General features: G+C 34.7%; 1 protein-coding gene and 1 pseudogene across 1 annotated transcript; both read left to right on the top strand.

Annotated features, from left to right (window-relative positions):
- The first annotated feature begins 10296 nt into the window (after window positions 1-10296).
- Window positions 10297-16334, top strand: LOC148764985 (protein ABC transporter 1, mitochondrial-like; annotated as a pseudogene).
- Window positions 16335-33676: 17342 nt separating this feature from the next.
- On the top strand, window positions 33677-39570 carry LOC105956632 (protein ABC transporter 1, mitochondrial). The gene is made up of 9 exons (XM_012980493.2): window positions 33677-34262; window positions 34908-35443; window positions 35957-36182; window positions 36966-37118; window positions 37533-37691; window positions 38128-38287; window positions 38573-38682; window positions 38838-38954; window positions 39035-39570. The coding sequence occupies exons 2-9, from the start codon at window positions 34908-34910 to the stop codon at window positions 39428-39430; spliced, it is 1857 nt and encodes a 618-aa protein (XP_012835947.1). The 5' UTR covers window positions 33677-34262; the 3' UTR covers window positions 39431-39570.
- The last annotated feature ends 21378 nt before the right edge of the window (window positions 39571-60948 follow it).

Raw genomic sequence — 60948 nt, 5'->3', positions numbered from 1 at the left:
GATCTAATATGATGAATAAAAACATATTAACTAACTAACTAATAAATAAGAAAATCTAATCACATATTCGGTATATAACGGAAGAAGCCTTCAATACGCGAATAATTTATGAATGAAATTAGGTTTGTGATACTTTGTATCAATGTTGTCGGAAACGAACTGGACACAAAACCGACTAGGGATTCAGGTCACGGTTGGATCGGTTCAACGGGTTTAACCCGGGTTTTTTTTTTAATTATTTATGTACTTAACTAATTTTTATATATAATTTTGAGTTGTTTGTTGTTTAAATATGTATTTTTCACAAAATTAAAACTTCCGCATAAAATAGTGATTTTCTAACCATAAATAATAAATTGAAATATTTCACAAATAAATCATATTAGTGATTTTCTAAACATAAATAATAAATTAAGATATGTCACAGCTATAGTATAATAAATAATATTTATAGTTGCAAAAAAACCCTTTATTGTGGTCAACTCATAAACCATCTATCCCTTTCATTCTTTTAAGCGACGACTCCATCTCAGCGAGGCAGCTCCTTGCAAATTATTTTTTTTCTTCCACTCTTCCTTCTTTTTCACTTAACTCATCCGCTACAGCAAAATATTATTATAATTGTCACAGAACTTGCACATCACTCAAACCTCATTCCATAAATCAAATTCAGGTATGTACATATTTTTTGTTTTTGGCCTTTTGTTTTGAAACCGGGTTTGACCGGGTTTTTGCTGGTTTGCGCGAGTTTTTCACCGGTTTTGAGTGGTTCGACCGGGCCCTTTCCGGTTCCGAGCAGATCGACTCCGATTTTGATTTCACACGGTTTTGGGTGTTGAACATGACCGGATCAGCTACGGGTACAGTTGAACCGATCGGACCGGCCTGTCCGATCCGCTTACAACATCGCTCTGTATTGGTAATAATCTATGTTTGGAATATTAAAAAGTCTTGGTCACAACATTGCCAACGCAGCGGCAATAGACAACGTTACGTGATTAACTCATACAAACAAAGTTGGGTATTTCGGAGTTCCATCCTATTTGGAATTTTTTTTTGGGGTTGATCGATTGAAATTTCAATGAATTAGGGTTAGCTAAGTTTGACAGAGACATCGATGGTATCTTAAGGGACATTGCGAGAGTGTTGGATGGGTTATCTCTAGTGGCTAAGGAGGGCATCAGCCTCTCCAACACCGTTCCATTAGAAACCGCAATCAAGGCCGCCGTCCTCTCCGTCGCCCACGTTGCCAGAATCACCAATGGAAAGCTCCATCAGATTGATAATGTTCACAGAGATAGTGGCAACGACACTGTCATCTTCTTTACGGATCATGTTCCCGCTCCCAATTCTCATCCCCCACCGACGCCTGGTGCAGATGCAACTGTGCTTCTAAATTTTTGTTCATCCATGGATCCAGATTCCCAAACTTCTGTGGATGTATATCCTCCGCCTGATGCTTGCTCGACGTCGAATGCCACTATGGTTGACGGTGTTGTCATTACTGAAACTTCCGTGGATGTATGTCCCCCAGTCTGCTACTCCATCGACCTCAAATACTACTAAAGTGAACGGTGCTGTCACTCTCTAGAAGCAGAGGAGGCTCAGGGAAAGGAAAGTCCCTTCTACTCCTTTCTCCAGAGCTATGGAGTAAGTTAATCCATACTTCCACTCACTGCTATTAGTGTATATTATCAACTGGCATGTTTATGCAATTCTGTTACAAAAAAATACACTTAATAACTTCAGTAAACAGGGTGAGAATATATGATTCATGATAGTCTCAATAAAGTATAGTTGTTTTAATTTATTCACTTAGTATCTGATATAGGGCACAATGTAATGGATTTATGTTTCACTAGTGTTTGAAGAAAACAAAATGAGTGATGTCAAAATACGAGGCTTATTTTATTTGTCTGATGAATATAAATCTTTCAATTTAGTTTCTGTAGTTGCCTTTTTGGACTGCAGCAATTACATATTTCATCTTCAATAAGCAACATCTAACTGTTTAATCTCAAGAGAAAATGATATTATCATGAGTTTAGTTTTATTACTTGAAGTATGATTGAAGGTTTCCTGGACTTGGAGCTGGTCTTGCTTGGGGACACTTCAGGAGTCTACAAAGAGGGTCTTGTTTGGTATGCCTAACTCAGAAAACAACCAACATGCTCTTTCCCCATACTTGTGTGAGAGAAATGCAGAACTTTTAGCTCTTGCATTATGCATAATGCGTGGAGCAGCTCTTAAATTAGGTCAAATGTTGAGCATCCAGGATGAATCTCTCGTACTTGCTCCACTATGTAACTGCATATTCATTTAGATTACTAGTTCTTGCATGTTATATGATTGTATGCATGCCCGAACATTCTCCTTCTCATTTATGACAAAAGTATCGCCCCAATTATTTTTCGAACATAATTGTTCTGGCAGTTTATGGCTATCCTTTGGTGCACACATATGGTGCATCAGTTCTCTCAACTTGCCATATCTCCTTATTCACTTGATTTGACTTCATTTAAATTTTTACTAGAATGATGTTTTACAGTGTAACCAAATAAATATAGAAGCTTGTTTGAACAAGAAGTCATGTTGGGATAAAGTTCTACTTTAGAAAAAAAAACTAGTGTTGAATTATCATATTTTGTGAATCGTACTTGTAGAATAGAGTTGCAAAATGTTTACACTTCTAGATTAGAAAAAAAGTGCTTTATTAATGCGCTGGTTGATTTAGTTGTGGCAACTGCAAACATTTTAATGATGATGGTTTATGTGCATGGATCACTTGACAAAATTTTATATGTTATGAGATCTTTACATTGTGGTTTTCTTATGGGGTTGTGAGACTGAGATTTTTTTTCTTATAAGCATGCAGATGAGGGCAATGTTTTTTCTTTTTAGAAGTTCAAACTTCCATGACCACATTCAATCTTCGAATTGTTTTAACCAACATTTCCATATCCTTACAAACTATAATTTTATGGTTTCTGATTAACCGTAATAACTCATATGCCATTTCTGATATTAACAGCTATAGACATTGTCCGTCAGGGTGCTGATCGGATGCCAAGGAATAAGCTCAATCAGGTTTTGGATGCTGAATTTTGTTCCAACTCGTTATCAAATTTGACGAGTGTTGACTATGAGCCAATGGATGCGGCAAGTATAGGACTGGTGATGAAGTACAGCGATTTAATTTATGCTTATATTTAATTCCCATTGTGCGATTTCAGTTGTGCAATCAATTCATTCAATATTTCCCTATATTTGTTGTTAATTAGCTATATCTGAACATGGGTGAATTGGAAAGAAATATGTGCAACTGATCTGTATATAGTTTGATAAGAAGTACTCGAGCTCAGTTTTAGCACATCTTAGATGACAGATGATGGTGTTATTTGATTACAATAGTAAGTACCAAAACTGGAGGCATTTCATCAAAATATTTCACTAGATCTTATTCATCTGCTGCTGTTGTGTTTCATCTCTTGAATCCTTCTTCTTCTAAAATAACTTTAGGTCCATCGTGCTGTCACGAAGGAAGATTTGGAGGTTACAATCAAAATCCAGTATCCAGGAATTGCAGATAGCATTGAAAGTGACATTGATAATGTTAAACTGCTATTAACTTATACAAACTTGTTACACAAAAAAATGTACCTCGATAGTGCAATGAAGGTAGTGTTTTTGCGTTCCAGTATTTTGCTTACTTTTATGAAGATTTATGATGTATATTACAATAGATAATTCTTGGGCCTCATTACGAGTAAGCATGTGTCTTCTTGTATTAAAATTTGTGTTATGCCTGCAACACTATGAGGACCCTAGTTTAACAAGCTCGAGTATGTTATTTTCCTTCAATAATTGGTGTTGTTTGCTTTGTTGCAGCGTTACTTGTCTCAGTGATTTGATTGTTGGTTTGCTTACTCTTTCTTGTTTTTGTTGGCTCGATCATGCTTCTGGAACAGATACGCTTGAATCAACTTAGATAAAACTACCACTTTATGTCATTGGATATCTAATTTGGCTTAAACTACTAAAATTTGCATTTTGATGCCCCACGAAATTCCTGTGTTGTAAAATCTTTAGCTAGGAGAGTCTCTCAATTTGTTAGTTTTCTGTAGAATGTTAAAAAAAAAAAAGGTATTGGAATAAAAGAGAGGTATTGGTAAAAAAATATTTATTGTCAGAAAAGAGAAAAAACAAAGAGAAGGTAGTGGAGACTTTAATTGAGTCATGACTAGATACCCACAATGCTGGAATTTGTGATTTGTTGCAAGTTCACTAGATGTGACTGTTCCAGTTTTTTGCGACAAAGATGTTGGTTGCAAATATATAATAATATGAAATGCAAACTAAAATAATGGCTTTGGTTTGTCTGTTGATCCTAGACCTTAAGTTACCTTGTGACATGAACTTATGGAAGTATACCAAGTGAAATAGTACAGGTAGTTCAGCTTTGGTTGAGGAATCAATGCTTGAATTTACTGGAATTTTATTTGCATTGGGTGCATGTTGTATGTGCTGATATTTATTATTAACATGTGGTCGTATGTGTCTCCAGATGGAACCTGTATTTGTGCTAATACTCATTGTTAGAATGGAAAAGGTGAAAAAAAAACTAGAATTCAAACAACAGCCAAAAACAATTTTATTATAGCAGAGTTACAATATCGAATGAACCCACTCTCTGATATAGAGATGGGAAAAGACTACTAAAGAAAGGCTTCTTCCATAAGACATACATACTAACATAGATAAACAAAAATTACCCAATATAATAGGTTTTCAGTCTAAGACAATTTCCAAAATATTGTCAGCTGTAACTTTGAGGTTACATGAGTTGTTATGAAGTATTGTTGCTTCAATAAATAATAGGGTAAAATTACAAACACCCCCCCTAGGTATGGTCAATTTACAAAAAAACCCCTCTTGTTTGGATAGTTACATCTACCCCCCTCAACTATGATTTTTTCATACACCTCCACCCTTATGGTGTCAAATTCAACATAATCATCTTAATTTCGTGGAATGTGCTCTAAGTTGTACTCGTGTTGTGGAAAAATACAGTTTGTGATGCACCACAATCTGATATTTACAAGCCAAAAAACACATATTATGATCATCTTGCTTCCAAAATGTAGAGATCGAATGGGATAAAACGGGTACAAAAGTGATAATATTCCATATAATCTCGAAGATTCCACCAAATTTGAGGAGATGGGGTGGTTATAATTATCCAAACAAGAGGGGGGTTTTCGTAATTTGACCATACATCAGGGGGTGGTTGTAATTTACCCTAAATAATATTGTAAGACCATGTAGTAGGTCCAGAAAGTAATAATCTAAAGAAGGTAAAGAGTTATGTCAAGAGTTGTGTCCCAAAATAGTTGGAATAAACCTCGCAATACTTGTCTTCACAGTGGTATGCTTATCAATCAATCATGAGTCGGAAGCTTTGATCTCATTTCAAATATTTTGTCTTCTGGCTTCTTCAAATTATGATATAAATTATTTCTTAGTGGGTCTGAAGATGTCTCTCAAGCCTTAAACTTTATGCACCTTTCTGACTGCAACTTTTACGACCTGACCTAAAAATCAGAAAGGATTTCGGAGTCTCCTGACTAATACAAAGGGCTTTTATGTTCGATTTGTGTTGTATAATATATCTAGTAAAGGAGTCATATCAACATAATTGGTCCGTGGTATTTTCTTCACTATATCTTGTTTTTCTTTTCCTACAATAATATTAGAATAATAAGTAAAAATAATTTGGCTGTAATAGAAAAAGGGATAATAGGCTCCATGCCCTTACCATGTGTTTCTACCTTAAATTTAGTATGCTACAATTGAACATGTAACACCCCACGTATCCAAAACCCTAACACTCGAATTTACTATTCCTAATTCGAGTATCCTTAGGTGGTATTATTATGTAATATTAATTATATGATCTACGTGAGTCTAATTGCGCGTTTTACGTGAATAATTACATGCATTATTTAATTATTCGGAATAAGGTGATTACATGATATTTATTTGTGAGTAGATATGTATATGTGATTTATGCGATTTAAATTTCCGTAAATTAAAATACTAGCAAATTACGTAACTTGTGTCTTATTTAGTTGGTAGATTATTGTTATACTAAAGTGTATTTATATATATATACATACATATACTACATGCATATACTACATGCATACATGATTACATGCGTACGTGTATATACATATATGTGTATACACCATTATACATGTGTGGCTTGCGTAGTGAGGGGATATTGTTTATTTATATATATGTATGTGTGTGACTGTGTATATATGTCTGCAAGTTGTGTTTATTTTAAATAAATAAATTAGTACCTTTCCACTTGGCAAATTGCCATCATTTTCCCTAATCCTACACACAATAGATGATTAGTAAGATGAAGAAACACTCTTCATTCTTCTCCTCCCAACACATAAACCCCCTATTTTTCTTCTCCTCCCCTCTCCACCGAAGCCACCACCTCCACCGTCGGCCTCCTCTTCTTCCACCTCAAACTCCAAATTTTCAAGAAAATCAAAAATAGAAATGAAGGTCCCCTATTTAACCCTTGCTTTAGACTACACCAAAACAACCATCAAGAATTCTTTCCTACTCACGGAAGATAACAATACATCCCTCTTAGAAGCTCACACCATCTCCTTCACAATCAAATTAAGTGGCTTGGTTAGATTTCGGTGTTTGAAAGCATTCCCTCCTTCGGTTGTTTTTTTTTCTTCGATTTTAAGGTAAGAAATTCCGGTTTCTTGCTGCAATTAGGAGGTATCAATAGTATACAAAGAGTTTTCAAAATTTCTTAAAAGACTTGGAGTGATTTCGAAAAAAATTAGGGGCTTTTTGGGAAAAAAATGGAGAAGATGTGTTGACTGTTGATTTCTTGTTCTTGCATGCATCATTTATGTTGGTAGTTGGTAGATACAATTTTTATTGGCCAAAATCATTGAAAATTTCGGATTTCAAAAAGTGGTTGCAAGAAAAATGAAATTTTGAACTTTTATGGGGTTGCATGTGTAGATCGAAAGATTTTTTGGGTCAAATCTGTAATTTTCTAGAAGTCAGTCCTAAATGTGTTTTCAAATCTGTTTTTCAGCATTTATTCAGTAAAATTTTCGGATTTAAAGAGGCTTTGCAAGAAAAAATGATTTTCGAACTTCTAGTGGTCTTGCATGTATAGATCTAGAGATTTCGGGGTAAAATATGTAATTTTCAAAATTTTTGCATCAAATAACTTTTAACTTTGTTTTCTGCAATTATTGAATAAAAATTTCTGAGGGTCAGGGGTTTTTCATGAAAAAGTGGATTTTGAACTTCTAGTGTGGTTGCATGTGTAAATCTTGTAACTTTGGGGTTAAAACTGTAATTTTTGAAAACACTGTCATTTCTAAAATTTGAAATATGTTTTCCAGCAAATATTAAATGGGAAAATAGTTTTATGTACAAAGGTTCCAAAATAATTAAGTTATATTAGAGTTTTTGATTTTTACAAGAAAAAGGGGATGTTTCTAGTTTTTAATTCCAAGAAAATTCGAAACTATATGAAAATCTAAATTAATTTTGGAAACTAAAACTTTGATCAGTTAGAAGCACTAGGATTTTTAATTTGGGAATTTTTGGAATGGGTTTATTATTATTTGGAAAGTTGGACATTTTGCATGCCATTTATTATGTTTTGTGCTTTAATTTCCATGTCTTTGAATAAATGATTATGAGTAATGAAACTTGAGATGTTGAACCTAAATTACTGCATGGATGTGTTAATGGCTACTAGAATTTATTTGGAATGAATTATTACCTAGAAGTGGTAATAAGTTCATTAAAAGAAAGATAAAGATGACCCTTGCTTTTCAAGCATGATTTGATTATTAAATGTGATGTTTTAAATGTGTTGGTTGCATGTGTGTGTGTGCGCTGAATGTGTATGTGTGTGTGGTTGTGTGTATTTAATTGTGTGAATTTGGGGAGTTTTCCCAAATTATAAATGTGTGGTAAGTTGTGATATTTGTGTGGTTTTGTGGCACTTGATTGATATTTGTGATATTATGTGAGGATTATGTAATTGTTGTAAGTATGATTTTGAAAATGGTGCATTTCACGTTTTTTTTTATTTGAAAGATTAATAGAATACCGGATAATAAACAACTCGGATATAGAGGGCCGGTATCCAACTAGGATGAAATGTTGTGGTTTGATTCCACTTAGTGAAAATTGGCTCGTAATCGGTTTATTATTCATGTACATAAATTAATCTTTCACGGACCCGATAAAACTTTAAAGTTGCAGTCAGAAAGGTGCATAAAGTTTAAGGCTTGAGACATCTTCAAACCGAGACAAAATATTTGAAATGAGATCAAAGCTTCCGACTCATGATTGATTGCTAACCATACAACCGTGAAAGACAAGTATTGCGAGGTTTATTCCAACTATTTTGGGACACAACTCTTGACATAATTCTTTACATTATTCAGATTAATTACTTTCTAGACCTACTACATGGCCTTACAATATTATTTATTGATGCAACAATACTTCATAACAGTTCATGTAACTTCAAGTTACAGCTGATAATATTTTTGAAATTATCATAGACTCGAAACCTATTATATTGGGTAATTTATGTTATCTACGTAAGTAGATTTCTGCATGTCTTATGGAAGAAGCCTTTCTTTAGTAGTTTTTACGACCTGGCCTAAAAATCAGAAAAGCTTTCGGAGTCTCCTGACTAATAGAAACGGCTTTTATGTTCCATTTGTGTTGTATAATATATCTAGTTAAAGATTCATATCTACAGAATTGGTCCCTCGTATTTGCTTCACTATATCTTGTTTCTCTTTTCCTACAATAATATTAGAATAATAAATAAAAATAATTTGGTTGTAATCGAAAAAGGGATAATAGGCTCCATGCCCTTACCATGTGTTTCTACCTTAAATTTAGTATGCTAGTTTGGAAATAAACTTTATTTGTTGTTTTTGAAAGAAAATGCAGGGGAAAGTAAGTACAATGTATAAATTGGAAAAGTTAAGGTTATTCATGCATATAGTACGCTTAGTTCATCAAGTAAGTACAATGTATAAACTCGTAAAGTTTGGGTTATTTATGGATATATTACACTATGTTCATCAAGTAAGTACAATGTATAAACTGGTAAAGTTAGGGTTATTCGTGAATAGTACGCTTTGGTTGGCCGGGGAGAGTGGGAGGGTAGTGGGGGGGGGGGTGCTGGTTGGTGAGCTTGGGCCGGAGAGATAGGGGCTGGTTGGTGGGCTTGGGCCGGAGAGAGGTGGGGGATTGGTTGGTGGGCTTGGGCCGGAGAGAGGGGAGCTGGTTGGTGGGTTTGGGCCGGAGAGAGAGGGGCGGGTTGGTGGGCTTGGGGCCAGAGAGAGAGTGTTGTGCTGGTTGGTGGGCTTGAGCCGAAGAGAGAGAGAGTGGCTGGTTGGTGGGCTTGGCCGGAGAAAGATGGGACTAGTTGTTGAGCTTGGGCTGAGATAGATGGGTTGGTTGGTGGCATGGGCTCGGAGAGAGATAGGGGATTAGTTGGTGGGCTTGGGCCAGAGAAAGGGGGCTGTTTGGTGGGCTTGGGCCAGAGAGAGGGGGTGGTTGGTTGGCTTGAGCCGAAGAGAGAGAAGGGTGCTGGTTGGTGGGCCTGGAGAGATAGGGGCCTGGTTGTTGGGCTTGGACCGAAGAGATAGGGGCTGGTTGGTGGACTTGGGCCGAAGAGAGAAAAAAGGGGTTGGTTGATAGGCTTGGGCCGGTTATAGTGAGGGGGGTTGATTGGTGAGCTTGGGCTGGGGAGAGAAATGTTGAAATAGTGGACTTTTGGAGTATGGGCTTGGCCAATTTAGCCCAAATCACAAATCAAATGAAAAATCAAAATTTCATAGAAGATCTAATATGATGAATAATAACATATTATTTAACTAACTAATAAAAAAAAAATAATCAAATCATCTGTATATAACGGAAGAAGCCCTCAATTCTCGAATAATTTAGGAATGGAATTAGGTTTGTGATATTTTGTATTGGTAATAGTCTGTGTTAGGAATATTAGAAAGTCTTGGGCACAACATTACCAACGCAGCGGCAAGACATAAGCTGGTTCCGTTTGCATTGTATGTGGACAAAGAATGGACACATTACGTGATTAACTCATACAAACAGAGTAGGGTATTCCGTAGTTACATCCCATTAGAATAGTTGTGGGCTGATCGATTGAATTTTTTGGGGTAGCTATGTTTGACTCATACATCGATGGTATCTTTAAGGGACATTGCGAGAGTGTTGGATAGGTTATCTCTGGTGGCTAAGGAGGGCATCAGCCGCTCCAACACCGTTCCATTGGAAACCGCAATCAAGGCCGTCGTCCTCCCCATCTCCGACGTTGCCGGTGTCACCAAAGGAAAGCTCCGTCAGATTAATAATGTTTACAAAGATATTGTGATCGGCATTGTCATCTTCTTTAAGGATCATGTCCCCGCTCCCAATTCTCATCCCCCACCGACGTCTGGTGCAGGTGAAACTGAGCTTCTAAAAATTGGTTCTTCCATGGATCCTTATTCCCAAACATTGGTAGATGTATATCCCCGCCTGGTGCTCTCTCGACATTGAATGCCACTATAGTTGAAGGTGCTGTTATTCCAAAAACTTCCGTGGATGTATGTCCCTAATCTGCTGCTCCATCGACCTCAAATACTACTGCAACGAATGGTGTTTTCACTCCCTTGAAGCAGAGAAGGCTCAAGGAAACGAAAGTACCTCATAGTCATTTCTCCAGAGCCATGAGGTAAGTTAATACATACTTCTACTCACTGCTATTAGTGATTATAATCAACTGGCATGTTTATGCAATTCTGTTGCAAAAGGTACACTTAATTAGAATATACCATTCATGATAGTCTCAATGAAGTATAGTTGTTGTAACTTATTCACTTAGTATCTGATATGTTGTTGTAGGGCACAATGTAATGGATTTATGTTTTACGAGTGTTTGAAGAAAACAAAATGAGTGATGTCAAAATACGAGGCTTATTTTATTTGTGAGATGAATATCAATCTTTCAATGTAGTTTATGTAGGTGCCTTTATGGAGTGTAGCAATTACCTAATTTAACTCGTCATTTCGATTGTTATGACCTATGTTTTCACTAGTGCAGCTCACTTAATGATTGGATTCCGTTTTAGTATTGTAGATTGTATTCTCAAACTTATGCTTTTATGTTTAATAAGCTAGAGCTAACTTTTGAATCTCAAGAGAAAATGATATTAGCATGAGTTTAGTTTTATTATTTGAAGTATGATTGAAGGTTTGCTGGACTTTGAGCTGGTCTTGCTCGGGGGACACTTCAGGAGTCTACAAAGAGGGCCTTGATTGGTACTTCTTACTCAGAAAACAACCCACATGCCCTTTCCCTATACTTGTCTGAGAGAAATGCATAACGTTTAACTCTTGCATTATGCATAATGCGTGGAGCCGCTCTCAAATTAGGCCAAATGTTGAGCATCCAGGATGAATCTGTAGTACCTACTATAGTATGTAACTGCATATTCATTGAGATTATGAGTTCTTCCATGTTATATGAATGTATGCATGCCCGAACATTCTCTTTCTCATTTCTTATGATAAAAGTATGGCCCTAATTATTTACCGAAGATAATTGTTCTGGCAGTTTATGGCTATACTTTGTTGCACATACATGGTGCATCATTTCTCTCCTCTTGCCAGATCTCCTTCTTAACTTGACTTGAATTCATTTAAATTTTTACTAGAATGATGTTTTACAATGTAACCAAGTAAATATAGAAGCTTGTTCAAACAAGAAGTCATACTTGGTACAATTTTACATTAGAAAAAAGAACTAGTGTTGAATGATCGTATTTTGTGAATCGTACTTGAAGAATAGAGTTGCTAGATGTTTAAAGTTCTAGATTAGAAAAAAAGGCTTTATTTATGGGCTGGTTGATTTTGTAGTTGCAACTGGCAACATTTTAATTATGATGGTTTATGTGCATGGATCACTTGATAAAATTACACATGTCAGATATCTTTAAGTTTTGGTTTTCTTATGGGATTGTGAGAGTGATATTTTTTTTTCTGATGATGATATTTAATTAGAGTGCCAACCATATTGCCGATGAAGAAGAGCAAATGATAGGCATGTAGATAAGGGCAATGTTTTTTTTGTTTTTTTAGAAGTTCAAACTTCCATCACCACATTCAATCTTTGAATTTTTTTAACCAACCTTTCCATATCCATACAAACTATAATTTTATGGTTTCTGATTAACCGTGATATCTCATATGCCATTTCAAATATTAGGAGCTTTAGATATTGTCCGTCAGGTGCAGATCAGATCCCAAAGAATCAGCTCAATCAAGTTTTGGATTCTGAATTGGGTTCCAACTGGTCATCAAATATGACTAGTTTTGACTATGAGCCAATGGCAGCAGCAAGTTTAGGACAACGGGCAATGAAGTTCAGCGATGTAATTTATGCTTATATTTGATTCCCGTAGTGTGATTTCAGTTGTGCAATCACTTAATTCAATATTTCCCTATTCTTGATGTTAATTAGCTATATATAAACATGGCTAAATTGGAGAGAAATATTGTGCAATGGATCTGGATATTGTTTGATAAGAAGTACTCAAGCTTAGGTTTAGCACAAATTAGATGACATATGGTGTCATTTGATTGCAATAGAAAATACCAAAACCGGAGGCATTTCTTTGAGTTTCACACATATCTGAACTCATTGTCTTTTCAGGCAAAATATATATCCGTATTTGTTCATCTGTGCATCTTATTATTCATCAAAAGGTTTCGCTGGATCTAATTGATCTGCAGTTGTCGTGTTTCATCTCCCGAATCCTGATTCTTCTAAAATAACATTAGGTCCATCGTGTTGTCACGACGGAAGGTTTGGAGGTTGCAATCAAAATTCAGTATCCAGGAGTTGCAGATAGCATTGATAATGTTAAACTGCTATTAACCTATACATACTTGTTACAAGAAAAAATGTAACTGGACAATGCAATGAAGGTAGAATTTTTACGTTCCAGTATTTTGCTTACTTTTATGAAGATATTTGATGTATATTACAATAGATAATTCTTGGGCCTCATTAATAGTAAGCATGTGTCTTCTTGTATTAAAATTTGTGTTGTACCTGCAACATTATGAGGACCTTGGTTTAACAAGCTCGAGTTTGTTCTTTTCCTTCAATAATTGGTGTTGTTTGCTTTGTTGCAGCCTTACTTGTCTCGGTGATCTGAATTTTTGTTTGCTTAACTCTTTCATGTTTTTGTTGGCTCGATCATGCTTCTGGAATTGATATGCTTGTATCAGCTTAGATAAAACTGCCACTTCTATGTTATTGGATATCTACTTTAGCTTACACTACTAAAATTTGCATTTTGATGCCCACGAAGATCCTGTGTTGTAAAATCTTTAGCCAGGAGATTCTCTCAGTTTCTAAGTAATCTGTAAAAATGTTAAAAAAAAAAAGGTATTAGAATAAAGGAGAAGGTATTGAAAAAAAAAAATTTTATTGTCCGATAAAAAAGAGAAAAAAGAAAGAGAAGGTATTGAAGACTTTAATTGAGTCATGACTACATACCCACAATGCCGGAATTTGTGATATGTTGCAAGTTCACTGGATGTGACAGTTCCAGTTTTTGGTAAGTTGTTGGTTGTAAATATATAATAATATGAAATGCTAAATAAAATAATGGTTTTGGTTTGTCTGTTGATCCTAGACCTTAAGTTACCTTGTCACATGCACTTATGGAAGTATACCAAGTGAAATAGTATAGTTAATTCAGCTGTGGTTGAGGAATCAATGCTTGAATTTGCAGGAATTTTATTTGCATTGGGTACATGTTGTATGTGCTGATATATACTATTAACATGTGGTCGTATGTGTCTCCTGATATAATCTGTATTTGTGCTAATACTCATTGTTAGAATGGAAAAAATGAAAATAAACTAGGATTCAAACGGCAACGAAAAACAGTTTTACTGTAGCAAAGTTGCAATATCGAATGAACCCACTCTCTGATATAGAGATGGGAAAGACTACTAAAGAAAGGCTTCTTCCATAAGACATGCTGTAATCTACTAACGTAGATAACATAAATTACCCAATGTAATAGGGTTCTAGTCAATGACAATTTTGAAAATATTGTCAGCTGTAACTTGAGGTTACATGAACTGTTATGAATTATTGTTGCATCAATAAATAATATTGTAAGACCGTGTAGTAGGTCTAGAAATTAATTCATATAAAGAAGGTAAATAATTCTGTCAAGAGTTGTGTTCCAAAATAGTTGGAATAAACCTCGCAATACTTGTCTTTCACGGTTGTATACCTAGGAATCAATCATGATTTGGAAGCTTTGATCTCATTTCAAACATTTTGTCTTTTGGCTTCTTCTAATTATGATATAATTATTTCTTAGTGGGTCTCAAGTTCTCAAGCCATAAACTTTATGCACCTTTCTGACTGCAACTTTTATGACCTGACCTGTGAAAATTCATTCTATATTTTTTTACAGTTACACAAAAATGGAGATACACCAGATCTGTGATGGCATGTGTGATTGTGACACCTTCGTGACTTCTTACTCAGGTTGCGAAAGAGGAACTTTCTCGTGAATGTGACTATGAATTGTAGGCCAAATATCAGAAAAGGTTTCGGAGTCTCCTGACTAATACAAAGGTCTTTTAAGTTCCATTTGTGTTGTATAATATATCTAGTAAAAGAGTCCTATCTACTGAATTGGTCCCGGGTATTTGCTTCACTATACATTATTTTTCTTTTACTACAATAATATTAGAATAATAAGTAATCAGGTTATTCATGCATATAGTACGCTTAGTTCATCCAGTAAGTACGACGTATAGACTATTCATCAAGTAAGTACAATGTATAATGGTAAAGTTCGGGTTATTTATGGATATAGTACGCTATGTTCATCAAGTAAGTACAATGTATAAACTGGTAAAGTTAGGGTTATTCGTGAATAGTACGCTTTTGTTGGCCAGAGAGAGGGAGGAAGGGTGCTGGTTGGTGGGATTGGGCGGGAGAGAGGGGTAGGCTGGTTTGTGTGCTTGGGCAGGAGAGATAGGGGTTGGTTGGTGGTCTTGGGCCGAAGAGAGATGGGGGATTGGTTGGTGGGCTTGGGCCGGAGAGAGAGGGGTTGGTTGGTGGGCTTGGGCCGGAGAGAGAGGGGGTGGGTTGGTGGGCTTGTGGCCGAAGAGAGAGTGGGGAGCTGGTTGGTGGGCTTGAGCTGAAGAGAGAGAGGGGGCCGGTTGGTGGGCTTGGGTCGGAGAAAGATGGGGCTAGTTGGTGAGCTTGGGCTGAGATATAGGGGTTGGTTGGTGGGCATGGACTCGAAGAGAGATGGGGGATTGGTTGATGGGCTTGGGCCGGAGAGAGGGTGCTGTTTGGTGGGCTTGGGCTTGAGAGAGCGGGGTGGTTGGTGGGCTTGAGCCGAAGAGAGAGAAGGGGGCCTGTTGGTGGGCCTAGAGTGATAGGGGCTGGTTCTTGGGCTTGGAACGAAGAGATATGGGGTGGGTTGGTGGAATTGGGCCGAAGAGAGAAAATGAGGTTGGTTGATGGGCTGGGGCCGGTGATAGAGAGGGGGGTTGATTGGTGGGTTTGGGCTGGGGAGAGAGATGTTGAGATAGTGGACTTTTGGAGTTTGGTCTTGGCCAATTTAGCCCAAATCACAAATCAAATGAAAAACCAGAATTTAATAGAAGATCTATAATGATGAATAATAACATATTAACTAACTAACTAATAAAAAAAAATCTAATCAAATCTTCCGTATATAACGGAAAAAGCTCTCAATACTCGAATAATTTAGGAATCGAATTAGGTTTGTGATCTTTTGTATTGGTAATAATCTGTGTTTGGAATATTAGAAAGTCTTGGGCACAACATTGCCAACGCAGCGGCAAGACATAAGCTGTTTCTGTTTGCATTGTATGAAGACAAAGAATGGACACGTTACGTGATTAATTCATACAAACAGAGTAGAGTATTTCGGAGATCCATCCCATTAGAATAGTTGTGGGCTGATTGATTGAATTTTTTGGGGTAGCTATGTTTGACTCAGACATCGATGGTATCTTTAAGGGACATTGCGAGAGTGTTGGATAGGTTATCTCTGGTGGCTAAGGAGGGCATCAGCCGCTCCAACACCTTTCCATTAGAAACCGCAATCAAGGCCGTCGTCCTCCCCATCTCCGACGTTGCCGGTGTCACCAAAGGAAAGCTCCGTTAGATTGATAATGTTCACAGAGATACTGTCACCGACAAGGTCATTTTCTTTAAGGATCATGTTTGACACATACATCGATAGTATAATAAATTATATTTCTAGTTGTAAAAAAACCTCTTATTGCGGCCAACTCATAAACCATCTATCCCTTCCATTCTTTTAAGCGGCGGCTCCATCTTAACGAGGCAGCTCTCTGCAATTTTTTTTTTCTTTCACTCTTCAATTTTTTTCATCCGCCACTGCAAAATATTATTATAATTGTCACAGAACTTGCACATCTCTCAAACCTCATTCCATAAATAAAATTCAGGTATGTACACATTTTTTGTTTTTGGCGTTTTGTTTTGAAACCGGGTTTTACCGGGTTTTATCCAGTTTTGCGCGAGTTTTTCACTGGTTTTGAGTGGTTCGACCAGGCCCTTTCCGGTTCCGAGCAGATCGACTCGGGTTTTCATTTTTCACGGTTTTGGCTGTTTAACCGGACGGGATTAGCTACGGGTGCAGTTGAACCGATCGGACCGGCCGGTCCGATCCGCTTACAACATTGCTTTGTATTGGTAATAATCTATGTTTGGAATATTAGAAAGTCTTGGGCACAACATTTCCAACGCAGCGGCAAGAGACAAGCTGGTTCTGTTTGTGTTGTATGAGGACAAAGAATGGACATGTTCATGATTAACTCATACAAACATAGTAGGGTATTCCGGAGTTCCATCCCATTTTGAATTTTTTTTGGAGCTGATCGATTGAAATTTCATTGAATTAGGGTTAGCTAAGTTTGACATAGACATCGATGGTATCTTTAAGGGACATTGCGAGAGTGTTGGATGGTTTATCTCTGGTGGCTAAGGAGGGCATCAGCCGCTTCAACATCATTCCATTGGAAACCGCAATCAAGGTTTGTCGTCCTCTCCGTCGGCGACGTTGCCGGACTCACTAAAGGAAAGCTCGGTCAGATTGATAATGTTCACAGAGGTATTGGCAACGACATTGTCATCTTCTTTAAGAATCATGTTCCCGCTCCCAATTCTCATACCCCATCGACGCTTGGTGCAGATGCAACTGTGCTTCTAAATATTTGGTCTTCCATGGATCCAGATTCCCAAACTTCCGTGGATGTTGAGATAGTGGACTTTTGGAGTTTGGTCTTGGCCAATTTAGCCCAAATCACAAATCAAATGAAAAACCACAATTTAATAGAAGATCTATAATGATGAATAATAACATATTAACTAACTAACTAATAAAAACAAATCTAATCAAATCTTCCGTATGTAACGGAAAAAGCTCTCAATACTCGAATAATTTAGGAATCGAATTAGGTTTGTGATCTTTTGTATTGGTAATAATCTGTGTTTGGAATATTAGAAAGTCTTGGGCACAACATTGCCAACGCAGCGGCAAGACATAAGCTGGTTCTGTTTGCATTGTATGAAGACAAAGAATGGACACGTTACGTGATTAATTCATACAAACAGAGTAGAGTATTTCGGAGATCCATCCCATTAGAATAGATGTGCGCTGATTGATTGAATTTTTTGGGGTAGCTATGTTTGACTCAGACATCGATGGTATCTTTAAGGGACATTGCGAGAGTGTTGGATAGGTTATCTCTGGTGGCTAAGGAGGGCATCAGCCGCTCCAACACCTTTCCATTAGAAACCGCAATCAAGGCCGTCGTCCTCCCCATCTCCGACGTTGCCGGTGTCACCAAAGGAAAGCTCCGTTAGATTGATAATGTTCACAGAGATACTGTCACCGACAAGGTCATTTTCTTTAAGGATCATGTTTGACACATACATCGATAGTATAATAAATTATATTTCTAGTTGCAAAAAAACCTCTTATTGCGGCCAACTCATAAACCATCTATCCCTTCCATTCTTTTAAGCGGCGGCTCCATCTTAACGAGGCAGCTCTCTGCAATTTTTTTTTTCTTTCACTCTTCAATTTTTTTCATCCGCCACTGCAAAATATTATTATAATTGTCACAGAACTTGCACATCTCTCAAACCTCATTCCATAAATAAAATTCAGGTATGTACACATTTTTTGTTTTTGGCGTTTTGTTTTGAAACCGGGTTTTACCGGGTTTTATCCAGTTTTGCGCGAGTTTTTCACTGGTTTTGAGTGGTTCGACCAGGCCCTTTCCGGTTCCGAGCAGATCGACTCGGGTTTTCATTTTTCACGGTTTTGGCTGTTTAACCGGACGGGATTAGCTACGGGTGCAGTTGAACCGATCGGACCGGCCGGTCCGATCCGCTTACAACATTGCTTTGTATTGGTAATAATCTATGTTTGGAATATTAGAAAGTCTTGGGCACAACATTTCCAACGCAGCGGCAAGAGACAAGCTGGTTCTGTTTGTGTTGTATGAGGACAAAGAATGGACATGTTCATGATTAACTCATACAAACATAGTAGGGTATTCCGGAGTTCCATCCCATTTTGAATTTTTTTTGGAGCTGATCGATTGAAATTTCATTGAATTAGGGTTAGCTAAGTTTGACATAGACATCGATGGTATCTTTAAGGGACATTGCGAGAGTGTTGGATGGTTTATCTCTGGTGGCTAAGGAGGGCATCAGCCGCTTCAACATCATTCCATTGGAAACCGCAATCAAGGTTTGTCGTCCTCTCCGTCGGCGACGTTGCCGGACTCACTAAAGGAAAGCTCGGTCAGATTGATAATGTTCACAGAGGTATTGGCAACGACATTGTCATCTTCTTTAAGAATCATGTTCCCGCTCCCAATTCTCATACCCCATCGACGCTTGGTGCAGATGCAACTGTGCTTCTAAATATTTGGTCTTCCATGGATCCAGATTCCCAAACTTCCGTGGATGTTGAGATAGTGGACTTTTGGAGTTTGGTCTTGGCCAATTTAGCCCAAATCACAAATCAAATGAAAAACCACAATTTAATAGAAGATCTATAATGATGAATAATAACATATTAACTAACTAACTAATAAAAACAAATCTAATCAAATCTTCCGTATGTAACGGAAAAAGCTCTCAATACTCGAATAATTTAGGAATCGAATTAGGTTTGTGATCTTTTGTATTGGTAATAATCTGTGTTTGGAATATTAGAAAGTCTTGGGCACAACATTGCCAACGCAGCGGCAAGACATAAGCTGGTTCTGTTTGCATTGTATGAAGACAAAGAATGGACACGTTACGTGATTAATTCATACAAACAGAGTAGAGTATTTCGGAGATCCATCCCATTAGAATAGATGTGCGCTGATTGATTGAATTTTTTGGGGTAGCTATGTTTGACTCAGACATCGATGGTATCTTTAAGGGACATTGCGAGAGTGTTGGATAGGTTATCTCTGGTGGCTAAGGAGGGCATCAGCCGCTCCAACACCTTTCCATTAGAAACCGCAATCAAGGCCGTCGTCCTCCCCATCTCCGACGTTGCCGGTGTCACCAAAGGAAAGCTCCGTTAGATTGATAATGTTCACAGAGATACTGTCACCGACAAGGTCATTTTCTTTAAGGATCATGTTTGACATATACATCGATAGTATAATAAATTATATTTCTAGTTGCAAAAAAACCTCTTATTGCGGCCAACTCATAAACCATCTATCCCTTCCATTCTTTTAAGCGGCGGCTCCATCTTAACGAGGCAGCTCTCTGCAATTTTTTTTTTCTTTCACTCTTCAATTTTTTTCATCCGCCACTGCAAAATATTATTATAATTGTCACAGAACTTGCACATCTCTCAAACCTCATTCCATAAATAAAATTCAGGTATGTACACATTTTTTGTTTTTGGCGTTTTGTTTTGAAACCGGGTTTTACCGGGTTTTATCCAGTTTTGCGCGAGTTTTTCACCGGTTTTGAGTGGTTCGACCAGGCCCTTTCCGGTTCCGAGCAGATCGACTCGGGTTTTCATTTTTCACGGTTTTGGCTGTTTAACCGGACGGGATTAGCTACGGGTGCAGTTGAACCGATCGGACCGGCCGGTCCGATCCGCTTACAACATTGCTTTGTATTGGTAATAATCTATGTTTGGAATATTAGAAAGTCTTGGGCACAACATTTCCAACGCAGCGGCAAGAGACAAGCTGGTTCTGTTTGTGTTGTATGAGGACAAAGAATGGACATGTTCATGATTAACTCATACAAACATAGTAGGGTATTCCGGAGTTCCATCCCATTTTGAATTTTTTTTGGAGCTGATCGATTGAAATTTCAATGAATTAGGGTTAGCTAAGTTTGACATAGACATCGATGGTATCTTTAAGGGACATTGCGAGAGTGTTGGATGGTTTATCTCTGGTGGCTAAGGAGGGCATCAGCCGCTTCAACATCATTCCATTGGAAACCGCAATCAAGGTTTGTCATCCTCTCCGTCGGCGACGTTGCCGGACTCACTAAAGGAAAGCTCGGTCAGATTGATAATGTTCACAGAGGTATTGGCAACGACATTGTCATCTTCTTTAAGAATCATGTTCCCGCTCCCAATTCTCATACCCCATCGACGCTTGGTGCAGATGCAACTGTGCTTCTAAATATTTGGTCTTCCATGGATCCAGATTCCCAAACTTCCGTGGATGTTGAGATAGTGGACTTTTGGAGTTTGGTCTTGGCCAATTTAGCCCAAATCACAAATCAAATGAAAAACCAGAATTTAATAGAAGATCTATAATGATGAATAATAACATATTAACTAACTAACTAATAAAAACAAATCTAATCAAATCTTCCGTATATAACGGAAAAAGCTCTCAATACTCGAATAATTTAGGAATCGAATCAGGTTTGTGATCTTTTGTATTGGTAATAATCTGTGTTTGGAATATTAGAAAGTCTTGGGCACAACATTGCCAACGCAGCGGCAAGACATAAGCTGGTTCTGTTTGCATTGTATGAAGACAAACAATGGACACGTTACGTGATTAATTCATACAAACAGAGTAGAGTATTTCGGAGATCCATCCCATTAGAATAGATGTGGGCTGATTGATTGAATTTTTTGGGGTAGCTATGTTTGACTCAGACATCGATGGTATCTTTAAGGGACATTGCGAGAGTGTTGGATAGGTTATCTCTGGTGGCTAAGGAGGGCATCAGCCGCTCCAACACCTTTCCATTAGAAACCGCAATCAAGGCCGTCGTCCTCCCCATCTCCGACGTTGCCGGTGTCACCAAAGGAAAGCTCCGTTAGATTGATAATGTTCACAGAGATACTGTCACCGACAAGGTCATTTTCTTTAAGGATCATGTTTGACATATACATCGATAGTATAATAAATTATATTTCTAGTTGCAAAAAAACCTCTTATTGCGGCCAACTCATAAACCATCTATCCCTTCCATTCTTTTAAGCGGCGGCTCCATCTTAACGAGGCAGCTCTCTGCAATTTTTTTTTTCTTTCACTCTTCAATTTTTTTCATCCGCCACTGCAAAATATTATTATAATTGTCACAGAACTTGCACATCTCTCAAACCTCATTCCATAAATAAAATTCAGGTATGTACACATTTTTTGTTTTTGGCGTTTTGTTTTGAAACCGGGTTTTACCGGGTTTTATCCAGTTTTGCGCGAGTTTTTCACCGGTTTTGAGTGGTTCGACCAGGCCCTTTCCGGTTCCGAGCAGATCGACTCGGGTTTTCATTTTTCACGGTTTTGGCTGTTTAACCGGACGGGATTAGCTACGGGTGCAGTTGAACCGATCGGACCGGCCGGTCCGATCCGCTTACAACATTGCTTTGTATTGGTAATAATCTATGTTTGGAATATTAGAAAGTCTTGGGCACAACATTTCCAACGCAGCGGCAAGAGACAAGCTGGTTCTGTTTGTGTTGTATGAGGACAAAGAATGGACATGTTCATGATTAACTCATACAAACATAGTAGGGTATTCCGGAGTTCCATCCCATTTTGAATTTTTTTTGGAGCTGATCGATTGAAATTTCAATGAATTAGGGTTAGCTAAGTTTGACATAGACATCGATGGTATCTTTAAGGGACATTGCGAGAGTGTTGGATGGTTTATCTCTGGTGGCTAAGGAGGGCATCAGCCGCTTCAACATCATTCCATTGGAAACCGCAATCAAGGTTTGTCATCCTCTCCGTCGGCGACGTTGCCGGACTCACTAAAGGAAAGCTCGGTCAGATTGATAATGTTCACAGAGGTATTGGCAACGACATTGTCATCTTCTTTAAGAATCATGTTCCCGCTCCCAATTCTCATACCCCATCGACGCTTGGTGCAGATGCAACTGTGCTTCTAAATATTTGGTCTTCCATGGATCCAGATTCCCAAACTTCCGTGGATGTTGAGATAGTGGACTTTTGGAGTTTGGTCTTGGCCAATTTAGCCCAAATCACAAATCAAATGAAAAACCAGAATTTAATAGAAGATCTATAATGATGAATAATAACATATTAACTAACTAACTAATAAAAACAAATCTAATCAAATCTTCCGTATATAACGGAAAAAGCTCTCAATACTCGAATAATTTAGGAATCGAATCAGGTTTGTGATCTTTTGTATTGGTAATAATCTGTGTTTGGAATATTAGAAAGTCTTGGGCACAACATTGCCAACGCAGCGGCAAGACATAAGCTGGTTCTGTTTGCATTGTATGAAGACAAACAATGGACACGTTACGTGATTAATTCATACAAACAGAGTAGAGTATTTCGGAGATCCATCCCATTAGAATAGATGTGGGCTGATTGATTGAATTTTTTGGGGTAGCTATGTTTGACTCAGACATCGATGGTATCTTTAAGGGACATTGCGAGAGTGTTGGATAGGTTATCTCTGGTGGCTAAGGAGGGCATCAGCCGCTCCAACACCTTTCCATTAGAAACCGCAATCAAGGCCGTCGTCCTCCCCATCTCCGACGTTGCCGGTGTCACCAAAGGAAAGCTCCGTTAGATTGATAATGTTCACAGAGATACTGTCACCGACAAGGTCATTTTCTTTAAGGATCATGTTTGACATATACATCGATAGTATAATAAATTATATTTCTAGTTGCAAAAAAACCTCTTATTGCGGCCAACTCATAAACCATCTATCCCTTCCATTCTTTTAAGCGGCGGCTCCATCTTAACGAGGCAGCTCTCTGCAATTTTTTTTTTCTTTCACTCTTCAATTTTTTTCATCCGCCACTGCAAAATATTATTATAATTGTCACAGAACTTGCACATCTCTCAAACCTCATTCCATAAATAAAATTCAGGTATGTACACATTTTTTTGTTTTTGGCGTTTTGTTTTGAAACCGGGTTTTACCGGGTTTTATCCAGTTTTGCGCGAGTTTTTCACCGGTTTTGAGTGGTTCGACCAGGCCCTTTCCGGTTCCGAGCAGATCGACTCGGGTTTTCATTTTTCACGGTTTTGGCTGTTTAACCGGACGGGATTAGCTACGGGTGCAGTTGAACCGATCGGACCGGCCGGTCCGATCCGCTTACAACATTGCTTTGTATTGGTAATAATCTATGTTTGGAATATTAGAAAGTCTTGGGCACAACATTTCCAACGCAGCGGCAAGAGACAAGCTGGTTCTGTTTGTGTTGTATGAGGACAAAGAATGGACATGTTCATGATTAACTCATACAAACATAGTAGGGTATTCCGGAGTTCCATCCCATTTTGAATTTTTTTCGGAGCTGATCGATTGAAATTTCAATGAATTAGGGTTAGCTAAGTTTGACATAGACATCGATGGTATCTTTAAGGGACATTGCGAGAGTGTTGGATGGTTTATCTCTGGTGGCTAAGGAGGGCATCAGCCGCTTCAACATCATTCCATTGGAAACCGCAATCAAGGTTTGTCGTCCTCTCCGTCGGCGACGTTGCCGGACTCACTAAAGGAAAGCTCGGTCAGATTGATAATGTTCACAGAGGTATTGGCAACGACATTGTCATCTTCTTTAAGAATCATGTTCCCGCTCCCAATTCTCATACCCCATCGACGCTTGGTGCAGATGCAACTGTGCTTCTAAATATTTGGTCTTCCATGGATCCAGATTCCCAAACTTCCGTGGATGTTGAGATAGTGGACTTTTGGAGTTTGGTCTTGGCCAATTTAGCCCAAATCACAAATCAAATGAAAAACCAGAATTTAATAGAAGATCTATAATGATGAATAATAACATATTAACTAACTAACTAATAAAAACAAATCTAATCAAATCTTCCGTATATAACGGAAAAAGCTCTCAATACTCGAATAATTTAGGAATCGAATCAGGTTTGTGATCTTTTGTATTGGTAATAATCTGTGTTTGGAATATTAGAAAGTCTTGGGCACAACATTGCCAACGCAGCGGCAAGACATAAGCTGGTTCTGTTTGCATTGTATGAAGACAAAGAATGGACACGTTACGTGATTAATTCATACAAACAGAGTAGAGTATTTCGGAGATCCATCCCATTAGAATAGATGTGGGCTGATTGATTGAATTTTTTGGGGTAGCTATGTTTGACTCAGACATCGATGGTATCTTTAAGGGACATTGCGAGAGTGTTGGATAGGTTATCTCTGGTGGCTAAGGAGGGCATCAGCCGCTCCAACACCTTTCCATTAGAAACCGCAATCAAGGCCGTCGTCCTCCCCATCTCCGACGTTGCCGGTGTCACCAAAGGAAAGCTCCGTTAGATTGATAATGTTCACAGAGATACTGTCACCGACAAGGTCATTTTCTTTAAGGATCATGTTTGACATATACATCGATAGTATAATAAATTATATTTCTAGTTGCAAAAAAACCTCTTATTGCGGCCAACTCATAAACCATCTATCCCTTCCATTCTTTTAAGCGGCGGCTCCATCTTAACGAGGCAGCTCTCTGCAATTTTTTTTTCTTTCACTCTTCAATTTTTTTCATCCGCCACTGCAAAATATTATTATAATTGTCACAGAACTTGCACATCTCTCAAACCTCATTCCATAAATAAAATTCAGGTATGTACACATTTTTTGTTTTTGGCGTTTTGTTTTGAAACCGGGTTTTACCGGGTTTTATCCAGTTTTGCGCGAGTTTTTCACCGGTTTTGAGTGGTTCGACCAGGCCCTTTCCGGTTCCGAGCAGATCGACTCGGGTTTTCATTTTTCACGGTTTTGGCTGTTTAACCGGACGGGATTAGCTACGGGTGCAGTTGAACCGATCGGACCGGCCGGTCCGATCCGCTTACAACATTGCTTTGTATTGGTAATAATCTATGTTTGGAATATTAGAAAGTCTTGGGCACAACATTTCCAACGCAGCGGCAAGAGACAAGCCGGTTCTGTTTGTGTTGTATGAGGACAAAGAATGGACATGTTCATGATTAACTCATACAAACATAGTAGGGTATTCCGGAGTTCCATCCCATTTTGAATTTTTTTTGGAGCTGATCGATTGAAATTTCAATGAATTAGGGTTAGCTAAGTTTGACATAGACATCGATGGTATCTTTAAGGGACATTGCGAGAGTGTTGGATGGTTTATCTCTGGTGGCTAAGGAGGGCATCAGCCGCTTCAACATCATTCCATTGGAAACCGCAATCAAGGTTTGTCGTCCTCTCCGTCGGCGACGTTGCCGGACTCACTAAAGGAAAGCTCGGTCAGATTGATAATGTTCACAGAGGTATTGGCAACGACATTGTCATCTTCTTTAAGAATCATGTTCCCGCTCCCAATTCTCATACCCCATCGACGCTTGGTGCAGATGCAACTGTGCTTCTAAATATTTGGTCTTCCATGGATCCAGATTCCCAAACTTCCGTGGATGTTGAGATAGTGGACTTTTGGAGTTTGGTCTTGGCCAATTTAGCCCAAATCACAAATCAAATGAAAAACCAGAATTTAATAGAAGATCTATAATGATGAATAATAACATATTAACTAACTAACTAATAAAAACAAATCTAATCAAATCTTCCGTATATAACGGAAAAAGCTCTCAATACTCGAATAATTTAGGAATCGAATCAGGTTTGTGATCTTTTGTATTGGTAATAATCTGTGTTTGGAATATTAGAAAGTCTTGGGCACAACATTGCCAACGCAGCGGCAAGACATAAGCTGGTTCTGTTTGCATTGTATGAAGACAAAGAATGGACACGTTACGTGATTAATTCATACAAACAGAGTAGAGTATTTCGGAGATCCATCCCATTAGAATAGATGTGGGCTGATTGATTGAATTTTTTGGGGTAGCTATGTTTGACTCAGACATCGATGGTATCTTTAAGGGACATTGCGAGAGTGTTGGATAGGTTATCTCTGGTGGCTAAGGAGGGCATCAGCCGCTCCAACACCTTTCCATTAGAAACCGCAATCAAGGCCGTCGTCCTCCCCATCTCCGACGTTGCCGGTGTCACCAAAGGAAAGCTCCGTTAGATTGATAATGTTCACAGAGATACTGTCACCGACAAGGTCATTTTCTTTAAGGATCATGTTTGACATATACATCGATAGTATAATAAATTATATTTCTAGTTGCAAAAAAACCTCTTATTGCGGCCAACTCATAAACCATCTATCCCTTCCATTCTTTTAAGCGGCGGCTCCATCTTAACGAGGCAGCTCTCTGCAATTTTTTTTTTCTTTCACTCTTCAATTTTTTTCATCCGCCACTGCAAAATATTATTATAATTGTCACAGAACTTGCACATCTCTCAAACCTCATTCCATAAATAAAATTCAGGTATGTACACATTTTTTGTTTTTGGCGTTTTGTTTTGAAACCGGGTTTTACCGGGTTTTATCCAGTTTTGCGCGAGTTTTTCACCGGTTTTGAGTGGTTCGACCAGGCCCTTTCCGGTTCCGAGCAGATCGACTCGGGTTTTCATTTTTCACGGTTTTGGCTGTTTAACCGGACGGGATTAGCTACGGGTGCAGTTGAACCGATCGGACCGGCCGGTCCGATCCGCTTACAACATTGCTTTGTATTGGTAATAATCTATGTTTGGAATATTAGAAAGTCTTGGGCACAACATTTCCAACGCAGCGGCAAGAGACAAGCTGGTTCTGTTTGTGTTGTATGAGGACAAAGAATGGACATGTTCATGATTAACTCATACAAACATAGTAGGGTATTCCGGAGTTCCATCCCATTTTGAATTTTTTTTGGAGCTGATCGATTGAAATTTCAATGAATTAGGGTTAGCTAAGTTTGACATAGACATCGATGGTATCTTTAAGGGACATTGCGAGAGTGTTGGATGGTTTATCTCTGGTGGCTAAGGAGGGCATCAGCCGCTTCTACATCATTCCATTGGAAACCGCAATCAAGGTTTGTCGTCCTCTCCGTCGGCGACGTTGCCGGACTCACTAAAGGAAAGCTCGGTCAGATTGATAATGTTCACAGAGGTATTGGCAACGACATTGTCATCTTCTTTAAGAATCATGTTCCCGCTCCCAATTCTCATACCCCATCGACGCTTGGTGCAGATGCAACTGTGCTTCTAAATATTTGGTCTTCCATGGATCCAGATTCCCAAACTTCCGTGGATGTATGCCCCCCCCCCCCCCCCCCCCCCCGCCTGATGCTTTCTCGACCTCGAATGTCACTATAGTTTAGGGGTTTATTGGGCTTGGTCAATAGACATATCATCCAAATTAAAGATAAATATTAAAAAAGAGATGTTGACAAAAATTAGTTAATAAAAAATATCATAATATAGCACACATTTTTTTTTATTAAACTATTTTCAATTATGTTAAATTAGAAGTGTTACAAAATGATAAGGCCATTTTGGATATACCTTGTGTGTATTTGTAGGATTATTTCCACCTTGCTCCCTTGAATTATACTATTTTGGCACTTTGTACCCTCGGAATAAATTGATTAGCACTCTGCACACTCGAAAAACAATAAATCATGCATAATACACTCCTAATAAATTTTTTTTTTTATTCATGAATCATTTCGAAATTGTAAAGTGCAAGGATAAAAATACTATCCCATCAACAAATTTAAGAATTATATTTCTTATAAAAAAAATAGTTTACGAAAAAAATCCTTAAGTTATTTCGTTATCAAGTTATCTGAATATTATATTTTATTCCAAATTTTTATACCTAATATTTTCACTAGTTACAATTAAAGATCCATCAATAGAATATTTTAGTGATAAAAGTTTATTTTATTTTATTTTGTAAGAAAATATATTTTTTTTTTAAATAATCAGGTGTGATTTTTATTTTTTCGCACTCTTGCACTCGAAATTAGGTTGGAGGTTGAAGAAAATAACAATTTACCAAAAAAGAAAAATGCATTTAATATTCAATTGACGGTGCAAAGTAAATTTAAGCCATATTTGTATGTACATTCTCCTGAGTATATATGGGTGTAATTTATGATGTGTGTGTTTATTTCTCTGTAGTATGTGTATAAATTTTACATATGGAGAGAAACAAGCTTTTTTTTCTCGTTAGCTCAAGAAAATAATGTCTGAGATTTTTTGTCCCTCTTCGTTCATTTATGCTTATTCTTTTATCTAGACGTGTTCGGTTTTCGGTTTTCGGAGAGAGAAGGAGGCGGTTGGTGGGCTTGTGCTGGACAGATGAGGGGCTGGTTGGTGGGCTTGTGCCTTAGAGAGAGGGGGCTGGTTGGTGGGCTTGAGTCGGAGAGAGGGGCTGGTTAGTGGGTTTGGGCTAGAGAGAGAGGGGGCTGGTTGGTGGTCTTGGGCCGGAGAAACAAGGCGGGCTAGTTGGTGGGCTGTGGCCGGAGATTGAGAGGGGGTTGGTTGGTGGGCATGGACTAGGGAGAGAGATGGGGAGATAGTGGGATTTTGGAGTTTGGATCGGGCCAATTTAGCCCAAAACATAAATCAAATATGATGAATAAAAACATAATAACTAACTAACTAATAAATAAAAAAATCTAATCACATCGTCCGTATATAACGGAAGAAGCCCCCAATACTCGAATAATTTAGGAATGAAATTTGGTTTGTCATACTTTGTATCAATGTTGTCGGAACCGAACCGGACACAAAATTGACTAGGGATTCGGTCACGGTTGGATCGGTTCAACGGGTTCAACCCGGGTTTTTTTTACTTATTTATTTCCTTAACTAATTTTTATATATAATTTTGAGTTGATTGTTTTTTATATATGTATTTTTCACAAAATTAAAACTTCCGCATAAAATAGTGATTTTCTAAACATAAATAATAAATTAAAATATTTTACAAATATTATTATAAATTATATTAGTGATTTTCTAAATATAAATTATAAATTAAGATATGTCACAACTATAGTATAATAAATAATATTTCTAGTTGAAAAAAACCCTTTATTGCGGCCAACTCATAAACCATCTATCCCTTCCATTCTTTTAAGCGGCGGCTCCATCTCAGCGAGGCAGCTCCCTGCAACTATTTTTTTTTCTTCCACTCTTCTTTCATAACTCATCCGCCACAACAAAATATTATTATAATTGTCACAAAACTTGCACATCTCTCAAACCTCATTCCATAAATCAAATTCAGGTATGTACACATTTTTTTTGTTTTTGGCCTTTTGTTTTGAAACCGGGTTTGACCGGGTTTTTGCCGGTTTTGCGCGAGTTTTTCACCGGTTTTGAGTAGTTCGACCGGACCCTTTCTAGTTTCGAGCAGATCAACTCCGGTTTTCATTTTTCACGGTTTTGGGTGTTGAACCGGACTGGATCAACTAGGGGTGCAGTTGAACTGATCGGACCGGCCGGTCCGATCCACTTACAACATTGCTTTGTATTTGTAATAATCTGTGTTTGGAATATTAGAAAGTCTTGGGCACAACATTGCCAACGCAATGGCAAGAGACAAGCTGGTTCCGTTTGTATTGTATGAGGACAAATAATGGACGCGTTACATGATTAACTCATACAAACAGAGTAGGGTATTCAGAGTTCCATCCCATTTTGAATTTTTTAAGGGGCTAATCGATTGAAATTTCAATGAATTAGGGTTAGCTAAGTTTGACACAGACATCGATGGTATCTTTAAGGGACATTGCGAGAGTGTTGTATGGGTTATTTCTAGTGGCTAAGGAGGGCATCAGCCGCTCCAACATCATTCCATTGGAAACCGCAATCAAGGTCGTCGTCCTCTCCGTCGCCGACATTGCCGGACTCACCAAAGGAAAGCTCCATCAGATTGACAATGTTTACAGAGATATTGGCAACGACACTGTAATCTTCTTTACGGATCATGTTCCAGCTCCCAATTCTCATCCCCCAGGGATGCCTGGTGCAGATGCAACTGTGCTTCTAAATATTTCTTCTTCCATGGATTCAAATTCCCAAACTTTCGTGGATGTATATCCCCCACCTGATGCTTCCTCGACCTCGAATGCCACTATAGTTGACGGTACTGTCATTCCTGAAACTTCCGTGGATGTATGTCCTCAGTCTGCTGCTCCATCGACCTCAAATACTACTGCAGTGAACGGTGTTGTCACTCCCTTGAAGCAGAGGAGGCTCAGGGAAAGGAAAGTCCCTTCTACTCCTTTCACCAGAGCCATGGGGTAAGTGAATCCATACTTCTACTCACTGCTATTAGTGTATATTATCAACTGGTATGTTTATGCAATTCTGTTTCAAAAAATACACTTAATTACTTCAATAAATATGGTGAGAATATATGATTCATGATAGTCTCAATGAATTATAGTTGTTGTAACTTATTCACTTAGTATCTGATATGTTGTTGTTATAGGGCACAATGTAATGGATTTATGTTTGACTAGTGTTTGAAGAAAAAAAAACGAGTGATGTCAAAATACGAAGCTTATTTTATTTGTCAAATGAATATCAATCTTTCAATGTAGTTTCCGTAGGTGCCTTTTTTCGAAAATTACATATTTCACCCCAAAATCTCAAGATATATACATGCAAGATCACTAGAAGTTCGAAAATCAATTTTTTTCTTGCAAAACCTTTTTAAATCCGAAATTTTTGTTCAATAAATGCTGAAAACAGATTTAAAAACACAATTATGACCGACTTCTTGAAAATTAAAGATTTGCCTCAAAAAAATTTCGATCCACAGATGCAACACCATAAAAGTTCAAAATTCATTTTTCTTGTAACCCTTTTTTGAAATCCAAAATTTTCAATGCTTTTGGCCAATAAAACTTGTATCTACCCACTATCAACACAAATGATGCATGCAAGAACAATAAATCAACACTCAACACGTCTTTTCCATTTTCCCCCAAAAAGCCCTAACTCTTTCGAAATCATTCCAAATCTTATAAGAAATTTTGAAAACTCTTTTTATACTATTGATACCTCCTAATTGCAGCAAAAAATCAGAATTTCTTACCTGCAAATCGAAGAAAAGAAAACAACCGAAGGAGGGAATGCTTTCAAGCACCAAAATCTAACCAAACCACTTTGATTGTGAATGAAATGGTGTGAGCTTCTAAGAGGGATGTATTATTATCTCCCATGAGTAGGGAAGAAGACTTTATGGTGTTTTTGGTGTATTCTAAAGCAAGGGTTAAATACGGGACCTTCATTTTTATTTTTGATTTTCTTGCAAATTTGGAGTTTGAGGTGGAAGAAGGGGAGGCCGATTGTGGAGGTGGTGGCTTCAGTGGAAATGGGGAAAGAAGACAAGTAAGATGAGTATGTGGAAGAAGAATGAGAAATAAGGGTGTCTTTTGGGATTTCTTTGAGTGTGAGATTAATGAAATGATTAGTGTGTGCCAAGTGGAAAGACATGCAAATTATCACTAATTTATTTATTTAAAATAAACCCAACTTGCACACTACACACACAATCCGGACATATATATATATATATATATATATATATATATATATATATATATATATATATATATATATATATATATATATATATATATATAATCACACTCTAGTACTATATCTATAATTCACATAAGTTATCAAATTTCAAAAATAATCTACCAAATAATTAAGATATGCAATTATTCACATAAGTCACGTAATTCATGAAATTCCTAGAATTTCAATTTACGGAAATGACACTAAATCACATAAATCACACATATATATCTTCTAGTGGATTTCACAAAATGAATATCATGTAATCACCACATTCCAAATAATTACATAACGCATGTAATTATTCACGTAAGTCACGCAATTGGATTCATGTCACTAATTAATATCACGTAATAATATTGCCTATGGATTCTCGAGTTAGGAATATTAGTTTCAGGTTTTAGGGTTTTGGAAAGGTGGGGTATTACAATTATTTCTTCTATCTGGTCTTATTTAGTGCATGAATCTAGCTAATTTATGTTGTTATGTGTTATTATTAGAATTGACCGACATATCGTTTTAATAATTAGAACATGGGTAGAAGAGCCTTCGAGTAGTTTTCACCGGATGAGTGTGTCAATTGCATGTGGTATCGTAGACATACATATATCACCTTAGGTAGCCGTTTACGAGACTTGTTAGTTAATGTTTTATTCATATTTGGTTTGCATAGACATATAGTGAACCGTTTATGACTAATAGACTCATAATACTCGCGACAGTGGGTTATGAGTAATTTAGTGTCTCGGGTTAGTAATCATGAATCTTAACTTGCATAATAGATGTTTAATTGGGTGATGAATTATCTCATAGGGGAAGATAAAATCCTAATTTGTTTTTATTGATATTCTTTTGCGTTTATTAGCTTTCATAATTAGTCTAATTATTTAGTTGATTAAATTGAACAACCTTGCGTAGGCTAGATAAAAATCATAGTTGTTAGAATTCGGTACTTAGGATTAGGTAATTTGAGTATGTATTCCCTGTGGGATAGACATCCGACTCTCACGAGTCCACTTTTACTACTTTTTTGCGATACGTGCAATTGCGTGTTAGATATTTAGCCCAACACTATGTTCATTAGGTAATTGTTTGGACATCCTGAACTCTATCATAATTATTCATAGTACCGTCTTTTTTGGGATAATTTTGTTGTGGGGTTATTTTGCTATTGTATTAAATAGTAGGGGGTTGTTTACAAATTTCCCACATAAATATTTGCTTGCTCTCAATTTTGAACATTTTATATGTCGATTCTTAATTCCTAAACCTAGGGGGGAAATCGGAACGAAATTTCCGATTTCCGCCGATTCCGAGCCAAAAAATTTTCGATTTTGGAACAATTTTCTCAATTACGAATTCCGAAAATCCGATTTCCGAAATTTCCGAAAAAAATCGGATCGGGATCGGACTTTGATATAGAATTGCCGGAATTTCCGAATTCCAATCCGAAATTATTCCAAAAATTTCTGGTTTTTTTCCAATTTGTTTTTTAATATATTTAAAAATTGTTATATATGTGTCTTCATGCTAAAACCAATAAATGCTTTGGGCTGGTATGCAGAATTATTTGTTTGAAGAATATAAAAAATGTGATCCATATATTATTGGCCCATTTATAAATTACAACTAGCCCCTTTTCATCGTCTTTGTTTCTTTACTTTTCCTCACAATGAATCCTATTTTTTTTTTTTTTTTTTTACCGCACTAGTTAAAAATTGAAGAGCCTTTGATGGTTTTGGAGGCTTTAGATGAAAGTAAATTTTGTTCTCCAATTTCTTTGTCTATGAATCCTTTTTCTACATTCTTTTTTGCTTTTGTTGGTTGAAACATCATTGCTTCCGATTCTTTTATAGCCAAAAACCTCTGATTGCAGAATTCTTTTATACTTACTTGTTCATCCATTCCATTTTTTTCTTTGTTTTCCGCTGCAGTTCAATTTCTTTACATCTTAATTTTTTCTTCAATTTCTTACAGATTTTCGGAAAAAAAATTCTAAATTTACATGATATTCGATTTTTTCCGAAATTCCGAAATTTCCGATTTTTTCGGAATCGGAATGAGTTTCTAAATTCCGATCCGATCCGTCCGATTTCCACCCCGTTATCCTTGGGTCATCTTCTCAACAGCAAAATCCGAGCTTTCATCACTCAAAAAGGTATTTCATTCTGCTGTTTTGACGACAAAAAAAAAAATACTTTAACTTTTGCGTGGGGTGTTTGATTTGGCTTCTTTGATTTCACAAATTGAACTCCATAACCTTCGTTTTGCAATTTTGCCCAATTTCCACTTCCTTCTAGGGTAATAATGTTTTCATTTTGGTTTACGTGATTGAGAATAATTATATCTGAGGATTTTGCCGCTAAGTGATTAGATAGGGCTTCTTACAGGTTTAATGGCGGTTGTATCATGTAGTCTGCTATTTCTGGGGATTTAATCTCGTTGTAGATTACCATATGCTAGAAACAGAAAATCGTCGCAAAATGTGTCACTGCCCACGAACACAATCAAATATTTTGTATGATTAGATTTATTCTGATTCTTTTAACTATTTAACTTAAACGGAACGACGATAGCACACAAATTGTTTTTGGCCTAATCGAGAAAATGTGCTGTTAGACTCTTCTCATGTATGCACTTGGTGAACTAGTAGAAAATCAAACTAGATAAAAGCAGGCTCCTATTTTGATATCACAACGCAATTGGATCTGTGATTACTAGTGTTTTTTTTTTTTTTTTTTTTTTGCTCAAGAATTTCTAATGCGAAAATTTAATTGGATCTCAATACAAGTTATTATTTTAGATGGTATCTTTAAGGGACACTGCGAGAGTGTTGGATGGGTTATCTCTGGTGGCTAAGGAGGGCATCAGCCGCTCCAACACCGTTCCATTGGAAACTGCAATCAAGGCCGCCATCCTCTCCGTCTCCGATGTTGTCGGTCTCACCAAAGGAAAACTCCGTCAGATTGATAATGATGTTCACAGACATACTGTCACCGACAGTGTCATCTTCTTTAAGGATCATGTTCCCGCTTCCAATTCTCATCCTCCACCGACGCCTGGTGCAGATGCAACTGTGCTTCTAAATATTGGTTCTTCCATGGATCCAGAATCCCAAACTTCCGTGGATGTATATCCCCCGCCTGGTGCTCTCTCGACCTCGAATGCCACTATAGTTGACGGTGCTGTCATTCCCGAAACTTCCGTGGATGTATGTCTCCAGTCTGCTGCTCCATCGACCTCAAATACTACTGCAGTGAATGGTGTTGTCACTCCCTTGAAGCAGAGGAGGCTCAGGGAAAGGAAAGTCCCTTCTACTCCTTTCTCCAGAGCCATGGGGTAAGTTAATCCATACTTCTACTCACTGCTATTAGGGTATATTATCAACTGGCATGTTTATGCAATTCTGTTGCAAAAGGTACACTTAATTACTTCAGTAAACGGGGTGAGAATATATGATTCATGATAGTCTTATTCACTTAGTATCTGATATGTTGTTGTAGGGCACAATGTAATGAATTTATGTTTTACGAGTGTTTGAAGAAAACAAAATGAGTGATGTCAAAATACGAGGCCTATTTTATTTGTCAGATGAATATCAATATTTCAATGAAGTTTCTGTAGATGCCTTTTTGGACTGTAGCAATTACCTATTTTAACTCGTCTATTCTGTTGTTCTGACCTATGTTTTCACTAGTGCAGTTCCCTTAATGGTTGGATTCCGTTTTAGTATTGTACATTGTATTCTCAAACTTACGCTTTCATCTTCAATAAGCTAGAGCTAACTGTTGAATCTCATGAGAAAATGATATTAGCATGAGTTTAGTTTTATTATTTCAAGTATGATTGAAGGTTTGCTGGACTTGGAGCTGGTCTTGCTTGGGGGACACTTCAGGAGTCTACAAAGAGGGTCTTGTTTGGTACGCCTAACTCAGAAAACAACCAACATGCCCTTTCCCCATACTTGTCTGAGAGAAATGCAGAACGTTTAGCTCTTGCATTATGCAGAATGCGTGGAGCAGCTCTCAAATTAGGCCAAATGTTGAGCATCCAGGATGAATCTCTCGTACCTGCTCCAGTATGTAACTGCATATTCATTTAGATTACGAGTTCTTTCATGTTATATGATTGTATGCATGCCCGGACATTCTCCTTCTCATTTCTTATGATAAAAGTATGGCCCCAATTATTTTTCGAAGATAATTGTTCAGGCAGTTTATGGCTATACTTTGCTGCACATACATGGTGCATCAGTTCTTTCCACTTGCCAGATCTCCTTCTTGACTTGACTTGACTTCATTTAAATTTTTACTAGAATGATGTTTTACAGTGTAACCAAATAAATATAGAAGCTTGTTCTAAAAAGAAGTCATGCTGGGATAAAGTTCTACATCAGAAAAAAAAAACTAGTGTTGAATGATCAGATTTTGTGAATCATACTTGTAGAATAGAGTTGCGAGATGTTTAAATTTCTAGATTAGAAAAAAGGCTTTATTTATGCGCTGGTTGATTTAGTAGTGGCAACTGGCAACATTTTAATTATGATGGTTTATGTGCATGGATCACTTGACAAAATTTCATATGTTATGAGATCTTTACCGTGTGGTTTTCTTATGGGCTTGTGAGAGTGAGATTTTTTATTTTTCTGATGATGAAATTTAATTAGAGGGCCAACTATATTACCGTTGAAGAAGAGCAAATGATAGGCATGCAGATGAGGGCAATGCGTTTTTTTTTTTAGAAGTTCTAACTTCCATGACCACATTCAATCTTCGAATTTTTTTAACCAACATTTTCATGTCCTTACAAACCATAATTTTATGGTTTCTGATTAACCGTAATAACTCGTATGCCATTTCAGATATTAGCAGCTTTAGACATTGTCCGTCAGGGTGCAGATCGGATGCCAAGGAATCAGCTCAATCAGGTTTTGGATGCTGAATTGGGTTCCAACTGGTCATCAAATTTGACAAGTTTTGACTATGAGCCAATGGCTGCAGCAAGTATAGGACAGGTAATGAAGTTCAGCTATGTAATTTATGCTTATATTTGATTCCTTTTGTGTGATTTCAGTTGTGCAATCAATTCATTCAATATTTCCCTATTTTTGTTTTTAATTAACTATATCTGAACATAGCTGAATTGGAAAGAGATATTGTTTGATAAAAAGTACTCGAGCTCAGTTTTAGCACAACTTAGATGACAGGTGGTGTTATTTGATTGCAATAGTAAGTACCAAAACCGGAGGCATTTCTTTGAGTTTCACACATATCTGAACTCGTTGTCTTTTCAGGCAAAATATATATCCGTATCTGTTCATTTGTGCATCTTATTATTCATCAAAAAGTTTGACTGGATCTTATTGATCTGCCGCTGTTGTGTTTTGTGTTTCATCTCCTGAATCCCGATTCTTATAAAATAACTTTAGGTCCATCGTGCTGTCACGAAGGAAGGTTTGGAGGTTGCAATCAAAATTCAGTATCCAGGAGTTGCAGATAGCATTGAAAGTGACATCGATAATGTTAAACTGCTATTAACTTATACAAACTTGTTACCAGAAAAAATGTACCTCGACAATGCAATGAAGGTAGTGTTTTTGCGTTCCAGTATTTTGCTTACTTTTATGAAGATATCTGATGTATATTACCATGTAGTAGGTCTAGAAAGTAATTAATCTAAAGAAGGTAAAGAATTCTGTCAAGAGTTGTGTTCCAAAATAGTTGGAATAAACCTCGCAATACTTGCCTTTCACAGTTGCATGCTTAGCAATCAATCATGAGTCGGAAGCTTTGATCTCATTTCAAATATTTTGTCTTCTGGCTTCTTCGAATCCTGATATAAATTATTTCTTAGTGGGTCTGAAGTTGTCTCAAACTTTAAACTTTATGCACCTTTCTGACTGCAACTTTTACGATCTGGCCTGACAATATTCATTCCATATTTTTACAGTTACAAAAAAATGTAGATACACCAGATCTGTGATGCCATGTGTGATTGTGACACCTTCCTGACTTCTTTCTCAGGTTGCGAAAGAGGAACTTTCTCGTGAATGTGACTACGAATTGGAGGCCAAAAATCAGAAAAGGTTTCGCAGTCTCCTGACTAATACAAAGGGCTTTTATGTTCCATTTGTGGTGGATAATATATCTAGTAAAAGAGTCCTGTCTACAGAACTGGTTCCTGGTATTTGCTTCACTATATCTTGTTTTTCTTTTCCTCCAATAATATTAGAATAATAAGTAAAAATAATTTTGTACGATTCAAATTAAAATATTTTTTTTTGGTTTAGTGATATATCGATTCCGGATTGTATTTAGAATAAATAAAAACTTATCTTGTTGAAAAGGAAGTTGTGATATAATCCAGTTTCAATACTTTTGCTTCTCCTATAGTAAATTGTAGTTCCCAACAGTGTAATATGTGTGGTCCATTCTATATATGTTTATCATGTATTATGACTAATTGCAGGCATTCCAATTGATAAGGTGGCATTATTGAGCCAAGAGACTCGCAATTATGTTGGAAAAAAGTTACTGGAGCTTACTTTGATGGAGTTATTTGTCTTCCGTTTCATGCAGGCATGGTCTCTATATTACACAGATGTCTTATGATACGCTTTTTTTTGTTAAGAGTTCTGGAATGCATCAGTTCAAATATAAAGTATTTGAACTTCACTTATTATTCTCATTTTTTACGTTATGTTTATACTTGTCTTTTTTCCTTGATCAAGCAGACTGATCCGAACTGGAGTAACTTTTTATATGATGAGGCGGAAAAATCGATCAATCTTATAGACTTTGGAGCTGCTAGGGACTACCCAAAACATTTTGTAGATGATTATATAAGAATGGTAAAATTTGTTGATTGGAGTTTGCTTTCAGTAATAATGTTCCAAATGAGTTGGCGGCGACTGACGTTATTGAATGACAGGTGCTTGCTTGCGCAAATAATGACAGAGAAGCAGTGATTGAGATGTCAAGGAGACTTGGATTTCTTACAGGAACGGAATCTGATATTATGTTAGAGGCTCATGTCCAGGCGGGTTTTGTTGTGGGGCTACCATTTTCAAAACGTGGAGGGTACGATTTTGGATCTACCAACATTACTCAAAGCATATCAAACCTTGGTGCAACAATGCTCAGGCATCGGCTCACACCACCACCCGAGGAGGCTTATAGCCTACACCGCAAGCTTTCAGGTGCTTTCCTTGCTTGCATCAAGCTTAGGGCTGTTGTTCCCTGTCGGGAGATTCTGCTCCAAGTTTTTGAGAATTATCAGTTTGCTGAAGAAGCTAGTGCCAAAATCTTGTCAACAAGTTCAATTTAATTTAGTAGTGATATAGACGAATAAATATATGGCTGCGGCTATATGCAATACTCATTCCACTTGTGTAAGACCAAATTAAAGAAAATTCCAAAAGATTCTATTTTATTAAGATGGAATGACAAGTATGCCCATAAATTAAATTGGCTTTTTTTTTCTCATGTAAGACCAAATACAAATAATGAGAAAAAAACAAAAATCGACACAAAGGTGTCGAAAAACTATGCTACAAATCGACACTTAAGCGTCGAATTTCATAGGTAAAAATCGACATTGACATGTCGAATTTATAGCACAAATTCAAATGTCGAATTTTATACCTCAAAATCGACATCTAAATGTCGAATTTTATACCTCAAAATCGACATCTAAATGTCGATTTTTAGCTGTAAAATTCGACCTATACATGTCGAATTCGTTTGCGCGGGATTTTTTTTGGAAAATCGATATTCTAGCTGAAAAAAACCCATAAATGCATACATTCTTGGGTTCTTCCATCGTAGAATCTTCTATTTTGATGTCTCCTGACTCCATACTTGCCATCTTTGTAAGATTTGTTGAGTTTTGATGATTTTGAATTTCTAGGTTTTGTGGGTTAATGGAGGAGGAAGGAGAAAGGTCTTGTGGGTTTTGGAAGATGGAGAAGATGATAGTTGATCTTGTCGTTTTGTGGTCTTGTGATAGGGTTTTTTGTGTTTTTGAATTTTTGGTCTTGCATATTTGGAATTTTTTATTTTTTTAATAAATAAGGGTATTATAGTATTTATACATTGAAAATTTTAATTTGGTCTTGCACAAGTGAAATTAGTCTTGCATATAGCCGCAGCCTAAATATATATATATATATATATTTCCATTTTCGTTAAACAGATGTAATGGTCCGTTACATTGCTTTCGATGATACTAGTATCGGATGCAAACACTTCCCGACAACGTCCTCAACTTTCCAAATTACCCACTTACCTGAGTCTATTGTACAAGAATCCCATCCTGAATAAGATTATAGCCTATCTGAGTAATAATTGAAAAAATCGGACTAATTGAATTATAATTATGCAACATGTTTAAATTTTTTTAATATGCTTGGGCGCGTTTTGGTTGGAGGGATGAGATAGGATGGGATTGGGGCTTCATATTGAAATTACACTGTATGGATTAGTAAAATATGGATGATATCTCGAGTTGGGTTGGTTGGCTTCGGATATGTGGGATTGAATCCGAAAGAGCAAACTTACGAAAATATATATTCGATATATAAAATATCCATATGTATTTTATATATGTTAATAAATGTTACATAAATTATATGGAAACAATATATAATTTTGTACATTATTGTACATGTGAAATTTTTTATGCATCTGGCTTGCTTATTGTACATTATTACAATAACAATTAAATATAATTTGTACATGATTTTACCATTTTACGTTTAATTATTGCATGGATTAAGGGTTTTTTTTATTAAAACAATAAAGACAGTAAATACATAGTTATTAACGATAAATATTAACATTATATGGGCTTAGATGCATATAACATTGGTTTCACAAATTATAAAAGCAATACATATCTATGTAGGATGTATAACATCTATGTAAATATTAATTAGACTTAAACCTCTATAAATTAATACAGTTGGAACCATCAAAATTTCATTAATTTAGTAAAATATTAACTTACCGATAAATTAATAATTATTAATGTATACATTAATTAATAACTTATTAATTTATGAAATTACTTTTATTATTATTTTCAATAAATACATTATTTTTTAATTTTTTTTACGTGTATATTATTCATTGTACCATTAGTTCAATGCAATATATAGCCCGTTTCACAAACGGAAGCTCTTAAAGCAGCTGTGGTGTAGAACGATTTTATATTGAGTTATGAGAAAATTATACCGAAAGTTCTAACCATATTAAGAAAATTGAGGGACGAGATTGATGGTAATGTGAATTTTCACAAGAAATAAGCAACAATTAAATTATATTGTATTAAGCCTTTATAGATCTATAAAATATGTACTGTACCATGTAATTTAAGAATTATTTTTATGCATTATTAATTTGGCGGCGGTTATATGCAAGCCCATTTTTTTATTAGTTCAAGACCTCCAACATAAAAATATTAATTTACCCTTAATGAAATTTAAAATCAAATTAAAAAAACACAAAGCATTAAAAAAAAAAAAATCATTTCCTTTGTGCATGACCAAATAAAATACATAAATCCAGAAATCCTTCTTCTTTATTTCATGACTTAAAACTCTCCTCATTCTTCCCCTTCTTCTTCACAAATCCACCAAGAAATCCTACACACCAAAATTATCAAATACATACCAAACATTCACGATGGAACCAGAAAACAATGATATGGTGGTTTACGAGGGTGGAGAACACAATGAAATATGTTTTAACCGTTTATTTTTGCTTTTGGGTCGTTTTTTTTTTGTTGGGAAAAAAATTCGACGATACCAAAAATCGGTCTGCAAATACCGATTTTTGTTACTAAAGTCGGTAACCACAATCCGATTATTTTAATAAAAATCGGTATTAAAAACCGATTTTTGTAGTAAAAATCGGCATGATAACACCGATTTGTTTTTGTATTGTCGGTATTGTCATGCCGACTTGTACTACAAAATTCGGTTTTTAAATACCGATTTTATTATCTGTGTTTTTTTAGACCGTTTTCTCATACTTTCGTACATCAACCTAGGGGATTGATGGAGGATTATTCAAATGAATTATCTAACGAATAAATATTTGAGATACGGAAAGCTCTACTCGATTGGGTTAAAGGAGTGGTAGACGCCACCGAATGGTGATAAACATTTCTGTTTCAAATATTTAAAAAATATCAATTAACCAAATATATAATATATTATTTAAAAAAAAATTCAAAAAATATCGGTATTCGAAAACCGATTTTGTACTCAATAATCGACATTAGAACGCCGATTTTGACTTGTAAAGTCGACGTTGTGTCGCCAATTTGGTTAACAAAAATCGGTATTATGACGCCGATTTTCGTGTACAAAATCGGTCTGGATAAACCGATTTGGGAAACCAACGAAAAAAAATAAAAAAACCAATTTCAATCTCAATTTTTTTTCCAAAATCGGTCAAATCATTGCAACCCAACAAGAAATAAGCATAGATTAATGTTCATTCATACATAGCATATATTGATATTTGGCAGTCGTGATATTTCCTTTTTGTTTTGTTTTTTTTTTTTTTAATTTTTTTTTGGTCTTGAACAAATTAAAAATAAGATTTATTTGTATTTAAGTATTATTTGTGGATAAGGGTATATTTGTCATCTTTGGTCTTGATGTAATAAAATTAGATTAATTTACCGGCTTGAACTAGTAAACTCCTTTATGTGGTTTTGAACTAATAAAAAAATAGGTTTGTATATAACGGCCGCCTATTAATTTATATAATATATGGGGCTTCTTAAAATTTTCGAATGTGTATTATCTTATAAATTTATCGATTTATTAATTTAGCACGTTGTCTCCGAGTCGGGACCGGGAAAATTTATTATTTAAGCGAGGTTATTAATGTATCGGGTATTAATTTATCGAGGTTCTATTGTATTTAGATATTTTTGAAATTTCCTTTGTTGGCCCGATTGTGTGGTTCTTTTGTAATATATTATAATAGTTTTTGCCTTCCATACCTTTATTCGATTTATCTTATGGCTACTCGTTTCCGTGTTGATGCCCACAATTATGTTAATGGAATACAATGCTCTTTCCACGTGGCTAGTATATGCATTCGATATATATGAATACATATGTCTGTATAATGTATAAATGATAGATTACATTATAAAGAAAATCGAAATTATTTGAAAATCGTTGCAACTCATATTATTAATAAAGCTTAAAGGAGTGCCAAGACATATCATAACATTTAAAAGATTGGGCCAAGCAAAACCTCAAGTACATCATCCCATTGGTTAAAATAAAAAGAGTATTTGTTGCCGCAAACCATGTTATTTGCGTAACAAAACTCTGTCCAAACCTTAGTCAACAGCACATACATTTTTCCTTGTTTTTTTTTGTCGTGAACACACAACAACATGGAAATGATGTTGTCCTCGTTGCGAAGGTTGATAGTAGACAACCCTGTCAACCGAGAAGCTTGAACAAAAACATTACTCAAAGGCTGCAAATAAAATTGAATGAAGAAATCAAATACAAAATAAAGCACTAAATTAAATTAGACTACAAAAGGGACTATAATGAAATATACCATTGCATGTAGGTGATACCAATACAATTATTTCTCAAGAATTCTCTCCATATCTCCGAAACAGAAAAAATGTATGTGGAAAAGTTGAAGAAGGTGAATGTATTGAATGGTAATTTATAGGAGAGTTAAGAAATGTAATAAAGGTAACAAATAAAGTAATTATTTTAAATTAATATAATTTCCGTATTTATCTAAATTAATTTAAATATAATAAAATATGAAAGTTATAAAAATTGCATTTAAGTCCTACATTTTTTTAATCAAAATATTGTCTATAGGAAGGAAAGTCATTAACCAATAAAAAGACATTATTTTGACATCTAGGAGAGATAAAATTTGAAGACTAATAATGTGAAATTATTTCATGTACTCAAAAAAAAAATGTGAAATTATTTCATTAATAATATGATGGGTGATTCTTGTAAGTGGGGTTTTTTTTACAATTAATATAAATATTGTGCATAAAATCTAATTAACCAAAAAAAGAATTATGTGCCTTTGTAAATTTACGTTTTTATTATGAAACAATTGATTAAAAAAAGGGAAACTCATTAACCAAAAATGCACTATTTGACATGTATGAGAGACAAAATTTGAAAACTAATTGATATGCGTAATTGGGCCAACCCAATGGGCCTACAATTTCTTTACCTAATGAGCCACAAACCCAATATTGAAGACCACTACTACCGATGCCCAATTACTTTCAAATAGGGTTTGGGCCCGACAATCTCAAATAATTAAACTTCAGCCCAATCAATGAGCTATAAATAAAGGTTTGAACTCATTCCTTAAAGTACGTCCTATTAACTGAGCAATACTACAATACGTATTCTCTAGACTATTTCCACTATCCGCACGTCTGACTTGAGCGTCGGAGGGGTTTCCGCCGGATCAACCCCCGGCCTAGTTTACGTGTTCTCTCTTCACAGGTATCTCAGGGCCATCTAGCACGTGAACAGTGATGCACTTTGCTCTCCCAGCTCAACTACTTGAGGTGATCTAATTTTAGCATCATCACTAATAGTGTGAAATCAATTAGTTAATAACATAGGTGATTATGTTACGTGAGGTTTTTTGCAGTTGATATAGTATTGTGCCTAAAATTTTTTCAATTGGGAAGTTAATAAAATTTCCTCACTTGGGGAGTTAAAAAAATTGCATTTAAGTCCTACGTTTTTTTAATCAAAATATTGTTTACAAAAAATAAACTTATTAACCAATAAGAAGACACTATTTTGACGTATAGGAGAGATAAAATTTGGAAACCAATAATGTGAAATTATTTTATTAATAATATGGGTGATTATTGTAAGTGCGGTTTTTTTGCAATTAATATAAACTAGTATTTCATCCGTGCGATGCACGGGATCAAATTTTAGATCAAAAGAAATTATTCTAAAAAATCACCGAACTAAAAAACAGTCGAGGATTTAAATCGAATACGACCGCACAAAAAATAACAATTTCGTATTTTATATCATCACCAAAAAGTCTGCATAAATATAAAATGGCAATCTTGTACAAAACCATCCACGCCGAAATGCCACAACCAACTCCAAGTGGGGAATCGAATGAATGGACCACTCTTGTACATTAATCTGAATGTTGGTACAATATAACACGAAGCTACGGTCACGAACAATGAAAATACATTTAAATAAAATAATATAGTAAAAACTTTAATTAATTGATATATATAATATGATATAGTCCAAAACAAAAAAAATATCCATTTCATCTGATTTAAATACAAAACTTAAACAAAAATAATAATAAAATAAAATATAAAATAAATACTTGTGATATAAAATATACAATACCTCATCTGACCCAAATCGTAAAACTATCTCGCCCAATGCACTCGAATCCTTAACATGAAATTTAGTTATCAAAGTGATATTTTATACATGCGTTGAAATCGTTTACAACTCATCTAACACCTTGTGAGTAACCTACACATTTTGCATTGTTCATATTCTCTCAGTCGTACACATTACTGAATAATAAATCACCTAAAAATGTAAAATAAATACAATTTGTATAAAATTACCTAGATTAAAAAAATTCATTGGAGCGGCACTAATGTACATTAGAGATGAAATTTTTTGTTATAAAATCACAAAATTTTGTGCTATACCTTCATAATCACTTATAAACCCTCCTTGTAGACAAAATTGTTAATAATATTATTCGCCTGATCAACTTGATAAATTTCTTTATGCTACCCATACTCTATTCTATGCATTACGATATATAATTATCCATGCAACTTGTAATACTAATGTTGATACTAATACTAATATTAATACTAATACTAATACTAATACTAATACTAATACTAATCTTAATACTAATACTAATCCTAATACTAATACTAATCCTAATACTAATACTAATACTAATACTAATTATACTAATATTAATACTAATACCAATACTAATACTAATACTAATACTTATACTAATACTAATATTAATACTAATACTAATACTAATACTAATACTAATACTAATACTAATACTAATACTAATACAAATGCTAATGCTAATACTAATACTAATACCAATATTAATTCTAACAGTATATTAATAACGATAATAGTGATAATGATATTGATACATATTATATTCACTAATATTAATACTAATGTGAATACTGATACTAACACTAATCGTAATACTAATACTAATACTAATATTGATACTAATGTTAATGCTAATGCTAATGATAATGATAAAAATAATGTTAATGTTGATACCGATACCGTTACCGATACCGATACCGGTACCGGTACCGATACTAATACTGATACTAATCCTTATATTCGTACTCAAAATAATACTTATAATCATACTCATACTTTATTATTAAACAAACCAAAATACTTACGGACTACCATAAAGTGTGCATGTAGTACATGTAAATGGTAGAAAATATAAGATTTCAAAATTCAAAAATTTCAATTGGGCGGCAATAGCAAATCGATTTTCCTAAAAGAATTAACTCTGAATGGGAGGAGTATAAATTTTACCTAAAAAATACATATTGTTATATAATTGGACATAAATGATTCAAATGTATGTCTCAATTAAATTTTTATTAACGCAAATATTTAAATTAAAAAATAATACAAAAAAAAAGACATTAAAAATTACGTTTCTCGTAACATTAAATTAAATAAGATAATATTTGTTGAATTTATAAAATATAAATTTCATAAAAGAATATGTATATACAAAAGTTAAGTAGGAAACAATTTAATTATACAAAAATAAAAGCTGACAAATAATCAATTGACTAAAATGCATAAGCAATTTAGTTCAACTAAGCGATTTCAAAGTTTGACATAAGCATTTTGACACATGTCATTCGTTAAGGCAATAATTTTTTTAAAATATTTTATATAGATTAGTATAATATAAATCATGCCTATTCTCCTTTTTGGTTGTATGCAAATTAAATTTCTCGGACGTAGCATTGTATTGCAATTCATTATTTATCATGCCTACAATAATTTTATAATAAAAGATCATTTATCAAAAAAGTTATGATATTTAAAATCTCAATTAATCTAATTTCCTTTCTTATAATATGAATATAACATGCTATTTTATATTTAGCATTTCTTTCACTTTTATGAGGAAAGTAATACAAAAGGTATTGATTGTTGTTTGATGATGTCACATGCTTATTTGAAAAATTAGCTTATTAAATAAACTCACGCGGTTTTTATTTATACCAAAACACATTATGTTATTCGAATCATGAATGCAAGATTAAAACACTTCTAATTATAATCAATGATTTTTTTTTTTTGCGTATTTATATAATTTATCAAGTCAACTAATTAAAACTTGATATTCATAAGTTCAAAGATATATATAAGATTGGGAGGACATATTAAAATAATCATTCCATTTAAGGTAATTAAAGAATATAATTTGAGGAAATAAAAAAATTAAAAACTCGTATAGTTTTGAAAATAAGATTTGAATATATCAAATTCATATCAATATTTTTGACAATTCGGTTTAAACATTTAAGTCTATAAATATACTATATTTGCAAGAATTAAAATAAATGAAAATTAATATGATATCAAAATACATGGAATGATGTTAATGTAAATTTTTAATTATAAAAATACTATATTTTCAAGGAACATACAATGCAAAGAACACATTGTTTGAAATGAGCGCAAACAATTTTTTTGATCTTCATAAAGTACGAACGACTTTATCTAATAAACTGCATGAAAACAATAAAAAAAGTGTATTAAAATTAAAACTAAAAAGAAAGAAATACAAATAGTACTAATATGTATGTATAAAAATAATTATAAAAAAAAATGTAATATGAAACTGTATAATACGAACATTGTGCACTTTGTAATCGAATGGTGGTAGATAAAAATGAAATGAACATTGAGGGGTTTATATAGTATTGAAAATGGACTTAATTCTATAGAAAAATTAAAAATTCAAAAGATTTATATATTAGTAAATCAAATCAAATCAAACAAATAAAGGAAACAACCAAAAAAAAAATAACTTGTGGAAAAAAATTTTGCAATATAAAAACATTAAATATGAAGATACGATTTTTATTTTTTACCATTCAATTTTAATTTAAAGTGTAAATTAAATCAATCAAACATGATATGAAGGAATCTTGGAATATTAAAGATTCCTTTGTATTGGTGATTTGATATTTTATTTGAAATAGTAATTGACAAATATAATGCATAATCCGGTTTATAGTTCGAAACATATTATATAATAAATAGTATTTTCGAAATATACTTTAAAACTACTGCATTTAGAAAACAATTTCTTGTCCTAACAATTGCGGGCTGGAGATCACAAAAAATTTAGAAAACAACAAATATGCTTTAAATTGTTAAAATATACTGCAATTAAATTATTAAATTTTCAAATTTCAAAATATTGAATATTTATTAAATAGTATAATTATTTTTAATTTGAAATATGGTATAATAAAAATTATATACAAAAAATATTGTATATTTATTAAATAGTTCAATTAAAAAATAAAACATTTTTTCATTATTATTTTTATTGGAATAGATATTCGAATATTCTAAAATATTGAAAATTAAAAAAAAAACAAAAAAAATACAACAACAACATATTCCTTTATTTTAATATTTTAGTATTTAAAAAAAATTATGAAAATTATTTGAATATTCGTAAAAAAATTGAGTTTCATGCATTTTTTTCAATAAATATATTTTGAAATACTTAAAATATAAATAAGATTTTTTTATTTCGAATTTATAAAATATTAACTTTGGAAATAATATATATACATGTGGTAATTATCTAAGGGTCTATTAGATATAACCCCCTTAAATATTCAAATAATAGGGGTAGACCCAAATTTATATTTGCCATTTTAATAAGAGCCCAAACTTTTCCTAATTACATAATTACCCTCAATCAAATCCCACAAAACCCGTTACTTTACCTTTTGAAATAAAATCAAATCCCTTCCTATTTTCCCGTTAAATCACTATCATCCCAAACCCACTATCGAATAAACTGCAAAACCTCCCAGAACAACTTTCCGGTACGGCCGATTGAAAGGGGAAGACGTCTGCACTGCTGTGAAACGACGATTTTCGTGCACTCCGAGCAAGCTGTCATAAGTATGTCGTCGCCACTCGCTGAATCGCTATCATCCATCGATTTGTTGATATGTTTTGGCTAAATCGACTATCACGTTTGTGTAATTGCAGATCTGTTATAATCGCATACCGAATTCGAGCACTAAATCAGTGATATTGCAACAATTGATGAGCAGGACATCCACCAGAAGTGATATCGTCGTTGGCCGCCGCCGTCGCCGTCACTGCTCCAATCTAGGGTTACTCAAATCTAGGATTACTCAAATCTAGGGTTTTAATAATTCTTCGGCCCATAGTTGATTAACGAGATGCATAGTCGAATTACATCTGTATTAATATACTATCCCATATCATTTAATAGACTATCCCACTGGTATAATTTTACTATGGATCTCGTTAATCGACTATGGGCCGAAGAATCGTCAAAACCCTAGATTTGAGAAGTGACGGCGGCGGATTTGTGTTTTAAAATTAATAGACTATCTCATATTTTTTAATAGACTATCCCATGTATTTAATTCAACTATGGGTTTAGTTAATTGACTATTAGAAAAATAATAATATATATGGAAACTGAATAATATGTTTGTTTGAAATACTAATCAATTAGGGTAATTTTCCTTATCATATGAAAACGATTAAGGTAAATAATAATATATATGAAAAAATAATAATATATATGGAAACTGAATAATATGTTTGTTTGATATACTAATCAATTAGGGTAATTTTCCTTATATCATGTAATAGACTATCTTATTGATCTAATTCGACTATGGATCTCGTTAATCGACTATGGATCCCGTATTATTCAACCACATAGTATATTAATAATTTCAATATAGTACATTGATCTGCTATGATAGTATGTTACGGTTATAGTAGTGATATGAATTGTGTTACAAACAACATACCACTGAAATGACAAGAACATTGAGAACAACATCAACGTAAAGTATTCCAACATAACCAATAAAATAGTACATTAATAATCTCATAATTTCAATCTAAGGTTTTGATAAAATACATAAAACACATCATAACACAATCAAACCAATATGTCGAGTTAAAACTCTAGTACATTAATAATCTCATAATAATATAATAAAATGATAATGGTAGTATCATACGGTATTCATAATAATATACTACTGTATTACAACGGTTTAAAACTTAACCGAAGTTACCGAGCCATTACATCGTAAACACCTCTTTATAGCAACCAACCCACCAAACCTCAACAAAATCCGTACGAAATTCGCCATCGAAAAAACCTAAAATCATGAAACAAAATTAAAAATGCAGAATACTAAAAAAATGATTAAATAGACTGCAAATACATTTGAATGACAATACATTAATATCATCAAAAATAAACTTAAAATGCAAAATCCATATGCTAATTTAAAAAAGACTACGAACTATATTTTAATGTACTACCCAGCACACTTAAATCGGCTGTTATAAACAAATAAACCAACTATCGACCGGGATCAAAAACACGAACTCGACCACATCGTACAATTATTCCGATTATTGCATAAACCAACTACGAAGCTCATATAAAACAACTCTGGTCCGATCTGCGTGAACCATCCTCTTCTAACTCTGTCAATCCTCTTCCAAACAAACATCATCCGCCAAAAATAACGATGTATATATTAATATGATATGACATTAAAAATGCAGAATACTAAAAAATATATTAATATGATCAAAAATAAACTTAAAATGCAAAATTCATACGATAACTTAAAAAATACTACGAAATATATTTTAATGTACTACCCAACGTCCTAAAATCCGCTGTTATAAACAAATAAACCAACTATCGACCGGGATCAGACTCATGAACTCCACGACAGCGGACAGTTATTTCAATTAATGCGTAAACCAACTACGATGTTCATATAAAACAACTCTGGTCCGATATGCGTGAACCATCCTCATCTAACTCTGTCAATCCTTTTCCAAACAAACATCATCCGCCAAAAATAACGATATATATATGACAGAATAATTTTGTTAAAAAACTTTCTACTTAATAGAATCAAGTATCAACACAACTCTTAAAAATTTCTAACCACCGTAATCGACAATCCTACACATTGAGCGAAAAATAAAAAACGAATAACGCATTCATACCCGGTTAACAACGTCCAACAACGAACGCTCAAATTCGATCATATTTCAACGACGGTGTAGAAATCTTCAAAGACGATAAAAAACCGCTGGAACGCTGAAGAGAACCTTCGAAAAATATTGTACACGATTTGATATAACGGCCAATGATCTCACGTAATTTTATTCCGTGATTTTAGGCAACGTATCAGCAAATCTCAAATCACGTAGTAAAGGAAATAAATGCCGATTAAAAATAAAACAGGGGTATTAAAGGAAAATTATATAATATATTTTGCCAAGTTGGCAAAATTGGGTCTATCTCAAAAAGGGGAAAAAAAATTGGATCTACCTCATTAGAAAATATGAACAAGGGGGTTATCCCTAATAAACCCATTATTTAATGATTGTGTAAATGTAAATAAGGAAAAAAACTTTAAAACATCCATAAATAAAAATGGCACCTAATCAATTGAAGAATCCACCTCATCAATTGAACTCCAACTAAGCAATTCTGACAAATGACATCATCATTTGCCACATGTCAATCATTGAGGGCATAGATCCTCTTTTTATATTATATATAGATATTGTGCATAAAATTTCTTCATTTGGGAAATTATAAATATTACACATAGCTCCTATGGTTTTTTTATCAAAATATTGTTGGTAAAAAGGAAACTCATTAACCAGTGAAAAAGACACTATTTTGACATGTAAGAGAGATAAAATTTGAAAACCAATAATATGAAATTATTTCATTAATAATATGGGTGACTCTTGTAAGTGGGGTTGTTTTGCATTACTATAAATATTGTGCATAAAATCTCATTAACCAAAAAAAAAAAAGAATTATGTGCATTTATGTATGGGTTTATTAGGGATAACCCCCTTGTTCATATTTTCTAATGAGGTGAATACAATTTTATTTCCCCTTTTTGAGATAGACCCAATTTTGCCAACTTGACAAAATATATTATATAATTTTGCTTTAATACCCCTGTTTTATTTTTAAACGGCATTTATTTCCTTTACTACGTGATTTGAGATTTGCTGATACGTTGCCTAAAATCACGGAATAAAATTACGTGAGATCATTGGTCGTTATATCAAATCGTGTACAATATTTTTCGAAGGTTCTCTTCAGCGTTCCAGCGGTTTTTTATCGTCTTTGAAGATTTATGCACCGTCGTTGAAATAGGATCGAGTTTGAGCGTTCGTTGTTGGACGTTGTTAACCGGGTATGAATGCGTTATTCGTTTTTATTTTTCGCTCAATGTCTAGGATTGTCGATTACAGTGGTTAGAAATTTTTAAGAGTTGTGTTGATACTTGATTCTATTAAGTAGAACGTTTTTTAACACAATTATTCCGTCATATATACATCGTTATTTTTGGCGGATGATGTTTGTTTGGAAGAGGATTGACAGAGTTAGATGAGGATGGTTCACGCATATCGAACCAGAGTTGTTTTATATGCACATCGTAGTTGGTTTACGCATTAATTGAAATAACTGTCCGCTGTCGTGGAGTTCATGAGTCTGATCCCGGTCGATAGTTGGTTTATTTGTGTATAACAGCGGATTTTAAGACGCTGGGTAGTACATTAAAATATATTCCGTAGTATTTTTTGGGATATCGTATGAATTTGGCATTTTTAGTTTATTTTTTATCATATTAATATATTTTTTAGTATTCTGCATTTTTAATGTCGTATCATGATTCAAGGTTTTTATCGATGGCGAATTTTGTACGGATCTTGTTGAGATTTTGCATTTTAAGTTTATTTTTGATGATATTAATGTATTGTCATTCAAATGTATTTGCAGTGTATTTAATCATTTTTTAGTATTCTGCATTTTTAATTTTGTTTCATGATTTTAGGTTTTTTCGATGACGAATTTCGTACGGATTTTGTTGAGGTTTGGTGGGTTGGTTGCTATAAAGAGGTGTTTACGATGTAATGGCTCGGTAACTTCGGTTAAGTTTTAAACCGTTGTAATACAGTAGTATACTATTATGAATACCGTATGATACTACCATTATCATTTTATTATACTATTATGAGATTATTAATGTACTAGAGTTTTTTAACTCGACATATTGGTTTGATTGTGTTATGATGTGTTTTATGTATTTTATCAAAACCCTAGATTGAAATTATGAGATTATTAATGTACTATTTTATTGGTTATGTTGGAATACTTTACTTTGGTGTTGTTCTCAATGTTCTTGTCATTTCAGTGGTATGTTGTTTGTAACACAATTCATATCACTACTATAACCGTAATATACTATCATACCAGATCAATGTACTATATTGAAATTATATATTAATATACTATGTGTTTGAATAATACGGGATCCATAGTCGATTAACGAGATCCATAGTCGAATTAGATCAATAAGATAGTCTATTACATGATATAAGGAAAATTACCCTAATTGATTAGTATTTCAAACAAACATATTATTCAGTTTCCATATATATTATTATTTTTTCATATATATTATTATTTACCTAAATCGTTTTCATATAATAAGGAAAATTACCCTAATTGATTAGTATTTCAAACAAACATATTATTCAGTTTCCATATATATTATTATTTTTCCAATAGTCAATTAACTAAACGCATAGTCGAATTAGATACATGGGATAGTCTATTAAAAGATATGAGATAGTCTATTAATTTTAAAACACAAATCCGCCGCCGTCACTTCTCAAATCTAGGGTTTTGATGATTCTTCGGCCCATAGTCGATTAACGAGATCCATAGTAAAATTTATACCAGTGGGATAGTCTGTTAAATGATATGGGATAGTATATTAATACAGATGTAATTCGACTATGCATCTCGTTAATCAACTATGGGCCGAAGAATTATCAAAACCCTAGATTTGAGTAATCCTAGATTTGAGTAACCCTAGATTGGAGCAGTGACGGCGACGGCGACGGCGGCGGCCAACGACGATATCACTTCTGGTGGATGTCCTGCTCATCAATTGTTGCAATATCACTGATTTAGTGTTCGAATTCGGTATGCGATTATAACAGATCTGCAATTACACAAACGTGATAGTCGATTTAGCCAAAACATATCAACAAATCGATGGATGATAGCGATTCAGCGAGTGGCGACGACGTACCTACGACAGCTTGCTCGGAGTGCACGAAAATCGTCGTTTCACGGCAGTGCAGACGTCTTCCCCTTTCAATCGGCCGTACCGAGAAGTTTTTCTGGGAGGTTTTGTAGTTTATTCGATAGTGGGTTTGGGATGATAGTGATTTAACCGGAAAATAGGAAGGGATTTGATTTTATTTCAAAAGGTAAAGTAACGGATTTTGTGGGATTTGATTGAGGGTAATTATGTAATTAGGAAAAGTTTGGGCTGTTATCAAAATGGCAAATATAAATTTGGGTCTACCCCTATTATTTGAATGTTTAAGGGGGTTATATCTAATAGACCCTTTATGTATTCACGTATTTATTATCAAACAATAGATTAAAAAAAGGAAACTCATTAACCAATAAAAAGACACTATTTTAACATGTAGGAAAGATAAAATTTGAAAATTAATAATGTGAAATCAATTAATTAATAATATAAGTGATTATGGTAAGTGAGGTTGTTTTAAATTATTTAAACAATTTGAACTCAATCTCCTCAATTACAAAAAATTGATTGTATATCGTAGTTTTATATATGTTATAGATATAGATTGTATTGATTAATTATGTAGCCGGTACAATAATACAGTAGATATCAGATTATTATATACTACCCGATTCTAAAATCATGGGAAATCTAATTAATAATAAGGACAATATCTTCTATGTTCTAACCATAGCCCGTTTTGGCGTTTTCTTATATTTTATAAAGAGGCAATTTGATATACACCTCAATATGAAAATTAAAAAGGGATAGGTTCACCCATAAAATTCTTTCTTTGAGATACGCTTGGAGAGATAAAGGTATTATTGTGCTCTTATGTGCAATTTTCACCTAACTGCATTCAGCATTATCACCAACTGCATTTACCATTTTGGATCTGCATTTATAATTTTTTTTTATTTAAAACACATTATTTTTGTTTATTTTTTATTCCTATATATTATTTTACTGTTTTTTTATTATTATTTTTTTTTTAAATTTTTTTTAATCTATCAATTTTTTTTAGTTTATTTAATAAATTTTTTAGTTTGTTTAATTTTTTTAATTAATTCAAATTTTGATAAATTTATTGTACTGAAATCGCTACACATGACTATAGTATACTACAAGTTCTATAATCATGTATAGTTAGTTACATGTTGTCATGTACTGTTTTTTCCCAAAGTTATGGTCGATCGATAATTTAGACTGCTGATTATATATATATATATATATATATATATATATATATATATATATATATATATATATATATATATATATATATATATATATATATATATATATATATATATATATATATATATAAAGCCTTCATCTACACCAACAATAAACAACAAAATTCACAATTTGAATCTTGATATTGTAAATCAATTAATACCCAACAAAAAATTGGAAAAATACAATCATCAACATCACTAGGGATGTCAATTTTTACCTGACCCGCCCCGAAATTTCTGGGTAATGCCCGCCCCGCAAATAAGTGGGGCGGGTACGGGTTCTAATTTTTCCCCCGAAAACGGGTTCGGGGCGGGTGCGGGTTTGTATATACCCGCCCCGTACCCGCCTCATAGACCCGCCCCACATATATATATATATATATATATATATATATATATATATATATATATATATATATATATATATATATAATTTATTTATTATAATATCATTGTAATTTAAGAATTATTGTTTCCATTAGAGTAATTATTTTTTTTTTTTTTACTTTTTTCTTCAGTTTTACGTGTTTTTTGGCGGGGTGGGTACCCGGGAGTTTTCTACGGGGCGGGTGCGGGTTGGTAAAATTTATACCCGTTGCGGGGCGGAGCGGGTGCGGGTGGAACGGGTTTCTTAACGGGGCGGGGAATGCAAAACCCGCCCCATGGCCATCCCTAAACATCAGAAAAACCACATAGCTTATATATAACTATATATAACTATATGTTACTACACATTAATATATATGTCTACATGTTATATGACCGCATGTGACTATGTATGACTATATGTATATGACCATATGTGACTATGTATGACTATATGTATATGACCACATGTGACTATATGAGTATAGTCATATATAGTGTAGTTTGTAGTCTATAGCTTCAAATTCCACTTTTCAATACGACAACAACTCCGATTTATCAGTTGCAAAAAACTATTTTGAATTGACGAACACCATGTCCTCTCGACAAAAACTTAGTGCATAGAAGTTGTTCAAACACCGAGACCTGTGACAAAAAATCTACTTCAGTTTAAAACATTTACATAATAAATTAACAAATGCATATCGAAATGCACACTCACATATTTATTTTGAGAAATTTGCTTCTCAACTTTTAGACATAGAATAAAAATTAAAACCTGCTTCTTCTTCACCGAAAAAATCTGAGAATTTTCAAATTTCAAAACCGCAATAATCAAGCTGAGTATTCATAGGAAATCCAATTGAAGGCACGATACACATAAAATGAAACACTTAATTCCAAAAAAATGATCCTTTCACCAAGAAAAAACGAAACCCCAATTGGTGATTTCTTCCCTCGAACCAAATAAACCTTCGAAAACCCACAATAATCCTAAGGTTTCCAAGTTTCCAGTACCAGAGCGATTAAGGGCTTGTTTGATAGCTCTTAATGAGCTCTTAATGGCACTCAAATCTTATTCGGTAAGAGGTAACATTGTCCAGCATGTTTGATAAAAAGTTCTTAATGAACCAGTTTCTTACTTACCGATCCAGCAGAGAATTTTTGACTTATTCATTCAGAGGTGCATTAGATGGATATTGGACCAATTTGTCCATATACGAAATTTTGATTATTCCAATTACTTTTTTCTTTTTTTATCATCAAACACAAAAACAAAGGACTGTCTGGTGTGTAATTAATTTTAAAATATAATACAAAGATATCTTCTTCTCTTTTGTTTAGATATGTTTATGTGAGGAATAAATTTATGTTAATTTTTTTTATTTTTATACATGTTTATTAAACAAAAAAACTGGATTAGATCTATCTTAGGCAATATTTATTTTTATTAAGAGAGTATAATAATCAGGTAATTACATGTGACGATTGTTATTTTTCATTAACTTTTATTGATAATTTAATTAGTAATTAAATTTATTTGTTTATAGTTTTGAGGGTTAATATAGGAAAATTATGTCATTCAGTTATAATAGGATTTTAGTTACCAAACATACTTATGCATTCAACATTTAGTATGCAGACAATGCTCTTAATAATTCAGATGTTTATTCAGCATTCAGCAATCAACACTTTTATCAAATGTAGCCTAACATACATGTGCATAAAGAAAAAAATTAGGAGAGCAAACGGTGGCTGCCTTGCATTGGCGCCGTCACTAGATCAATCGAGAGAGAGGTTTTTTTTTTTTCCTTGTTATCCGACCCATTCATTCGTTAATCAAAAAATTACAGGATTTAATAAACATAACTAGACGACAGAGCAAATATAAAATGGAACACCTTGAAGATGTAGCTCTTGTACGTCTCGAAGCTCCTCTTTGTCCTCTTTCTCTTCATCTCTCCGCCGATGGCCGCCTTGCTGACGTCTTTGAGGAGCTTCTTGCCAGCCTTCGGCTTCTTCTACGTCGCCGCTGCTGGAGACTTTTCTGCTTTTGTAGTTTTTTTATAAACTATTTTATTAATTTATTAATTTTTTTTTCAATTTAAATCAATATGTTTACTATACTGAAAATAACTACATGTAACTGTAGTAAACTATAGTCATTCATAGTTATGTTCTTTTTTTTGACCCCATATTTTTAGTCGATCAATTATGCACGCACACGAATATTGACTTATACTAAAGAAATTCATAAACCCCAACAACAAAAAATTACAATTTCCATATTTATATTATAAATCACCTCATAACCAATAAAATACAAATCGAAAATACACAAATATATGCATATCTAACTACATTTTACTATATGTGACTATTAATGTATAGTAATGTACAATAATGTATACAGTCTGTTGAACACTGCAACTTGAAGCATATGTAACTTCAACCAAATTTTTTGACACCTTCAAGGAGAGGATCAATGGCGTTTCACTATGCTGCAATTGCAAAATCAAAACCAAAAAAAAATAAATTATTTTAGCGCAAAACAACAAAAATTGAAGTAACATCAAAACAGTCAAAAATAAACAAACATTAAGAGATCGAGAGATAGATAGAGAGAGAGAGAGGCCATAGCTGCGACATAGTACGAATTTTATACCAAACCGCCAATGACTCCTCACCCCAAGCGCCTCCTACCAAAACCCTAGCCGCCGCTAACTACCCAAGGTTTCGCGCCCAAAAAAGAAAAAAATATAGAAATAAATCTGACAATAGAAAAATGAAAGATATTGCCATCAAAATACAGATCTCGACGAGAGGAATCCAACGGTGGGTAGCCCGTCAAATTCCGACTACCGGAACACAAATTACACCTCCGGCAAGACCCAACGTTGTCAAAATACGCGCCAACTGTAACACGATTGCCGAAGCAGATCGAGTGCTCCAGATTGAATGAGATCACCACCAAAAGAAAGAGCTCGATGAGAGGAATCCGACAGTAGTTAAACAATCGAATTCCAACCACCAGAGAGAGAGAGTTATGACTTCGGGAAGCAACTTCTCTGGTCGAAGATCTATGCGGGCGGGATTTGAATTTGAGAGTTGAGAGAGGAAGAGAGAGACGACTTTGAGTGTATAGGGTTTAAAACTGATTTTAAAAGGGCAATTTAGGTACTTCAAGGTGGGCGATGGGGGGCTTGTCAAATTAATTTCAAAATGGAGAGGGTATGCACTAGCATGTAATTAGCTTGGTGGTTAGTCATATATAATTTTCATATGAGAGGTCCCTAAAATAATCCCAAGGGCAAAACATCTACTTTAAGTTGTCCAGGAAGTCTCACTAATTAACATCAGAATTTGAGTTTTTGACTAGGACGGAAAAAATTATTAGACCTCCTCATATATATTTTCAAAACTATGGGCTATCACTCATTTACCCATTTATAAATTAAACTTGAAATTAAAAAAGATGGGAAAATTAGCAAGAACTCCCTCATCTAGGAAAATGAGTTAAGGAAACACCCCCATCCCAAAAACAATTAGAGAAAACTCCCTTAGTTAATATTCCACCCAAATGCTATTTTAATTATTCCCAAACCACCCTTATTAATATTAAATCTCATTTTCACGTTTCAAAACCCTAACCCATTTTATTTTCCGTTTCTCTCATCTTTTTTTCTCATCTTATCATCTTATCTCTTCTCTCTTCTCTTCTCGACTGAAATTCGGAGGAAAAGCAAGACGTCGTCGGAGAAGGAGATCACATAGTGACTTTGGAAGAATGTTTGACGGCGACCGACGGTGGTGGTGGAAGAGTACTTGTCGCCGCCTCCCACCGTTGCGTGAAGGGTGGTGACGGATCTGTAGTTGGCGGCGGTGGTTTCCACCGACGACGCTAAAGCTGATGACTGATGCTCGTCGTCGAGGACGCAGTGGGTCGACGGCTACGGATATGAGGCATGAGAAAATCACTATTGCAATTGATGTTGACGAAGGTATTTATTTGTTTTTTTTTTTTGTTTTTTTTAATATTTTTTTAGGGTTGGTTTTGGCGTGTGTTCATAAATTGTTTATGGAGTGACCATCAATGGTTGACAAATATCTTTAATCGTTTCTGTTTTTTTTTTTTTTGGAAATTGAAATGCTAATTTGTGTTTTTTGTATGAATTATTTTTTAATTTTTTTTATTTTTGTTAGGGATTGGTTGAATAGTGTGGTGTGGCGGCGGTGTGGTGACGATGGGGAGGCAGATTTAGGGTTTTTTGGTGGATCAAGCGGAGGACAGCGCATGTAGAGACATTTGCGCATGCTGGAACCTTAATCGACTATGTACATGTTCAATAGTCGATTAAGCTAATCGACAATGCTCTGTTAGTTGATTAAGGTTAATCGAATCCAATTTTTTTCTTTTTTTGGATTTTTCGTTTAATGATTTCAATTGTATAAATCAATTATAATGTTTGTATATTTTTTGATTTGGTACAATATAGTTGATTTCGCAATTGTGATTTGTTCTTTTTAGTAGCAGATTCTTAATCGACTAGGCTTCATCATAGTCGATTAAGCTAATCGACTATGCTCTGGTAATTGATTTGATCGACTCCAAATTTTTTTTTGGATTTTTTATTTATTCTTTCCAATTGTATAACTCAATTATAATGTTTTTATATTTTTTGGTTTTGTAAAATATAGTTGATTTTGCATTTTTTT

The sequence above is a fragment of the Erythranthe guttata genome, chromosome 14, assembly GCF_056151865.1.
Source record: "Erythranthe guttata isolate IM_541 chromosome 14, IM_541, whole genome shotgun sequence".
NCBI classification, from domain to species: Eukaryota; Viridiplantae; Streptophyta; class Magnoliopsida; order Lamiales; family Phrymaceae; genus Erythranthe; species Erythranthe guttata.
This window is presented reverse-complemented; position numbering and strand designations above follow the sequence as displayed.

Bases quoted from the DNA above. Each gene is read 5' to 3' on its own strand.
- LOC105956632 (XM_012980493.2), top strand. From the start codon at position 34,908: ATGGTATCTTTAAGGGACACTGCGAGAGTGTTGGATGGGTTATCTCTG. The intron at 35,444-35,956 runs GTAAGTTAATCC...GTATGATTGAAG, and splicing joins CCTTTCTCCAGAGCCATGGG to GTTTGCTGGACTTGGAGCTG. The intron at 38,288-38,572 runs GTATTTGCTTCA...GACTAATTGCAG, and splicing joins GTCTACAGAACTGGTTCCTG to GCATTCCAATTGATAAGGTG.